At 47.1% G+C, this 72,089-nt stretch overlaps 1 protein-coding gene across 1 annotated transcript; it reads right to left on the bottom strand.

Moving 5' to 3' along the window:
* Window positions 1-35,366: 35,366 nt before the first annotated feature.
* Window positions 35,367-70,735, bottom strand: LOC139057535 (neprilysin-1-like). Its single transcript, XM_070535926.1, has 9 exons — window positions 70,441-70,735; window positions 68,577-68,766; window positions 65,227-65,563; window positions 61,935-62,152; window positions 60,247-60,466; window positions 45,902-46,144; window positions 41,941-42,234; window positions 38,602-38,727; window positions 35,367-36,014 (listed from the first exon to the last, which is right to left on the bottom strand). Exons 1-9 carry the CDS (start codon window positions 70,601-70,603, stop codon window positions 35,796-35,798), a joined length of 2,010 nt encoding a protein of 669 aa, XP_070392027.1. The 5' UTR covers window positions 70,604-70,735; the 3' UTR covers window positions 35,367-35,795.
* Window positions 70,736-72,089: the final 1,354 nt, after the last annotated feature.

Genomic DNA, 72,089 nt, shown 5'->3' with positions numbered 1-72,089 from the left:
GTCGGTGAGAAAGTCTCGGACGTATTGGTACGCTCGGTTTCCGACACCCAGTTGGGTCAGGCCCTCGAGCACCGCTGCGTGGGCGACATTGTCGAAGGCCTTCTTCAGGTCGAGGCCCAGGAGGCACCGGAATCGGCGAGCGTCCGCCGGACTTTCGGGTTGCATCACCTGCCTTTTTACCTGAAGGAGCACATCTTGGGAGGACAGGTGTGGCCTGAAACCAAACATAGAGTGGGGTAACTCGTCCCCATCTTCTACGTGTTCATTGAGACGGTCTAGGACCACGTGCTCCATCAGTTTGCCGACGCATGATGTCAGTGAAATCGGCCTGAGGTTGTCCGCATTGAGTGGTTTGCCTGGTTTTGGTATAAAGACGATCGTTGACGTCTTCCACTCTTCCGGGATGGCGCCCGTCTTCCAGCATTCGTTCACGAACTCTGTCAGCTGCTCCATTGCGGCCTCGTACAGGTTGCGTAGCATCTTGTTGGTAACGCGGTCCGAACCCGGCGCCGAGTTCGTCCGCAGCTTGTAGGCGGCTGCCGACACCTCAGCGAACGTAATGTCTTCGTCTATGTGCGCGTTCGGCCGGCCCTGGTAGGCCGCAGGTAACGGTGTCTTGAGTTGCGGGCCGATGTACTTGTCTCGCATCTCTGCCAGGAACGTCCCCGGGTCCTGAGCATGCCTGTGGATTAACTTGGCCATGTTTCTTCTGTCTTCGACCCTGGTGGTGGCCGGATCCAGGAGGTGGCGTAGGAGGTGCCACGTCCGGGCTGAGCTGAGGCGTCCCCTCATGCGATCACATATTTGGTACCATTGCTGCCGGGTGACCTCGGTCGCGTGATCGGAGATCTCTGCGTCGAGTCGAGTGATTCTTTCTTTTAGGGCTTGGTTATCTTTCCCCTGCTGTTGCCAACGCCGGAGCATGCTCGATCTTGCCTGCCACATGTGGAGCAGCCTGCTGTCGACGTTGGTGGTTTCCGGGGCGTCCTCCGGGTCAAGATGTTCCGTATGCTCTTCCACGTCGGCCAGGAGTTGGCTCGTCCAGGATGAGATATTGGCGATGGACCCCTCATTGGCTCGCATTCTCCTGGACTCGCGGAATTTGTCCCAGTTAGTAACCGAGAAGCGATGCTTCCGCCGACGCTTGCCGCGTGCATAGATTTCCGTGTGAAGGACGCAGTGGTCGCTTCCCAGAGTTTCGCCGGTGTTCGTCCATGCGTAGTCTTGCGAGTGGACGACGAACGTCAGGTCAGGGTTAGTGTCTACCTGACCTCGGCTGCCGATTCTGGTGCGGGTGGTAGTATCGTTGATTAGCGTGAGGCCCAGCTCTTGCGCGGCTTCTGCTAGATGTCTACCTTTGCGGGTGTCGCCCAGGTATCCCCACAGAGTATGACCGGCGTTGAAGTCCCCAACGATGAGCAGGGGGCAGTCGCGGCTGTCTTTGAGGGCCGAGCGAAAAATCGCATCGAGCTTCGGGTCTGCATGCGGGGCGACGTATACGTTGAGGATGAATAGGCTGGGATCTGACGTGCGCGTTGGGATGATCTCCACGAAAACGTGGGGGATGCCCGAGGGGGGAGAAGTTTCGATGTCGTGGATCGCCGTCACCTGTTCTCGGCGAACGAGCGTAGTGACTTTCTTGGAGTTGTTACGGCAATGGAAAGCCCGGTAAGAGGAGAGGCCGGCTTCCATGTTGACTTCTTGTAGCGCTATGATATCAGGTTTGTATGATTCTTGCTGTGCCGTGTTATTAACATGCTGGTGAAGGTTGGCCTTCTTCTTTTTGAATCCGCGGCAGTTCCACTGCCAAACGTGATAGGTGCTATTGGTTGTTACAGCCATGTTGATTGTTGGGGAGTGTGTGGACGGCCAGGTCCAGGCGGGATGGGCGGAGGACCGCCGCTGCGCTGACGGGTGCCACCTGAGGAACGACCGCGGGGTGAGGGAGAGTCTGCTCCGGCTGGACGGGCGCTAATTTTGGGATGTATTGTGTGATTTGTGCGACCTGTGCGGCTAGCGTGTTGTGGTTCTGTTCGAGTGCCGTCATGCGGTTCTCTAACTGCTGGAAGCGTTCAAAAATCGCAGGAAGGATGGCGTCCATGGCCGCCTTGACCGCGCGTTCAAGGTGTTGCTCTACGCGTTTTATTAGGTCTGCGTCCTCAATTGGGGCTGTAGTGGGAGTCCTGTGAATGAGGCTGGCTTTTCGTTTGTTCGGTGGACCCTGGGAGTCCATATCGGACTCTTCACTTTCGGTAGTTGTTGGTATGCTAATAGGCACCGAAGTCGGTGAGGGAACTGATAGGGCGCTAGTTGCCGTGCTAGGGTGTCGGTCCCTGTCCACTGGTTGTGCGAAGCAACCCCTCTCGTAGGCGCGGATCTTTGTATCCTGTTGTGCGATCTTTGTCTGCATGTTTTGGATTGTTTGCTGTAGACTCTTAACTGTGTCAAGTGTAACTATTTCGGGATGCACCTCGCTCCCCCTCCCTGCCACTATGCTGGCCCAGTTTCTTTGGGACGTCACCTGTGATTGGGCTCCTTGTTGGTTTCGTTGCTGATGCTGCTGTTGGCCCCGGCCTCCACGGTTGGCTTGGCTCCCCGGCTGCTGCCTCGGGGCGCTCCGCGATCTCGACCGGCCGCAGCGGCTCCGGCTCCGACCTCGGCTCCGGCTCCGACCCCGGCTGCTTGACCGACGTCTTCCGGCCGTGGTGCCGCCGTCACCGGTCGACTCCCCGTCCGCGAAGGAGACTGACGACGAGCGCCTCTCCCTAGACCGGCTGCGGTGGTCGTCACCCCGTGGCTGCGGTGGATGAAGCTGCTCTTCCCGCTCTCGAGCCTGCCGATCACGGCGCTGGCGTCGGCGCTGGCGGATGATGAAAGGGGTCTCAAACTTCTTCCGGCACTCCCGGCTTCCCGTGACGTGGCTCTTGCCGCACAATAGACAATGTGGCGTGCACTCGTGCCCGTCGGTCGTGTCGGGTGCTCCGCATTCTCTACACTTCTTGGTCGTGCCTCGATTCGGACAGACGTCTTCTCGATGCCCGGTCTGGTAGCAAATCAAGCAGGCTTGTACTCTGCGCCGAAATAAATTGCATCGGTGCCATGCCCCGCCGTACATGACGTAATGAGGAACTTCCTGTCTCCTGAAGACCAGCAGGACGGTTTCGGACTCGCCTAGACGGCGGAACCCCACTATGTCGGGATTCATGCCGCTCTCGGACAGATTCTCCTGAATTTGCTGTTGGGTGTGGTGCGGAGGAATTTGGCGAATAATGCCCTTCCCTTGATCTTCAGTTGGGAAGTAAGCATTAATCGGATAGGTTTGACTTCCCACCTTTAGCGTCGATAGCTTCGCGTAACTGTCGGCTCGGTCCCCATCCTCGGTACCCACGACAACGAAGTTGCCGACAGCGTCCAAACGTACCATGTCCTTGCCGCAAGCTTGCTTTGACAGTCCCGTGGAAACACACAATGCCTCCATGACGGCTGATGGGCGTTGTCCGGACACATTAAAACCACCGCTGATTCGCAACACCACTTTGAAGTAGTGCGGAGGGATAGGGGGCTCCCTCGGGTGCTTGGGACGTCGCGCCGGGTTAGGCCTAACAACGACTCCGGCCGTGCTCGCCTTCTCGCGGGGCGAACTTGTCGCCGACGTGCATTGTGTACGTTTGTCGCGCTGCAGCGTGCGCCATCCTTTATCTGCGAGGTCTTCGGGGGTGATGGGCGTCCCATCCACGACGACTTCCATGTTGGCGTGGCGTCGTGGGCCGGTCCGGCCCCGACCACTTCAGACAGGAGCTATGCCTAACGGCGGTTTTCAGGCGAGAAAGCGGTCAAAATTCGACATACCGAGGTGGGAGTGGTGTCCGTCGATGCCGCTTGACTTGTTGAACGTGAGGATGCAATCGGTTCCTTCCTTGGACCAAGGGAACCTGGCGAAACAGCACAAGATAGCGCACCCCGTTTCGCATACGTGCGCACAGAAGCGCCTTCGTCGTCTTCCTCCGAGCAAGAGACAAATAATAGCAATGTTCACACATGTTATATGATGGTGCGTTTGGACGGTGCCGCTTATTCCTGGAAGATGAGCACTGGCTTATGCGTGCTGCAGTACGTGACGTAATTGAACAGCGTCACTTTTGGTAGACCTCGTACGTAGACGTGCTCGATTGCGCCGCCTCTTGTCGATGGGAACCATTGTCAACTGTACTTCGGCGGCGGCTGCTTTTGCGAAGCCACGCGGGCCTTCTCTTGAAAGAAATTCGTGATGGGGACTTAATGCACCGAGTTCCGACCGCTTAGTTCGCGTTGAGTTTGCGCCGCTTAGTTCGCGTTGAAGAGAGAGGCAGCACGATGGCGAATTCGCTCGCTACTGCGGGCCCTACCTTGAGACCGTTCGACGAAGTGCCTTTCAGGCAGAACGCCGAGTCTTCCAGCTCTACTTATTTTGTGGATTTTTTAGACTTTGCCAGTGAACTGCTATTTCCTCCTTACCTGCGATGGAGATGGAGTCTCACGCGCGTCCGCCGGAGTCGGCAGTGCCCGCGGCGGCTGCCTCCAGGAAGCGCAACGGCACCGAGAGCGACACTGACAGCGACGACACCATGCAATACTATGGCAGCGGTGAAGATTCTAGTGACGAAGCCTTCGAGCTGGTGCGGAGCCGTAAAGCAAAACGAAGGTTTCTCAGCGCATCCTCGAATTCGAGTGAGTCCACCGTGAGATCTTCGCGGAATACCGAGGAGCTCACCATCCTGTTCACGCCAGTTCTCGCTACAGACAACCTGAGACGCCTCAACAGGCAAGCCGTGTCTTCACATCTAGAGGCACTGGTTCCGAATGAAATCAAAGATATCAGAGTGAATACCCGTAAGAATGTCCTAGCGATTGACGTAGAGCACGCGGCTGGGTTGGATTCTTTGCGCAATGTCACGGAACTTGACGGGATGAAAGTCCGCCCTCATATTCCGCTGGGCAAACAAATCAGTAGTGGCGTAATTTACGATGTTGATGAGACCATCGTTGACTCCGATCTGTCAATCTTAATCAAGCCAGCTACGGAAAACACCATCATCACAAACGCGTTTCGTCTCGGCACGTCGCGGTGTGTCAAAATCATATTTAAAGGCGAATCCCTACCTTCGCATGTAAAAGTGGGTCATTTCCGACACGCAGTTCGCCCCTTCGTACCAAAACCACTGCAGTGCTGGAAGTGCATGAAGTTTGGGCATGTGAGTAGTGTGTGCAAGAACACTACCGTCTGTTCTCGCTGCACTGGGCCCCACACCACCAACACGTGCGAAGCCAGTGTGCTGAAGTGCACAAACTGCAGCGGCCCACACGATGCCTCCTCGAAGGAATGCCCTTTTATTCGCAAGGAAATGGCAATATTGAAGAAAATGGTTAGAGACCACTCGTCTCACCGAGAAGCAGCTATATCTATTAGGCGGCGACGATCGCGTCGCCGACGTCGATCACGAACCTCCAAAGCCTCTGCAGAGCGCCAGCCACGTGCACTGCCACCCACTCTTCCGCCCAGGCCCAACGCAGTCGGATCAAAGGACAAAGATGCAACCACCAGCCCTGCTGCTGACGCGTGGCCTGCACTCCCGAGGCTACATGCAGCTACTGAGCGAAATCAAACTTCTACGGCAAGGGACACTTCGACTGTTCCTGATAAACTGACGGACCAAGATCAACAAATTGTTGGTATGATCAGCTCTCTGGTGAGTGCCATTCGTGTTCTTCTGGACAAGATACAGACACCAACAGCTCGAAGTGCGTTGCAAGTGCTGGATGCCATCAATCCGGTGCTAGCGAGCCTTCAGAAGTCCAGTGCTTGAGAACTTCTACAGCAGAACCATGGCTCATCGACAGCAACAGCGATCGTTCCGGGATGATGTCAGAAGTGCCTCCATATTCCAATGGAATGCGAGAGGCCTAAGGTCACGTATTTCGGATTTTCGACAGTTCGTGTTTGACTACCACTTTCCTATACTGGTGATCTGTGAACCGAAATTATCAGCTTCCATAAGACTATCAGGGTATGAACCTTTTGTTTCAACAACGTGTGTCCGTAGTAGTAAGGTTCTGGTTTACATTCGCAAGGACCTAACGTATTTTTCGCAACCCGTAGCGCCACACGACGGTAACCAATACGTCTGTGTTAGTGTGAAAAAGAAGAGACTGTCTTTTACTATTATTGGCGTCTACCTATCCCCAACAAGTCAGTTTGACAGCAAAAGACTAGAAGATATTATGGCTACTACTCCCGGTCCTTGGATAATAACTGGGGACTTCAACGCTCACCACCATATATGGGGAAGCTCCAGGATAAATTCGAGGGGCAGGTCACTAATATCCTTTGCATCAGGCCACAACCTTTGTCTTCTAAATGACGGAAGTCCGACATTTCTGCGAGGAACAACGTACAGTAGCTGCCTTGACTTGACTTTGGTGTCACGTTGCCTGACTTCGAGCGTGCAGTGGTTCACTGATATTGAAACCCATGGAAGTGATCACATTCCGACCTATGTGAGAATCAATGGTCTAGACGCCACATTACCGGATGTATCTCGCCAAATCGATTGGTCAATCTTTCAAGATCGAGTAGAAGACATCTGCAAGAAACATATCGCATGCAGATTAGAAGATATAATTGCAGACGCAATGCAAGATTGCACGCGTTGCTTCACACATTCGAAAAAGCGTACAGAGAATGACATTGAATTGGAAAGGCTTCGTACAATACGTCGCCGTGCTGAAAGGAGGTACAGGCGCACAAAGTCAATTCTTGACCTCAGAGAAGCTCGGCGAATGCAAAAGAAGATAAGACGCCGAATGGATACGCTAGCGGATCAAAGATGGAAGTGCTTTTGCGAGTCACTAGACACCCGCAAGCCATTGTCCCGTGTGTGGCGTACCTTACGGGGTCTTTGCTCAAGACCCCAGCAACGACACCCTTTTAACGCCCTTGCTCTCTATCAAAACCGCCGTGAGATAGACGTCGCAGAGGAATTTTGCGCGCAAATCACCGGCGGCACAGTTTTAGTCCCTGCGATGGCTTTAAGCGACATCCCCGGTCCACGAGATACCAGTATGGAGGCTCCCTTCTCTATGGAAGAGTTAGAAGCTGCTATGGCGCTCTGTAGGTGTTCGTCTTCACCAGGGCCCGATGGCATAACATATACTGCTTTGCGCCACCTAGGCCGAGAAGCAAGAAGAGAACTCCTCAGCCTTTTTAATAGTTCATGGCAAGATGGTGTCGTCCCACAGGAGTGGAAACGCAGCCGCCTGGTACCGCTACTAAAAGCAGGAAAGTCGCCGCTCGAACTGGCATCGTATCGGCCTATAGCACTTGCTAGCTGCGTCGGGAAACTCATGGAACGCATGATCCTCATGCGTCTCTAATGGTACCTAGAACACCACAAGATTTACCCTGATTCTATGGCGGGATTTCGACGAGGCCGTTCATCGATTGACAGTGTCATCGACTTAGTGTCATCTGTAGAACAGCAAAAATCATGGAAACGATTATCAGTAGCGCTCTTTCTGGACGTGAAAGGCGCTTACGATAACGTTTCCCATCAACCCATTCTAGACGCACTTTTGACAATTGAACTAGGAGGGCTAGTATATCGATGGATCAGAAACTACTTGACACAAAGGTCCTTGTTCGTACGTACGGAAGATGGTCCAACTACCGACCACTACATATGCCGAGGAGTTCCCCAAGGTGGGGTTCTAAGCCCTATTCTTTTCAACCTTGCGCTTCTTGGGCTGGCCGAATCCCTACCGGAAACAGTGAGTGTCTCAATCTACGCCGACGACATCTGCATCTGGTCATCAGCGGTCACTCGTCTGCAGGTTCGCGCAAGGCTGCAGAAAGCAGCAACACAGGCATCTCACTATCTTCACACACAAGGCCTTACCATCTCAACAGAAAAATGTGCGTTAGTCGCTTTTACACGAAAACCAATGTCTCGTTATCCAGTATGCATTAATGGCCAGCCTATCTCCTACAAGAGAAATCATCGGTTTTTGGGTGTCATTGTGGACCGGGACCTCTCTTGGAGCCCTCGCGTTGCCCATTTGAAGAAGAAGCTCACATCTATTGTTCATGTCTTCAAGTTTATCGCCGGGAAAACATGGGGATCGTCAGTGGGCTCCATGCTACAGTTATATCGAGCACTCTTTATCGGATTGCTACGTTACAGTTCTCCCGTGCTTGCTAAAACATGCAAGTCAAATCTTCGAGAACTACAGAGCGTGCAAGCCCAGGCACTACGTGTTTGCCTAGGACTTCCGCGGAGCGCCTCAACAGCAGGAACCATTATATTGGCTCGAGACCATCCGATCACGACTTACGTTAGCATCGACACGCTTAGGGCCCATGTTCGTCATGTTTCACGCATACAATCAAGCTCTCTTGCCTGCCTGCCAGAACGACGACCGCAGGCGTCCTTCTCCAACGAGGTCAGCATCCATCGTGCCTGTCTACCATCGGGCTTCACACCCTCAGCACGTTCAACCTCAGCTTTGTGGTGTTTAGAACAACCTCAAGTGCGTCTCACGGTACCAGGAATAAGAAAGAAGACCGACCTGCCTACCTTGGCCCTGAAGCAAGCAGCTCTGGATTGTTTGAACACTTTCTATTTTGACTGAGTCCACATATATACGGATGGCTCTTCCACTCAGACCAGCTCCACCGGCGCAGTGGTTATACCATCACGATCAATTAGCCTCCGATACAAGATTTCTCACATGACAACATCGACCGGATCGGAGCTTGTTGCCCTCCGAGGTGCCGTTGATTACATTAACAACCAACCCGCTAATCGGTGGCCAATATTCTGCGATTCGAAGGCGGCCTTACAATGTCTTCTGTCATCTCTTCGTCGCGGGTCGTGTGAACAACTAGTGTCGGAGATACGAGAAATGCACCATTGTATGATAGCGAAAGGACACGACGTCGTGTTTCAGTGGCTGCCCGGCCATTGCGGTATCTCCGGCAACGACCTCGCTGACGAAGCTGCTAGGAAAGCCCACGAAGGAGCAACCCTTGTTTCTGCACCTTTATCGCGGACCGACGCAGCCCAGCACCTAAGCAAGGTAGCACACCGTATGACATTAGAGAAGTGGCATACACCTGAATTCACCCAAGAACGATTGCATTCCCTCGACCCCTCTATGCAACTGCGGCTGTTACCAGGAATTCAGCGAAATGAGGCAACAATGCTGTGCCGCTTACGCTTGGGCGTCGCATTCACCAATGCGTATATGTTTTTGATTGGAATGACTGATAGCGCCGACTGTAATGCCTGCGGTGCCGAGGAAACTATAGAACATCTACTGTGCTACTGCCCATCTTTTCAAAACGAAAGACATGACCTCTGCACAGCTCTCAATCAGCTAGACAGCACACCGTTCACCTTGAAGAAGATCTTGGGACCATGGCCTCGCATATCGCAGCTACGAAAGGCCACAAAAGCTTTGCTGCGATATTTGAAGGCTACTGGACTGAGTCAGCGTCTGTGACCCGGACTGAGTGACCGAACGATATCCCCAGTGGACTTTCTCTTCTTCTTTTAATCTTTCAGTCCCCTTTTCCCTTTCCCCAGTGTAGGGTAGCCAACCGGGCTCAGTCCTGGTTAACCTCCCTACCTTTCCTTTATCATTTGCTCTCTCTCTCTCTCTCTCTACGCACGGGTTTTCTCGTTCGGTAGGCACAGAAATGCTTGCGCATTTAAACAAACTAAGGCAGAAAGAAAAAAAAAATGTCTGTTAAATAAAACTACACATAAGTCAGGCACTGTTTGCCGCTAAACATAATGAATGAATCAGTCATATCCCATGTTCCAGAGAGAAAAATATGTCGACAATATATGATCCTGCAATTACGGCGCACATTACTAGCACATCTGTACAGTCTAAGAAGAAAAACGTTACAAAAAAAAATCCACGCAGACAAGTGAATGATTTATTGCACGCAAGCGCAATAAAAAAATAATTCTAGGGCTTTATGTGCCAAAACCACGATCTGACTATGAGGCACGCCTTAGTGGATCTCGGATTAATTTAGACCACTTGCACCTAGATCTAAGTACACGAGTGTTTTTACATATCGTTACCATCTAACTGCGGCTGTCGCGTCGGAATCAAGCGCGGAATGATAAAGTACGTCACTATAGGTACTACATGACAAGTGACAGCACATTCAAAAGAAAATAGAAAAGATTCGCCCATGATGGCCATTTATGGAGACCATGCGAGTAGCCAGCGCTAGATGTTCCCTAGCCAGCAGCACCACTGAAACACCCGGCCTAGCAGACGCATCAAATCGTTTTCAGTAGCACACGTTGCCATTCAGCGAACTTACTGCTCATCTTGCAGCACATTTGTCCAGCTCCTGACATGACTTCGCACCGGTGCACTAGAAAGTGCAGAGGAGCATGCACTCCCCGCAGCACGTCTAGCCACTTGCAGAGGCTGGCTGGACTCATCATTCTAAAGCGGATACAGTGGAATCTTGTTGATACAATTTTCACTGGAACCGGAAACTAAAACGTATCATTCGAATATTGTATTATCCAGAGGAGGCCACAAAATATGTGTAAGTAAGCCTACACGGTGACAAAGTCAATAGCAAGGGTACGCGTGGCGTCGAGTGACACTGCTCCGTATAACACGTTATGGGAAGCAGCATCACTCGACGCCACACGAAGCGCAGCCAACGCACTTCTCTTTAGCAAAGCTGGAATAGCTCGTCAGTATGCGCTGAACTTTGTTCTTTTCAATGTCCGCGAAAAAGTTCTTCTGGAGGTTAAAAAAAAGAATTCACCGTTTGCTCGTTCAACTGAGCAGCGACGCACCGCCGGTTGGTGTGGCCACACAGCCGCAGCAACGTCACGCATGTCAAAGAAATGTCACGCAATATGGCCTTATAGCGCTGACCTCTGTTGGCCACGTGTGGAGACCGGTTGGACGATGCTCTTGTTGTGCAGGCAAAGACAGACATGCCAAGTCCCCAAATAGCCTTCGCCCTGCTCTGCAAGTGGCACTCCCTATTGAAACCAATAACTTTCAGAGCAAACTGCTCGGGCTCGATGTCGCGACGTCGCGCACTGCTGGCGTCGCCTGTTTTATAAACGACAAGCGCTTATATTTTTTTTCTCGGCGAAGGTTGCGTGGTCGCTCGCAAACATCAGATTCTACGCGAGAGTTTTCAAGAAAATGGCGGACCGATCGCCGCTTGCCGCCACCGCCGCCGCAGCAACAGCAGAAGCAGACGCAGCCAGCGAGACGCCATGCAGTGCTATATCAAAACAAGCCGCAGCCGGGACTCGTGCTGCTGCGGCTCATCTCGCATATATTGCGATACCAGCGGTTGCCCTCAGCGCACGCCGGGAGTGGCGGTCGCCGAGCGGCCTTCTTTAGCAACTTCATATTCTCGGCCCGTTCTCTTCTTGGGTGAAGTATTGCAATATTTTTTTACGAGTCATTACAATTAGTAAATAATGCATACAGTTTACATAAATTTGAAATTTGTTGTAAGCAAGAAGGAGCAAACGCCGTATATAACGTCTCTCTGCGCGTTTCGATCCATCAAGTCATTCGTCCATCGTCCATCACTGTTTTCATATATTCAAACGCACGCACATCTAACACACATTTGACATGAACGCGTGCGCACGCGTTTAAGGTGGTGGCGGTAGAGCGCAAGCTTACGTGTATAAACGAAGCACCGATTCGATTCGGTAAAATGCAATCAAATATCTTAACAAGCATGGGCCGTCCATTGAAACCAGTGAGCGCTATCGCTACTCCGTGCGCAAGTTCGTCCGCAGCCTGTATGCTACAGATTAGGCTTATACCCACGTTAAAAAACCCTATACTGATCAAGACTAACACCAAGCCATCCGCTACGACATCTCTCATGACCCAGGGGCTGCTTTGTTGGCTTTGAACTCCATAAACCAATCAATCATCATCAATCGTTGTATGCCCTTCGCTCAAACCTAATTTTGGATAAATAAAACGCTTTTCCTTCCCGTCAAGTCCTCAGCTTAAACGCAGTGTTGCGTAAATATTCCGAGGTAGGCACGCCACTTCCAGTTATTGATAGGATGAAAAGGTACGGTCATCTACTCGGCCATGTAATTCTTTTTGGATAGTCATCTCCGCGCATCTCCCCTTTGGGGAGCAAGTCTCTCGGAAACAGATCGCTGCGTGATTAACGTTCTGCATATTGACGGCGAAGCGACTCAACATGGCTGTGGGTCGGGAACGATAGCGAAAAAAAAAGTAATTCGACGTGCTAGTTCTCCAGTGAGTCACTTCTTTTTCCTCGTCAATAGACGAAACGACCTCCTTTTTTTCGTTCCACGTGACCTTTTTCTCAATAACTTCTCATATATTTCCTTCTTTTTTTCATCTAAGCTTTCCAAAGCTGAAAGAAAGGTAGCTCTGATTTCCTCTCTCTGAGCATTCAACTTTTGCTGGAAAAAGAACAGAGGTTGGACGAAGGTTTTTCGGTGAACGGATGCACACGCGAGAGCACACGGTTCTCAAGTGGCGCGCGAGGTACCGCAGGGACCGAATCTGCCTAATTATTCTCGATCAAAACGAGAAGGCTGGGCGCTTCTGTAATACTTAGTCTGCAGAGGAATACGTGCACGTGCCAGCAAAGTCAACGCTCTCAGCGCCGACGTCGCAGATGTCACTGGAAGCTACGAAACGACCCAGTTTCTTTTCTTTTTCTTTCAACATCGCGAAGACGACTCACTTAATTTGGCAAAGAGCGTGAAACATTAGTCTGAATCGACTCCGAAAGCATCAGTGACAGTGCGCGGAGAAGTCGCTGACAGAGCCGACATGGAGATTAATGGGACGCAGAGATCCCGTGAAGGTGCTCGACGACGGAGCGTTTCCGTGCTTCCTTCTTGACTTTCCTGTGTTTGTTTCACTTCTTTCTTTTTTTTTCTAGTGCTTTCTTTTCTGCTTTCGTTCACGTTCATCGGCTACTCGATTATTACACTTCAATGATTGAAAGACGGCTGTAGCGCAAACAGCTGCAGCATGGAACTCATTTGTAAATGTCACGCTTAAATCAAGAACCAAAGCAGTGAATTTCATTCCATCGTGCTATTTTTAGTGCAGTAAGTCTACGAACCTGTCGGCTCAAAGTTGCCATTGTCCTTCTTCCTGTGCTTTCCTTGAGATATTCTGTTGCGCCACCTAAATGATGTAAGTTTCATTGGCTTTTGTCGAGGGTCCGTTGCCAAGCTTTCAAGCTTGTTCTCCACCTTGCCATCTGATGTGATCTACGCTTTTATTCTACCAACTCACCGCCAGCACAGAGTATGTATAGATGGCTAAAGGAATCTACCTTTTTCTACCTGACTTCATATATATCGGCCATATACAGTCGGGGAGAAATGCGGCCGCCGCCATCACCGTAAGACATCCCAGGACAAACTTCTTTTTACCACAAAGATGTGGTTTGTCAGTGTCACCTACGTCTTCTGGATTGTTTCCTAGAGTCATATGCGAATGTTTGTTGCCATTGTAATAGCTATGGCAAATGATATATAGCGCGCAACTTCATTCTGGCTGAAGTAGTACGTGTGATAGATGCCGGCATGCTTAATGCTGGTTCTGCAACGTTTAGCAACCAATTCACGACACACAAGCAGATGTGCAGCACTGAAACAACGTCAAGCAGCTTTGGTAACACGGCGCGTATGCGTCGCAAGCTGCTACGCACCGTTCGTTTCTTCTTTGTCTCCAATATTTGCCCTGTTTGCTTCCCTTCCCTGTCGAATGTCCATCAATTATTCTCTCAGGTTTTGACGAGCAATAATTTCACGTATTCGCCCGATCTAGGCCATTCACCACGAACCAAGCTGCCGTCCCTCTCCCCCCCCCCCCCATTTCGAGCTTTACTCTCTCCCCACGTCTAAGAGCTCCAGTCGGCGGCCAGCAGGCAGGGCTCCATTAAGGCTCGACTTTCAATGCGGAGAAAGCCCGCATTCCTCTAATGACAGCCACCCAACCGTCCTCTCGCTAATGGATTCCTCTTCCCGGAAATCTGCAGGAAAGAGACGGGACGTATATCGGGTAGTCGCGTCGCGAATATTGATTCAGAAGCGCGACCAGGTACGGGAGGGGAAAATACTTTGAAAAAAGCACTGCTCGCCTGGGAGAGGAGTGACATGTTGAGGCAAATGCTCGGACGGAGTTCGAGTGATGCATCGACTAGAATGAACACGGATCAATTCTGAGCTCGCTGCGGGTCGAAGATGGGAGAGAGAGGTTAAGCAGCCGTTAAGTGACCTCTTTGGGTTCGATAATAAATGGTGTCGCGACTCATTTTGCCGTCTGCATGCGCACATTTCGTTGCACGCCTCTGGCGACAGACGTAGAAACACAGCGTCGCCAACGGTAACTGGACAGACGCCAAGCAAGAAGAGTGATGTAAAAGGGATTGGAGCTGCCCAGAAGAGGTATTTCGTTTTGTTCCTTCACGCTCCGTATTCTCGTCATTGAGGAGGCTCCTGCTCGGCGTCAGTGAATGGAGTTGCCACTGGATATCTGCCGCTCTTCAATGAACCTCTTTCAGAAAGACAATGCTTGCTAAACTACCACTCAACCAGTGCCCTGGTAGTTGAGAGGAGTGGACCACTACTCCACGAAAGTTTGAAAAAAAAAAACTATGGTGTCCGCTTCTGTAGTAACACGTCAAGAACGTGCTGGGTCAGGATGCATGAGCCCACCAAGAGACCCGGACTGGAGCCTTAGCTCCGTCGGAAATAATGAATGTTCTCTCTCTCTCTCTCTCTCTCTCTCTCTCTCTCTCTCTATCTATCTATCTATCTATCTATCTATCTATCTATCTATCTGTATATATATATATATATATATATATATATATATATATATATATATATATATATATATATATATATATATATATATATATATATATATATATATATATATATAAAACGCTAAACAAAGCTAGAACGTTCATGGCACGTTTTAGCTTTGTATATAACTATTTCTTTCTAATTGTCTATTTTTATTGTTATTGATATTTCTCATACCTGCTGCGCCTCCAACAAGGGTATTTTTCAGATGCGCAATGTTCGTGTGAATGAGGTAATTAATTTACTAAGCAATTAAGTAATAAATTAAACAATACAGCTATTATTGAATTATATCTGCATTTATGGCTTAATAAGTATGTTCTCTAAGCGAACAATTAAATAAATAAATAAATAAATAAATAAATATTAATTAACTAAATATATATAGCAGTAATTCAGGCGACCCGCAGGACACTTATTGCGTTCTGTATTTTCTCTCGGAAGTCAGTGCCGATCGCATCATAACAATCAAGTAGGAGGAAATAGGGATGCTCTCATAACCTTCCCGAAGCAAGCGCGATGAAGAGGCCTTTCAAAATTGCAGCAGACATATGTAACGCGCCAAAACGTTCAGGGACAGTGTACGTGGTTCTGTTCGAAAGAAAACAAAATGCCAACAACCGACACGCCTCCGAGTCTTGCAACACCAAGTATTCGTTCGAAGGCGACAACAAACAAAAACTAGGATAGCTATAGTGAAAGGAACATAAACGTATCCCGGCGAAAAAGAAAAGGTAAGGAAAATATAGAGCAGCAAATACCTTGCGTAAGAGGATCAAGAAGAACTTTCACCGTCATGGTGCCAATAGATTCACGCTTTCTCTCACACTCTTTCTCTCTTCTTCTCGACGCAGTTTGCGCAAGGTGAAGGTAACGCAATGTTGGTTGCGCATTCATGGCGTGGTCGAGCTGTTGCGGCGACGATTCCCGTACGCAACACTTGGCGGTGAGCGGCCAGAGGCTTCAGCGCGTTTACGACCCGTGGTAGTGTCACCTCGACATTAAGGACGTCCCCGAGTAATCCCTATTTTTCTATGTCCTTCGGCGCTACCCTTATTAGGTTGCAGGGTTTCTGCGATCGACCCATTAAATAGGGCTACAGTGTTTCACGCTGCCGATGTTCGTCTCTTGTGCCTATCCTATAGAGTGTTAATACCACCATAAACAGAAGCGGACCTTCTTCGCGGGTTCTTGCGTCTGCAATCCAGGGTGTGCGAAAAAATAAATGGCGTTGACAACAAAAAAAAGAAAAGCGAAAGTGGGTTGAGATTCTTTCGACATGGCATGACTTACGGCGAGAAATCCAATTATTTGACCATTTCAGTTGCTCGCGAAAGACAAATTCAATTTTTTTTTCCTTCAAGATGTGAAGTAGTGACGACGCAGTGGCATTCCTTTAAGCACCGCCACACAAGACTAAATGCGTTTTTCGTTCATACACGTCATGTTTGAGAGCATTGCAGGCGCGGCGCGCATGCGGGTGTGTTGCCTGCTTTTCTTTTCTTTGTTTTTAGTGAACTCTCGTTAGAACGCAGAAGTAATAATTACATAACAATTAAAAAAGCTAGAAGCTGCTGAACGACATGTTTCTTAAAACGTTCTGCGACCTTCTCACTCGAAGTTGTGCCTATATCTGAAGTTGTTTAAATAAACTTAGATAATTATGCATTTAGTCTTAACACAAAAAAGTGAGACTTGCTCCGTACAATAATTGACAACATACATCCAGTCGCGTTCTCCAAAAGTGCTTTGGTATATTTTTAAACCTTGGCTAAGAGTAGCTGGAACACCCTGTATATTGCACTTATTACGACGAAAGCTCGTTACAGTGACTACGGACAAACTTGAGTCAGTCGTGAGCCAAGGCCAACTTAGAAAATGAAATTGAATAAAGAGACAACGTTGAGGTCGGAAACGGCGCTTGCGGAGGTCAGTCTTGCCTACATCAATTAAAGGGTCGAGGCTTAATTTTGCGCGCCTTATTCAATCTCCTGCTACCAGCGCTACTAGTGGGAATTTTCTTGATTTTTGATCCTTGTTGCAGATAATGTCAGAGTACCCGTGAAATGGGAATAATGTTGCCTAGCCATATTACTCCTTAATTGTTCCTCTTTTGCTATTTTGTTGTTGTACCTCTTTCAGTTATGAAATTTTGTACTTGCTATTTCATTCTGTACCTGCTCTTGCTATATATTGGATGACGACAGCCGCGCGTGTAAACACTAAATAAATAAAACAGTCTACTGTTCGTACTGAACACCTGTTTTGTAGCCACAGCAGAATTTGTGCGACGATGGTAAAACACTAAATCATACAAAGAACAAACATGTACAGTCAACAACAAAAAATTTTACGGAGCCTGAGATCTGAGAAAAAGCTGAATATCTGCGCAGCCTCACAGCGCGACCTAGTATATTCGCATTTACAGCCTCTACCAGTCTATGTGAACAGCATTGTGATGTTCGGTTTTACCAACTGCTGTTACAGGTTGTTTAGAATGTCAACGTTTTCTGAGATCCCGTGGTCCATAAATTTCTCTGGTTGACTGTACTTGGTGAATTGGGCGCAAGATTCTGATGTCGAAAGCGATAAGTTAGACCGATAAAGACGGCTATTAGCAATGACTTTGGAGAGTGTGCGGTGGATTGATTTCTTGCAAGCTTCTCGGAAACTTTTGCAGCATTTCACTACGCCACGTCGCTGGCCTTGACCTTGTACCAGAGAAAAGCGGCCCATCTGTAATGGCCAGTGTGTATGGCCGTAACGACGACATTTGGTCTCGACGCCACTCATAAATCTGGAAAACTTTGAACAAGATGCGACTTCAGGACCATTTCAGACTGCTTCGACATTGAGCTTTATTGATCTTCAAAAACGGAAACGGCGTTCGCAATGAGCACACTTCACGGTTAGAGCGAACAAGTCAAGGCCACACGCTACTGGCGATAAAATGATTTCCGAGCAATTGACATCTAGGAAAAGTAGGATGGTCATAAACCGCCATTCACATCCTTGCGCACTTCCGCGTCATCAGGAGGGTCTTTCATGCCAGTGTTAAAATGCCCACACATGAAGACGCTATTGCGCGGAAGGCACAATAAAAGAATCTCACCTTGAACGGCAATGTGCCTAGTAATCAGCGTCAGCCTTAAAAAAGGAAGCACATTTGGAGGGGAGTATTTCTGCAGGAAATAACGATATATTATGTCTCATTCAGAATAGACTAGAGTATTCCTCGGTATAGGATCCTGACAACAATGGAGTGCAAGTGGATGAATTGATGCACTTTTACATCAGTTGCCCAATTGTCATTCACGGCAAGTGGACCAGCCATTCTTTTGGCGTTTGTATGTATGTCATCGCGTAACTCGCCGAAGCAATGTCTTCTCATTGCGCATTTACTGCAGTAAATTTTCGTACGTTGATTTACTTTATTCACACTCTTCAGAGGACCGTATACAAATATCCGTTTTCATTCTTAAGCGATTTGATTCATTTACAATATTATATATTTGATTCACATTTAATATCCGCGTGTTCACATAATTTTGAACACTGGTGCGCATCCATTGACTAGAAAGTAAATTATCTCTGCCTTCTTTCTATTAAATTATCTCTATCTTTAAAGGATAGTCTTTTATAGAAGTTCCGAAGGATCTTGGGTATCTATAGCGCTGAAAAGAAATGCCCGTGAGCAACAGTAACTCCAAAGCAAGCTGAAGAAATAATTCAGAGTTTCTCCCAAAAGGTGAAGCTATTAATACTTCCACAACAACACTAAGCAAGCGTGGTAGTTTTATCCGCCGTATAAATTTCAGTTAACATTCGCTTACTAATTGGATTAACAAGCATGGTGTCACGCCCACATAGGCAAACATAAACAGATCTCACTCAACGACCGCGAACAATCGCAGTCACGACACTGGCGTGATAAAGATCGGCAGCAGCCGCGAACGAACGCTTCGTGCTGCCTCTCGCTTCAACGCGTCTCCGAAACTTGAGATCACGCTGTCTCGAACACTGCGAGCGCGAGAATAAAGAGCGCTCGAAGCGACCAGCCATCTCGGCTCGCCTAATCTTAGCAACCGCCGCAGATTACCTCCAAGATGGGGTGCGCGGGGCAGCACTAAGCCGAGCCGTACGAAGCCACGGCCGGGCTAGAAGACGAGACGCAGGCTCACTTGCCTCCAATGCTGAAAAAGATGCCGAAAAAGACTAGCTCTCGATATACAGTGAAAACCGAAATACAGCGATATACAGCGATATACAGCGATATACCGCAAAAGCTTGTTGGCTAACCAGTGTCTTCGCCGCATCAGTTACCTCGTGCGTTGTTTTCTCTGCAAGTTCTGCCACAATAGCACAGCGATCAACAGAAGTAAAAGTGTTGCAAAAGGCACTTATCGGGGTGGATTGGTGCATTTGTATCTGGCATGCGGGTAGGCTCATGAATAGCTCAGGAGTCCGATATCGCGCGTTGGTACAAACACCGCCGCCTCCTGTCTGGCGCAACAGGCTGACAATCCGCTAACGGCGAGGTCACCTGGCTAGCAGCCGCTTGAGTGGATCGGAAGAACGTACATTTACGAGCGCGCTGGCATTAAGTCGAGAGACAGAAGAAAATAATGAGAGCCGCAAAGCGCGACATGCCTTTAACGAAGGCAATGCACGGCCACTGCACCGGGGCCCGCCGGAGCCGTAAGGGTCTCGTGTAATGAGGGTTAACGTATGTGCAGTTCAGATCACTGGGAACGTAGTTTTCCGGGTCATTGCATTGCAGAAAGACTTGCTCGTGCACTAGTTCTAGCTGGCACTTTGTGTCTATGATGTAGGTCTCTCCGTATTCCAAATCACTTTGGAAAGGTTCGTGTCTTTTTTTTTTCTTCGTCTTCATAGCAAGAAACTCTGCGTAAATGGCTTGTACGTACCTCGCCTGTCATTCCTGAAAAGACTGAAGCTCGTGCGCACTTAGCGAAGCCTCGGCCTCGTGTGAAGCATTTGACTTTTTTTCCAACGTAACTTTTCTGCAGCTTACGCGTCAGGGCGACTTGTTACCGTTAACTGTGCTCGCCCTTTCGGAACGCGGAGCTGAAATGAGGGGTGACATTATTTGGCCCGCATTTCTGTTTTATTCTTGGCGCTCGGCTGCGCTCGGTAATCTTGTTAGACGAAAACGTCGACACACGCAGTCGTCAAGGAATGAAACACGGTAAATCGAGCGTGCGCGCGGCCTTCGGTGGATCTTAAGGTAACTATTAGTTTGCACGCGCACGTTTTACTGACCCCTGATTGAGGGTGAGAAGCGCGTGTGTATGCGTCATGACATTCGCTTGCGTGCTTTTAGCTGCGTCTTGATATGCATGTAGCACGCCCCGCAGGTCAAGTGCTCGCATTATCACTATTTATTCCCCGACGACCATAGAGTAGTCAGTCTTACAGGGAATAAGTATTCAAGCACTCACAACAGCCTCAGTTTAAAACGGATCTTCGTACAATGACATTTCTTTATTACATATCTGCGTTGTCGTCCAATTTGTCACCATTTACCCAGAAAGCACAAGAAATGTTGAAGTTATATAGTACTGAGCCATCATCATAGTGTCCCTCGACAAAGTGTTGGCACTCAGCGTGGGAATGACAAATACAATTTTGTCCACGAGTTTCTGGAAACACTTTTTTTACAAGCTCTCTCTCTCTACGCTATGGAAGCAAGCCTGTGTGGCATAGCAGTCTGAAGCACTCGATCAACCTTCAAGGCCTTTGTCTTAAGCCGATTCTAACAGTAGTATGGAGTCGAACGCTGCCTAATTAGTTGTGAGTTTACGCCCGAGAACATTCGTTTTAACAAGGTCGACTCATGCCTTGCGTAACGTTTTAAAAGTTAGGACCTGCTTGTTGCAGTTAGAGATAACGACTGAGCTCAGTTTATTGTGACTCGGCGCAGCGTTAAAGCACTCCAGGACGAACAACGCCGGCACCCGTGACAAAGAAAGAAGTGGCTCCTTCATTTATTTATTTTTCTTTCGAAAAGAAGAACCAATGGATGGTTTCTCTAGTTTCGTCGCGCGGAGTTGGAGAGCGCAGCAGTTGCATCAGCAGTAGGAGCAGCAGCTTACGCTTTAAATCTCCAACTCGAAGCTCGGCCGATAAAGAGACTAAAGGCAACGAGCAACCTTAGCCGCGCGGTAAGCGTCCTCTCGCTTGACTTCGGGCAAATAATTTTCCGACCGTGTCTCGGCGTCGTATCGGTGGCGCAACCATTAGACGCGTACATTGCACCGGAGGGCGTCTGTGCGCTGTGCGAACATTCGTCAGCACTTCGCACAGGCACACACACAGGCTGTGAGAATCACGTAGATGGAGTGATAGATTTGCCGACGATAGTGCCCGATAGATTTCCTCGATAAATCTGTTTCATCTCACTGTACAAGTTTACTGGCGGACCTATATTATTTCGACGCGAACAACTTTTTAAGATTACTTAAGGTTGTCAACGCTGCAGAGCTATATATATTTCCGACCTCGCATACAACACCGATGGTTTCTCACAACTCGCTTCTCTTTGGTAGAGACACGTCTGCACAGCACTAAAATCGGTAACTATAGTTGGTAACTTGAAGCACGTATCCTCACGACGAAATCGCCGCAACCACACCGTAAACGACAAACACTTTCTGGCAGTTAAGCGTAGCTCAGAAGCATTAAAATGGGCCATTACATGTCGAGAAATACTTTTTTTGTGCTCTACACCTCAGCGAACTTGTTTTTTCTGCGTTCGGCCGTTGTGTGCGCATGTGCTACTTGAAGACCGTCCCCACCGCTCGTCGGCGCACGAAGCTGTGAAAGCACTTTTGTCTTTGTCGAGAACGACTTGCCTATGTGAACGCCTTTAACATGCTCAGACCCCCCGCGTGTGTGCGTGAGCTCACCGCGTGTCCCCCCCCCCCTTCCCTCTCTCTATCTTATCTTTCGATTCCTTTCTTCCCGTCTCCCAGAGTAGGGTAGCGAACCAGACCCATCTCTGGTTAACATCCCTGCCTACTCTCTTTATTTCCACCTCCTGCGTTAGTACGTGACCAGTGCTCATCGTGGACAAAAGAGCAACGACGACGAAAGCACCGCTTTTTTTCTCTCTCTCTCATCACACCCATGCAGTGCAACGAAAGTTAGAGCACTCTCGTCATTGAACCAGAAATGAACGTGTTCGCACAGCCTCTCTGAGGCGTATTTATATCGCGCACCCACTTCCTTCGTCTGCTAGCATGCGCAGAGTTCTTAGGCGAGAGTTCAGTTGCCGAAATTAGACAGAATATTTCGAAGTAAAGCCATACTCTCGAATCACAAGTTTCTAGAAATACAAAGAAGGCGATCTTTTACAGTTCGGCCATTGTCACAAAGAGAGACGCTTAGTCTGATCAGGGATTTATATAAAAGAGAGGAAAGGCAAGGAGGCTAACCAGGTGAGTGATTCCGTTTTGCCACCATGGACTGGCGTCGAAAAAATTAGGTTTGGAAAGACGCTAGAAAGAAAGATATACGCATTAGAATAAAAACATAAAGGGCGTTCCCAGAATATAGGCGTTCAAGCAGATCGGCGGATCGCAAAAAGCGCAGTAATTAATGCTGGCGCGCAGCTTCCCTCCCCGCCCCTCCCCCCTCCCTCATGTGATGATAAATCCCGTCGATGTAAAAACATTTCTTCCAACAGAGGTAGGTAGTTCGACTGGCGGAGCGCGACGGAGGATAATCCTCTTTGTACGTGGTACCGTCGGTCACTGGCACAGATTTATTTGTCACCATTGTGTTCACAGGCTGCGACAACGGCCATCACTATAAGGAACGCCGTAGGCATTGTACCATACTTCAGGCGCGCTCGACTCGATTCCCCAGATTCTATATTTAAGCGTTTGGTTTCCGTCAAGACTATACCGCGAAAAGGCGCGACTTCTATTTATTTTTCTTTCTTCTTTCGAGGCTATCGTTGAGCCTTACAGGAGAACTCGTAATTCACGCATCCGTTATATACCTTCATCTCATGCCGTTACATTGAAATCCCAAACATAGCACATAGTTCCCGTTCTCAGGTGAACAAAATTATATTTTGCCGCAAAAGTCGAATGCTAAAATATCCTTGTTGTATATGTCTACATGCATGGTATAGCGGCCCATATGACCAAATTAATCCGTAGCCTCCACTACGCGAGCCTCACGAACTAAGTGCCCAGCTGGAAAGTAAAATTTTATCAGTACTGACTACGCAACGATGAGTGCGCAAGTTATCAGTACTTTACGCATGCACAGCAACCATCAGCAACACGCAGTCTGTGCAGCCTTTCCCCATCAGACGCGCGCATTTCTCGACCCGACGCCTTAAGCGAAGGCCCCTGGTGTCGCGAGGAGTTCGCGCCATCTTCCGAGAGAGACGGCAAATAAGCGCACTGCGGCACCGGGGTGTTTTCGCTACCGCACGAACGTGAACCCCAGATTCAGAAAGTTGAGTGGATATTTTTTTATGATATCGCTTTTACCGTGCTTTCTTTTTGATGAATAATTATTTTTTACCATTTCTGTCGTCCGTAAACCACCCAGATAGTAAAAAGCAGCGCACGTAGACCTTCCCCAAGATCCTGTCAAGACACTATAGAAGGTTGCCGCTCGGAAGCAAGCTTTTGCGAGCAAGCACGAAGGTGACAACTGTCAACCCTACAGTATTGTGTGCTCGAAGAGTAGGAGTAGATATGTTCTACGCATAGCTGTGACCTCTAAAGAATAGAAGCTTCGGTAGCGGGATCGGGTACGTACTGGAACTAGGCAGCAAAAGTGAAAAAAACATTATAATTATAGCTTTGAGGAATTCCTATAGGGAAGTTCCCGGATTAATTTCGACCACCTGGTGTTCTTTAATGTGCACTTATATCTAAGTTTAGCAGACTAGAGCGCACTAGCTCAGGTCGACCTCTCTGTCTTTCCTCTCAATAAATTCTATTCATTCATTCATTATATCTAAGTACACCAGCCTTCTTACATATCGCCTCCATAGGAACGCAGCCGCAGCGGCCGGGCAACGAACCCGCGTCATGTAACCGCACAAAAACAAGGGACAAAGAAGGAACACACAGGACAGGCGCGGAACTTCAACTCATGTTGAAGATGTTGAAGTTCCGCGCCTGTCCTGTGTGTTCCTTCTTTGTCCCTTGTTTTTGCGCGGTTACATGATGCATTCCAATAACGACCACCAACTAGCCCGCTTATGCCTGTTAAACGAACCCGCGACCACGCGTTCCGCAGAAGAAACGGAAAGTGGGAGTTGATCTCACTCCCACGCGACTGCCACCATGCAAAAATTCGGTCAGGCAACTGTACGGTTAGTGAGCGAATGCTTAACTAAGGTCACTACAAGCGTACAGGCACGTACGAGGGAATAAGAGCAACTGAGATAACGGGACCAGTAAACGGTTCGCAGTAAAAGACGAGGGTGCGTTTTCTCAAAAAAAAAAAAGGTACCTTGTACGAAGGTATAGCCTGATTACTCGGTCATACGGTCTTGTGAAACTCATATCCTGTCAACCTGTGCAAAACATGTCGTCTTTTGTTATACCGATGTCACACGGCGCACTTTTGATCGCCATCAAGCCCGATCCGGATCGAAACTCTCTACTGCGAATGGCTCCCTCGCGCCGCTTGCGCAAAGGAGCCAATCACGACCGAGAAATTCGATCCGCATCGAGCTTGACCGCGATCAAAAATGCGCCCTGTGACACCGGTACTAGAACCCTGAATGACCCAGTTCGTCCGTGAAGCTCTAGTTATAGACACACATCTCTCGTTCTTCGCAGTACTATGCGCACTGTATAGTATAAAAAATATAAAAAATGCAGTAATCTGGCTGAAAAGTAACCGCGCTTGCTGCGCTGCTTGTTAAAATAAGAAATCAAGGCGAGAGAGAAAGCAAGACGAGGCCAAAAGTCAATGGTGAAAATGGTAACTTAGCGACGTTTGCTAGCAAAACGCAGGACTTAGCGTTACTATCGGTTGTTTTCGCCTGAAAGCCTGTTTTCCTTGCCGCCAATGTAATGCGTATGGTAGTTTTCTTGCTCGCGGGCCATTTTTGTCTCAAGACGCATACGCGACAAGCACGCTCAGTTTGACGGGGCGACACCACGGGAATGAAAAGCGAGAAACGGAAAAGCGAGCGGTTCATCCTTTCTTTTTCTTTCCCGAGATGTGGACGCACAATTTGCTTTCTAGCGTTCACTCTATTTTCACCCATGACGTTTTTATCTGTATGAGTTCCCTTTGTTGACTCATTTTTCTAAGTGCAAAACGTGACCAGAATACCACCGCTTCCATTCACACCACCGCGTGGTACGAATGCGATAATCGCTGTTTTACTGTTTCATTTTTCCTCACAAAGCGTACGAGGCCAGCGAAGTAGCTTTATTTTCTCCGCACAAACGAAAAATGGTGCGTAAGCCTGTTTTCATATAATACTGATTTCCATGTCATCCTCTATAAACGTAGTTTATTTTCCTGTCGCCACAAATGCCATATTTGTGTAGCTGAGACTTTGAAACGTGCTTTTATTTTTATTTTTCATCGTTTATCTGCCTCCTGAAAAGCGAATAGGGTCAGAAAAGCTGGAACTATAGTCTTTTTTTTTCAAAAAACAGCGAAAGTGCTAATAAGCCAAAAGGTACGAATATTCGTTTACTTCCTTTTTTTAATTTCCCGTTGACAAGTATGCGACATGAGTCTTTAGTCGACAAGCCCCCTACGTGTACTATTATTTAACACCAAATCCACAAACAAGTAGTTTTGAGTATTGCCACAGAAAGCTGGCACTCCACTGGGAGCCGCTGAGAACTGACAGTACGGTGCCTGTGTTTTCCCAACTGCTTCAATTAGAATAGTGGGCTTGCGCTTGGGCGCAATCACCCCCCCCCCTTCCCCCGCCCCCACCTCTCCCGCCTGCCTTAATTGTGCTCCTTGCCTGCCTGCCAGTCCGTGTTGTCTCGAAAACAAGGCAGCAGATACAAATTAATGTCACGACACTTTTGCAGAGGACGTTTTGACGCGCATATGCCGTATCCCATGATCACACTAGTTGCTCGTCTGTGGCCTTTTTGTGCGCCTGAGTGTTTTAGCGTCAAATGCGTGACACACTCGCCGCAGACAGGCCGCAAATAAGTTTCGTTTTCTGGATGACAAAGCGGAAACAACAAGTAAGCAAACGACATCACTACCCAGGAAAGGCGTGTTGGAGGGGGGCAAAGACAGCGAACATGCTCTAAATAGCTTCAGTCCAAATGGGAACGTCCCAGTAGTCTGGGCAGAGTCTTCGTCAAGTCAGTAAATGTCCGTAAGTCATCGATTGCAACACGACACTTCCGCTACAAAAAGTACGTAAAGCAGAGTTGTATTCCGGGCCAGGCAGATCCCCCGTAATTCCACTCCTCAACTTCTCGGAATGGTAAGACTTTGGCCATTGCCACTCCTGGAATTTCAGAGCTGACCCATTCCATTCCTCCGATTCCAGTAAATGGATGTTTTCTCCATAACTGTAGACTTCTCGCGCTTTTCTGCCTGTTATGAATGAAAACATATTTTGAACTCCTAAAAACGTTACAATGTTACGTCGAGTTTTCTCGCAAAACAAACATGCTTTGCGGCCTTTTATTCCTGCAGCGCGCCGTTGCCTGTAACATTTATAACATGTACTGTTTAAAAAAAAAGTTATCTTGTCAATATTGGTTTTAGTAAAAATATATCTGCCTATGAGTTGTGAAAACAATCGTGAGCCCTCAAAAGAAGCATTACGCGAACACATGTACGGTAGAGCACATGCCTGGTCAACGCAGTACCAATACTTGAGGGAGGTTATTTCGCAGACACGTATTCAAAATGACTGTTCAAGACAATTACATGCATCATAAGACTGGACAAGAAGATCAATAAAACATGATTACTTTAATTTTATTTTCTTGTTTGTCAAATATCATCGACAATCAAAGCTGCGTGGGCTAGAAGCCACGAAAATGTGAAGCGATTGTAAAATATATTCAGTTCTTGCGTTAAAAGTATCACCCAAAACAGGTCAATTTGTAGTGACAGCCTGTCATGCGGTACATTCATCCGAAGCGCTTCTCTAGTCTATAATTGGGACAAAGTGAGGAAACCAAGCAAGGTTCTGTCCCTCTCCAGGCTTCCTCAAAATCATAATTTAAAGGTTGGTTCATAATGCCTTCGGGAGTGAATTTACGCTTGACCGTGTTTATGTAGTTTTTCTTAAATTTGGCATTACACCAAACACGACGCTAATTTTTGACTTCATGGTAAACCGATTATTTTTCAAGTGCGAGGTTGCAGCTGCTCACTCACGAGCGCTGAAGTTGGCTTCACCTTAGCTGCACACGTGCTAGGCAACCGCATCGCTATACGGGTTACAAGGACGACTTTTTCTACGAGTAAAGGAAGCAAGCAAGCATTGTTGTGCATGTCAAGCTTCCAGCTTGATTATTCTGTCCCTTTAATGATTAGAATAAAAGCGAAACGTATTGATATGTCGAGGAGGGCGGTATTTTTTTTTTTTTTACGCATCTAGGGTAATATAATGGGCACCATTTCTTAAAGGACATCTCCGGCCTCCTGTTATCGTGCGTTCTGGACAATCGACAGCGTGCGAAAAAAAACATGGCACACGTTCTGAATTACCGTGGGCTCGCGTATAGGGTGCAACCATTTGCGTCGTCGTCGTTCTTGGCCAGTATCTTTGTGACGTAGATCGCGCGTGCTCTTGCTAAACGGAATAATTCTTGGCATCAACAAGTTGTTCTTTCAACGTACTTCAACATTGTAACGCAGAAAGGTCTTCCGGGTCTTCAGAAATGTAGAACGGGCATGTTCGTGTTGTTTATAATTACCGCTCCAGAAGTAGTCACCTATAGGTAGATGCTGAAAGAACTGGTAGGAGAAATACAATATATTCGCCAAGTCTAGTTTAACCTAGATGGAAGGTTTACCGGCCTTTTTTTTTTAGTTTTGTAGTCTCGTCTCTAAGCAACATTTAGCGCTACACTACTAGGTATCTATTTCCCTCAAACTCCATTCCAGAATGTCGCGCTTACATTCCTTTCCCATTGCACGCGTCCCACTGAAGCCTCCCTTCCATTCCCATTCCAATCCGGATGTTTAAAAGTGTGGAATGATTCAGGAATCATTCCAACTCGGCAGTTAGCGCTCCGTAACTCTGGCGTAAATGTAGACTGTAAAAGTTGGTTAGTGGCTAAAATCACACCTATAGCTGTGTGATAAAGTTCTTTCTCCGCGCATTTCCCTCACCCGCTCAAGTATGCTCGACATCACACATAACTCACAAGCCTCAGAAAGTCAGGAATAAAAAAAAACTCGTTAACAAGACACCCTTCCTATACAAAACCCGGAGTCATTTGCATATTGACGTATCCCTTGTCTGGTGAGTTCCGCTGTTTTCACGTGCGTGCGTACCGGCCCACCACGAAGATTGTCACACGGTGAGTAAATGAAGGCTTTATTCGCTTCAAGAAAAAGTTTAGGTCACGCTCGGGGCGTGTAACGCAGCTGAAGACGCAGCAACCGTAACATGCCGCGAGAGAGCGCGCACAACCGCCGAATCTGCATGGTCCGGTGAGCCATTCCTGTTTGCCTCAAGTGGCTCCTGATCTGGCGCAGCTCAGCTTCATTGCCTTTTTAACGCGATAGCGTTAAGGAGCTCGTGTCGCAGAAAAGCCGGTGTCGTCGGCGTCGGTGTCGGCGTCAGCGGCGTTGACCATGAGCGATAAATCACGGTAGGCACTTCATAAATAAAAAGCAACTTCCAAAGTGGCCTGGGTGGGAATCGAACCAGGGTCTCCGGAGTGTGAGACGGAGACGCTACCACTCAGCCACGAGTTCGATGCTTCCAAGCGGTACAAACGCGCCTCTAGTGAATGCGGTGTTGCCTTCGAAACGAGCCGTGGAAAGTTATACTGCGGTGTATATCGGTAATTATGAACATGTAACTTACAGAAGTCGCAATTCCACGAGTAGCGGAGTGCGTTTCCGCTGCATTTCTTTTGCGCTTTCCGCACACGCAGAGCCATCTTGCGGCAAACACAGAAGACCCCCTTCTCTCCATGTACGGAGCTGCCCCGAGAGATGGCGCGCCACGCGCGCATTGGAGCCCTCCTTGATTGGAGCTTTGCGGCCCGGACTCTCTCCCCTGACAACGCTTCGCCTTGCTCCCTCTGTAGAATCAAGCGTCCTTCCTTTCTTTAGATCACTATCTGTTTATCTCTCTGCCCGTGCCGATCACGACGTTTGGCTGGCGTGCATCATTTCCCCCTCCGAGATACCGAGTTCTTTGGTTCGTTCCGCTTGCTCAGGCGCACGTTTCGTTGCTGCGCCGAACGCCGCGTTGCTCGACCATATGGCTCGACGCTCACCGCGTCCGATGCGGGGCGCCTAGTAAGTGATGGCTGCCCTGTAGCCCATTGTCTTACACCCCTTGGCGGGTCGACGGGAACGCTGTCGCGTTCCACTCTTGAAGGCGAAGCTTAAGCGTCCTCCAATTTTTTCATCCCTCTCATTACATCTTACTATACTATACTATACTATACTATACTATACTATACTATACTATACTATACTATACTATACTATACTATATACATTCGTTATGCAGTGAAGCACGTCGCAAAGTACAAGCATTACACCTAACTTTGGTAATGGAAAGCTGGAATTTCTTCAAAGTAACCTTGAAACCAGAAAAGTATGACCCCCTCCCCCCCTCCCCCCAGAAAAATTGCTATTTATTGCTGAGGCGTTTCTTCGACATTACCGACTCTACCGACATTACCGATGTCACTTAACAATGCAACCTTTCTGCTTTCGCTCACCTTGCAGCTTTTCCGTGAAGCCTGAATGCGATGAATAAATATTCCAAAAAGCATTCGCTATGATATCGTCGCAGACGGCAAAAAAAAACGTGTATTATAGATCAAAAAAGATCCATACATTTGCATACATATTTTGGTAACTCTTCATTCTGAATTAGTCTCGCAAGATGATTATACTAAAAAAAATGCGTCCTTTTCTTCGCACCACCGAGCGCCGCGCACACACAAACGCACATGAACAAACACCGTTGCGTGGGTGCTTCAACCCAGATATTGCAGGGCACTTTAAAACCGACTGCACCCCCCCTCCACCCCCCTCCCCACTCGAGAGTGCACAAAACGCTCGGATGATTTCCGGAAGGCGATCAGCCTAAAACGCCCATTTCCCACACGGGGGTAAGCACCTCGTCGCCCAGTCATGCGCGGTGTTTCTCGCTCAGGAAAAATGAGTGTCTGGGAAGGGTTAAAGCCAGCCCTGCTGAGAGCAAAGAAGTCGGAGAGCCGTCGAGGCGGTTGCCGATTCGAGGATGGTGCGTGCCTCGAACAGGCGCTGGAAACTGGGTTTTCGGGCACCGGGCGGCGTTGGCAGCGGCAGCGTCGGCAGGGTCACCTTGACGAGTCATTCCACAAACCCCGTAATACTCGCCCTCCAGCCCACGCACGTTGCCGAAACTGGCGATCGCTACGCTTGATCGGATGCAACCACTTTGCGGGGGGAAATGCGTCGACTCGTATGAGGCCTCGAAACCGTCCAGTTTATGCGAAGCGAAATCGGAAACTTGATGAGCGGAAGGGTGCTTGCGAGCTTGGCCTCCTGCCCCGCGCACACAGGTCAGTGAAGGGGCTCGGCACGACAAAGAGAAATTGGAGATGCTATCCAGACTAGAGTGGAGTGAAAATAACCACCACATCTGTGGGAGAGTGCCTGAAGTTTATAGCCGACACTGGCCAGCCTTCCTCCACTATTTATAAACACTTCCTTTGTTTGTTTGTTTTCTCTTTTTTGTTGTTGTTTTGCACAGGGCTGTGTCTCTTAGTTGTGATGGGCATTTATTACAAACAGACCCGTTCATTGGACCAAACATGAATTTTCTTCACTGCATTCTTTTTTCTGCAAGGACGGGTCTATCGGTAGGCTTATTTGTTGCCGATAATTCGATTGAAGAGAGTGGCCTTGTCCTCGCGGCAGTTCACGTACTCACTTCATGAACTCTTTTGGAGGCTGCGTCGGGCGCAACGCACGAGCGAGGTGCGCTGGTGTCGCACCCATACAGGGAACATCGCAGGAACGCAGTAACCTGTTTTTGCCATATGCTACGTCCAGCGCCGTTTCTCCTGAGGGACGACTGAATACTATGTTAGGACTTGGAATTGGGAGACAAAAGTTACGTCTGTCGTCACCGTCATCATCGCTATCGCTATATTTCAGAGCTCCTGGTGGCACGTACAGCACGCAGTATGGGCAAAATACTTAGTAGTACCTTTTTTATAAATAACAATTAAGCAAATAACTTTTATAGGCGAGCTTTCAGAAATTTTCTTTAAAAAGTAAACATATAGCAGCTATGAAAAATAGATCCTTGATGTGGTAATATGTGCCGAGATACGCACGATTTGAGTATATCTATAGGAATGTCAACAGGGCGCAATAGTAAAAAACGGCTCTGTAAATTTGCAGAAATCTGAATTTACCGACAATGTTACAAGGTGGAGGAAACAATCGTCCGAAGCAGCATTATTGTGTGAAATACTCACGACCAGTACCACGATTCGAAATATTCAATATCTATGTTTTCGGCCGACCGACTTCATTTGTCAGAAAGGTGCCCAGGTAACCTAGCGCCAATGCACGGCTTATAGCCTCTCTGAGCAATATAGTAAACTTTCTCTTATTTTTTTCTTTTGTCCACTAGCCGGAAAATTAATGTTTTTCTGAGGCACAACCAGCGCCCCCTCTAACTAGATGCCTGGGACGTCGCTTCCTTTCCCATTAGAGGCGCCCTGCCGCGTGTTGACAGCCGGAACCGCGGGGTAGCGCTCGCAACCGTACAACTGGAGTCAGCAGGAGGCCGCGCGGTCTAGTGATGCCTGAGCTGATTAAAACAGTGCGTATACAATTGGCTTTAGCTGCCGCCTCGGCAGTCTTACCTAAAGTCCACAGTGTGGAAGTGCACTACATGGGCAACTTGGCGGCCCTTAATCCTTACTCGGAATTGCCTTAGCCACCGTTCACGCTTACTGCTGTCGGAAAGTGTTTCGTGGAAAGACACGACCGAGTCTCTTTTGCTCCGACTAGACAAGTACTGTGGCATGCAACAATGGCGCATTACTGAGCGATTGAAGTTACATATGGTTCTATGAAACATACTCGTTTATGAAAGCCTAAAAGCAAGGCAGAATAATTTCTGAAAGATGGACATGGCAGTAAGCACCAAGCTGACGGGCGAACAGAGGAACCTGCGCCTGGCATTGAATAAGCACACTGTCTGTAAGCTAGGAGAAATTATTTGGAACTTTTAACCGCACTGCGTCCTTTACATTTTATATTACTGTTCTTGTACATCAAAACGCACGGTAAGCGGAGTGAAGGAGGAAATAGCACGAATTTTATGCGCTTACCCATGCATAGATATCAATGTGCGGTCGTCATCTGCTCAAGCTTTATCAGGGGTGCGGTAGCCGGTGTGTCGCAACCGTCCATCGCAAGGGGCTCTAGTGACCATACCATGTGGAAGAAGAAGGAAAAGGGAACAGCGACAGGTTTTTCGCTCACATCCCAGGCATTTAGTTAGAGGAGGTGCTGGTACAACTATGCAGACATGATAAGTATTACTAGATCTGTTATTTTGGGGCCCTTTTTTTGCTGTTGAACTTCCAGGTCAGCTTTAAGAAACGCAACAACAAGCACACGCTGATGCCAAATGGTCAAGCGTCCCTGGGACATTGACCGCCTCCTCACATGCGCCATGGTTTTGGGGGGAAAGTCGCCATAAACTACTCATTTCCGACCAAAGGAAAGAATGGAGCGCTCGCTTAACATTGATCAGCCAATTTCATGGGCTTCCAGGTAATTTAATATTAATATTTGTACGAGCACGTTTTTGTGAATCTGATTGATTGATTGATTGATTGATTGATTGATTGATTGATTGATTGATTGATTGATTGATTGATTGATTGATTGATTGATTGATTGATTGATTGATTGATTGATTGATTGATTGATTGATTGATTGATTGATTGATTGATTGATTGATTGATTGATTGATTTTAATGACAAGCCATGCAAAGACATCTGTTGCGTGAACTGTAGCCAGGAATGTAAATACAGGGAACAAAAACGCTGTAGCGGAGACGTGGCTGTGAGGAATGTGGGTGTACTAAGAAACGAATGTTAGATTACGAGTCTCTTACTGCAAAACTACCTGCACATGGAAACGCAAGAATTTTTTTTTTTGAAAAGAACAGGAAGTGCAGGAACCATGTGCAGCTGGCATGTCTCCTTCGATTGAGCTTTGCTGGGGTTCAATCTCCCGAACGAGTGTAATACACGACTGGAAGAAAAAGGCCCGCGCGACTGTCCCTGAAAAAGAAGGTTTAAGGCGAGCACCAAGGCACACCTCCAACGGCAACCTGCAGACACGGGAGAGGGACGTTCCCTTTTCTCGATTGCGCCAGCACTGCATCGCACGATTGGAATAGCGTCAGCGATCAATAGCGGCTCTTTATTACCGTGCTCCAACTTTGTGCAGTTGTTTGTTTATTCATCTTTAAGGGTATCCTACTTCTCAAAGGCGGCCGCACGATGTTGTACCTCTCATATACGCATCTTCAAACTTCCGATTGCATTACCATAGAAATCGTCTTCCTGTCCTTTTACCCACTCCTCTCGCAGCTCACTTCAAGAGCAAGGACGCCATGACGAGGTATGAAGTGCGGTTGAAACCTCAAGCCCATTACCACGAAGGTGATGACGGCAGCAGTACAGCCATGCGCGGCATTAATGGACTCATTTGAGCTTCGAATGAACGGCCGCTTCTCTGCGGCCCGGGATTGACTAAATCCTAGAAACCGCCACGTCCTCCTTTGACGCTCCACGTACTCTCGAGACGAAGCCCCGTGTCGAGCTTGACGATGTGCCCTTTGAGTCTTGTAGCGCTGTGGGTGACGTTTCCGTAGCTCGCGTCGGCTTTACATAGCGTGCGCAGTGTATATTTTCTGCACAACCAGATTGTTATCTATCTGAAATTTGCTGTTTGGTACAGCTCTGTTGGATAACGTTCTTACTCTACGTATTCATTGCTGTTCCTGGACAGATGCGCCACACGGTGACATACGTGGCGCACATTTTACGTATACAGGGTGTTTTCTTTGTTGTTGTTTTTAGTTGCATCCAATCTTTAAAGATTGCCTGTAGCAGATAGCATTGTTAACCCTTGTTCTAAATCCCTCAATGAGGCGGCCACTACTTCTACGAGAAATGAAAATGTTTAATTGAATGATGAACTTTACACTAGTTACCTTTTTATTTATTGCATGACACTAACGGTAATCTATGAATTGTAGCTAGCGAGTTCGCAAGGTGTATCCATTCGGAAAGAATTCTCTGGAGTTCAAAAGTTTCAATAGATTAATTTTCAAAGTGTCCTACAAAATGCATTGGTGTTCCAGTTATGTTAGGGCTTCAATGCTTAAAACAGCGGTTTCTTAAAAGAGTCAATGGAACGCCAATGCATTCGTCGGAAACATCGAAAATGAATATTTATAAAAGGGTACTCCTGATTATTCGTTCCAAGTAGATACACCTCGCGAACTCAGCGGCTGTAATTAGTAGATTGAAAGATGTGCCGTAAAATAATTAAAAAGTTAATTAACGTAATTTTGTTAATCATTCAATTAAGTATGCTGCTTTTTTTGAAGTAACGGCCACCTCATTGAGTAATTTAGATCGAAGGTTAGCGTGGCGCTATCTGCCACAGGCAATTTTCGCAAATAGGTGCAGCTAAAAAAAAACAGCGTATATATGTGCACTATTTAAGATTACATTCCTTATCACAAGCTTTTTTTGTTTTGTTTTGTTTTGTTTTGTTTTGTTTTGTTAAATCACATTTTGTGAGGCCAATCTCTTTTGTCAATATATGTTAAAGCAGCCTCAACTTGTCACTTTTAACGCAATAGGTACAAACAACAGCTTTGAGAAGAAAAATTTCATAACCGAACAAGAAGAAACAAATAGAAAAGGAACAAACGCGACGTCATCTTGACCCTGGAACGTACAGCTATGTGAGCTCCCAGTAATGTAAAATGTTGATGGAGATTTCGCGGTAAATACATGACTCCACCGTCGAATCCATCGTTCACGGGGCGTTATACGAGTACAACCCGTTCAATCATTCGATCCTCTTCTGCACAATATTTGCAGCAGTAAATGACTTTTTTTACAGTAATCCCATTAGCCCGAGCAGGGTTAGCCTTTCTTTATATGCACATCCATTCATTAATTGCGAACACACTGCCTCACGGTGGTATACCTGAGTCTTCTCATTCATTGTTTGGTGAAATAAACCAATTCTCGGCGTTTCTCTGCAACAAGCACAAATAAAAGGTCTGAGACGGCAACTTACACAACCGAGCAATGAAAACCAAACACAAAGGAACAAATTCAACACAAATGCGACAGCGTATAAGATCGTCGTTAAATACCGCAAGAATGCGTCGTCCAAAGACGTATTTTCGATCATTTCAAAAGCCCGCATAAAAACGCACGCATAACCCGAAACGGCAACCTGCGTCAAACCAGCAAGCGTACAGCGCAATGTAGCCGACGTTAAATGTTCTTGATTCAAATTTATATTGACAGAATGTCCAAAGAAGCGTCGATCGCTATTGCAGCGCAAGTTCTGCGCGGTGGGAAACGTGGTACGCCTTGGGGTCAGGCAGCACACCATTAGGTCTTCACCAGAAGGTGCACCTCTCCTCCGGATTCATGGCCGCGTTTTGGGGACAGCCGAAGGCGGCCGAGAACCAGCGATTGTGGCGGAATGGCGTCCTGCACGATGCCTCAGAGCCGCAGTGAACGTAGCAGCCTGCAACGAAGTAGGTCTGCTCGTCGCTGAAGTCTTGGAAGCCCAGCAGCCGGGCTTCGTTCGGAGCGGTGCGGTTGTTCGTTTGGCCCTGAAGAGCATTCGTAAGAGACGACAGGGAAGTATATGTTGTAATGACAGAAAAACGCGCGTTTTAGGACGAAATGCTGTTTTCTAGACCTAAATGTTCCTGCGAATAGCCGCGTAGAAAACGAACATCTAATTCTACACCCTAAAGCATTGACCACAGCTCGCAAAACGCTGTGTCAAATAATAGACATAGTTGCGACATCGCCTCTAAAATACCCGGCACTATGCGTTGCTTCCGACCAGAGATCTCCGAGGCCCACGACTGCAATTAAGTGTAGCCCCGCACTCGCTAGACGCCACTATAGACAGACGGCCCCACAAAAGACGTTCAAGCTGGACCTTTCTGTCTTTGCATTGACGGGGTTTCTAAATCGGGGCTTCTAGAAATTCAGGAACGAAAAACCGACCAAATCAAGACTAAGTAAAAATTTGAAAAGAAAATTGCTTGCTGTTAATATGAGCAATTTGCCAAAGCTCTGTACAGACGGGGGAACATTTCCAACAACGAAAAATGAGCGTTCAATTTGAGGAAATGTCCCAGAGAAGTGTCAGTTATCTATCCTAGTGTCAGTTATCTATACATCAGTGTGGTGTCTTTTCATGATTATGAGGTGACCCATAATGGTGAAGTCTTGATGATCTTGAAGAGGGTCACAAAAACTGCCTAAGAGAAAAGACATCAACGACAGTATACAAATATTGCTCGCATATTGAAGAATAGTGCGTAGGTCATTTTTACACTAGGAGGCAAGACGTGTTCGTGACATCCACGTATCTACGCCTTTTTTATTATTATTACTTGTTGCTACATCCAAGCGAAGTACATTATTGTAGAGCAGGGCTTTCCAAAAGATACGAGTAAAGATATGCATGGAAGTCAAAATTACAAATGCTATGCTACACAAGCACAAATTTCAAAAGACAGGAGATACAGCGAGAAAACATAGGCGAGTCACAAGTTTTATAATGACGGAGTACAAAATATACATGAACAAGAAGTTGTTTACAAAATATACATGCATACAATACAAAATATACATATGCAAGGTATGAAAGTTGGTAGCTGTATCAAATCCTCAAAATGGAACGGGGAAACGAAAACAAGATTGATTCGAGCTAATATTCAAGCTGAATTATTTCATATGACCGCGCACGCACTCGATAAGACCTTAAGCGAAGGTTTCATTATTAGACGTTTGGTAAGCGGTTTCATTGGGAAATAGCCCGCGGGAAAATAGTTCATAAGAGGTTTTGGAAATCAAGCTTCTTCGGCAAAGCCTAGTTGAAGCCACAGGCATGGACGCGATCAATATACTGGCAACACTGGGCACATATAAATGTCATTTTAGTTAACGCTAATTAACACTCCGGAAAGCATTTCTTGCGGCAGCATTGTTTGGAATGGCGGACTATACAGACTTATCCAACAGCACATCTCGTGCGTTGCATGCTAATCTGAAGATACTTGATCTTCAGAACTGTCCAATATCAAATTGTACAAAACATTAGCAATTTTCAGCGGTAGAAAATCAGCATCGGCACTGCTCGCACCGGTTCAGAAGCTGGAATTTAGAAACTTTTTACTGACAATAAATTTAATTGAGAGCAGATTACATACACCATGTGGGTGGTAACTAAGATCAAACAAAATGATATCAAGACAACAAGTGCAGTGCAAGTTAATGCTGTCCACTAAGCATGAGGCGTTTAAGTTCGCGAACTTCAAATCAAGCTCCTAACTTCCTGTGACTTTTTTTTTCGAGCAATCTATAGCTTCGATACATATGTTCCTGCTCCTAGCAGGAAACAGCCATGTGTTCGTCACTCTGGCTTTGGTGGTAGCGCGTCTTAAATTTCAACAACACAGAATCAAGAATGGCACGACATATGGACTAAAATTGACTTCGCCGTAGCTGCTCCTTAAAACATAGACATACACGAGTTTTGAACTGTCGTGCGATGGAGTAAGTCTGCCCAGCATCCATCTCAGTTAGGTAATTAGAAACCCAGAAGAGACTTCGTGCAGTATAGAAAGCTGCTGCGTGCAATTACTATTCAACTTTTCTTTTACCTGAAGCGCCATTTGTCAATAAGATTATTATTTAGAGACAATAGAGCGTCCATTCTCCATAAAATTCTCCCCGAGCTCCACATTTCGAGCGATGTCTTTGCACACCTTTCCTCGTTTCAGTCTAATCAAATATTTTGCTCCAGTTTAAACTGTACGTGGAAATCAAACGCAGAGTAACGTTATAACTGAAGTGAAATACGTGGAGATTATTTTCCAGCTTATTGGGGATTATTGGGTATTCTCAAGGTTGAGATCGGAGATTATTGGGGAGAACTGAAGTGTGTGTGGATATTACAACTGAGGGATGCCGAAGACGCGCCGCCATTGTATGAAATTACCAGGCCTCATTTTACAAGAAAAGCACGAAAATATTTGAACCTTGAGAGGCGTACCCCTAAACCACTTTACACAATTTTGAGTGATGCCCACCAAATGAGCGACAACTTCCTAAGTACTGTGTTTGGAAAGTTCCTCGTCCTAAACACTGCGAACTGCGCATCTCGATGACGTCGCTCACCTGAAATGCACGGCCCACGGGCCTTTCGGCGGCGGCGTGTAGAAGCACAGCAGCTGTGAAATTGTCGGCAGCCTCGTTGCAGGACTTCGTCATGTACGGATGCCGCACGAAACTCTCGATCAAAACCTACACAGTCGAAGTGTGCATCAACGTACCATAACCATAGTGAAGTCATTTTACTAGAAATGTAAATCTCCTACGAAATCATCAAAATACAGATCGACGTCTTCGAAGACAGTTCCCTTTGCGTACGCATTGTGTGTGCGTGTGTGCATGTGTGTGTGCGTGCGTGCGTGTGTGTGTGTGTGCGTGTGCGTGTGCGTGTGCGTGTGCGTGTGCGTGCGTGTGTGTGTGTGTGTGTGTGTGTGTGTGTGTGTGTGTGTGTGTGTGTGTGTGTGTGTGTGTGTGTGTGTGTGTGTGTGTGTGTGTTGCACGCGAAGATGCATGGATGCAAGATTACAAAAATATGCAAGTTCGTGCAACACAAAGCAATTCAAGCTAGCATCCAGGTACTCACAAACTCTCAATTTTGATTCCATCAAATATGCTAACGGGATTGTTTCGCGGTAAAATCTGTTCAGCGACAACTGGGAAAGTTCAATACTCTATTTTACATACAACATGAGAATGTCTTGTGATTTCTTCAGTGCTCTTCGCAGCTTTAGCGACACCATATCAATCGTTTAACGTTTCTTCACAAACAGAATCGCGACTAAATTTCACCAGCGCGCCGCCACACTTTCGAACCACAATAAATCATGACTGTGGAACCACATTCTTGAATATCAATTGCGCAGAAAATTGTCGACTCTCGGCGACCATACAAATCATTTTATATTTTATGGCCCTATAAATTTATTTGGGCGGAATGAATTTATTCTTTATGCAAAATCGTGTAATGATTTCGCTCCCTTAAGGCGCCGTCTCCACTTACATCCCTGCATTGCGCAGAAAATTCAGTTTTGGCTTTGGCAAGGGCACAGTTTACTTTTCATGTTTAGCTATGGTAAAGCTAAAAAGAACTTCAATAAAAACATCCAAATAAGACAAAGCTTTCCAGTAAGGTGGGGATGAAGTCATCCTAAGTGATCAACACCGCTCGAACAAGGAATGTCGCTGGAGCCAATGCTTCGGCTAGGAGAGTTGCCTTCGCTACAGCAGCACCTGTTTTTATTTATATATTATTATTATTATTATTATTATTATTATTATTATTATTATTATTATTATTATTATTATTATTATTATTATTATTATTATTATTATTATTATTATTATTATTATTATTATTATTGGGCAACTCACCCCTCCCTCCTGTTGGAGTAAAGAATAAGCCGGTGTGTAGAGCAGGCTGAAGGAATCCCAAACGTTAAAGAAGTTGGCAGGTGATTAAATCTCTAGTTTAAGTCGATCAAGGATGCCCTCCTGATCCAGTTGGGGATGAGAATGGACAGGAGTCGCTGCGCACGGCACTCTACCGCGTCACCCATCGCGTGATGGAAGTAGGAGGAGCGCCGGACGCCTTAAATCGGTTGACTCCATGTGCCCGCTGGAACGGCCCACATATTTAGAGTATATTATCCTCGCGATTGGTCCACAAAGAAAGGCTAGAAACCCAGATACCCGATACGGATAAGGGTGAGTAGATCACTAAGGTCACTAAGGAAGACATCGTCATCAAAAGGGAAGGTAGGGAGGGTGGATATTGTGAAATAGAGTAAAAGAGGGGGAACGTGCAATCTGACATGCTTCCATTCCTTGCTGACGTCACTCGTGTGTTGCTTAATATTTGTGCCTTCGTGGTCCTGATTTATTTCACCATTTTTCCAATTTTATTCACTAGTGCATTCGTCTCCTTTGCTTACTGCTGACCTCGCCACCTCCCTGTACGTATAGTTGCGATAGCTCTTTGATATTGTTTTCTTTTATACGGTTTGTTTTGGTGCCTTTTAAATTATTGCACATTTCGACCTCTCCCCCACCTGCTGTAGACTTCATAGGCTGCATTATGAGTGATTAATGAGTAATTAATTAAGTCTACAATTGTCGACCTCCAGCTCTTGCGGCGTTCCTATAACTGGCTATCGTTCGGGTAATAAAAATGGGAATACGACGCAATGTGTAGTCGAAGCAGCGTGCTCTCCGCCCTGCGACCCAGCTACGTGCACGAAAAACACAAATTTGTTCGTACATGAATAAGCCCGCGCACGTGGCTCACGGTGGCTGCTATATGGGCGATTATTCGGCGCTTGGCAGCAAGTTTTCGCTCACGTGCCAGTGCGCGGACCACCCAGGAACAGTGAAGACGTGACAGGCGAAAGCCTCCCTTATGCGTCCGGCAAGAGATGCCCTGTCACCCTATGACGATAGAATAACTGTTTAACAAACGGATGCGTATATCACGTGATGGTCTCTAACAATTGGCCTGAATACATTTCTTTAATTACAGTTGGGCTCTAGTAGTAGCATTTTACTCTAGGTGCACTCTAGTAGCATTCTCCTTCGCTCAAGCATCTTGTACAACAGCTGTGCGCAGGTGTCATCGTCACTGCATCACTGCGCGCCTTAGTGGCTGCTTAGCAAGGCGTGAACACTTAAAAAAATTAAATTATGGAGTTTTACGTGCCAAAACCACTTTCTGATTATGAGGCACGCCGTAGTGGAGGACTCCGGAAATTTCGACCACCTGGGGCTCTTTAACGTGCACCTGAATCTAAGTACACGGGTGTTTTCGCATTTCGCCCCCATCGAAATGCGGCCGCCGTGGCCGGGATTCGATCCCGCGACCTTATGCTCAGCAGCCTAACACCATAGCCAGTGAGCAACCACGGCGGGTGGCGTGAACACTTGTCCTAATAGCACAAGACACAATTTTTTTTCTTGGCGAGCTTTGTAATACGATTGGTCCAAGTGTTTCGGTTGCATTTCCGGAGCAAATGACAGTATGATCAGTCTATAACCCCGTTATCGACAGCTGAAGTTGTAGCGAAGGACTCCTTGCGGCACGGTGTTGTGGCAACCCAAAGGTCGATGATCTCGGCAAATGAATTTCTATGATACTGCATATGGCACAGTATATTTAAAGTGTTATGACCCCATGTTCTCAGCTGTTTCAAATTGTGCCATAGGTAAGACATCATCGCAAGTACATTTGCAGGACTCATAACGGGCGCGTGAAGAAACTGTTTCATTGCTAGGGATCCATGAAATGGGTATCCACGATGGGTATCCATCGCTAGAGTATCCATGAAAATAGATTTGCCACGGATAATGACGCAAGCAGCATCTTTCTTTCCCGAAATGTACCCACAACACGCAGCCGTTGCCTCAACGACCTACCTCGGCAACGAGTCGGCCGAGGGACCCGTAGTTGACGGCGGGGGTGAGCGTCTGCCCGAAGACGGGCGGCTGCAGCACCAACATGGGCACCAGCAGCGCGTGCAGCGACTCCAGGTAGCGCACCCTGGTGTCCAGTGGATCCACGAACAGGGGCAGCGACAGGTGGTCGAGCCTGGAGCCGAGTGCTGCCAAGCGCCGCCCGCTCAGGGCGGTGGTCGTCAGCACCACAGAGCCGAACAAAGTGCGCCTGGCGTCGGCCACCGGAACCGACTCGTACAGCGCGTCAACGACCTCCTGAAAGAACAAGTAGGGCGGGGTGGGTGCATGGGCATGTAATCTGCTATGCGACTCCCTTCTCAGGGTGCCTTAAATTGCATGCAATTACAAGCCTCCTACGTGAATTTAACCAACCATATTGCCGTCAATATGTCGATAGGAGGATGCAGTTCCTTGCGGCGAGCTAGCTTTATTGTATAAACTTCTTCCGCATTTAAGAAAAAGCAAGCTAAATTAAAAATTTTCGCAGACTCAAGTGTAGTTGACTTCCACGAATGTGAAGCATTCATGATTTGTAGAGAACGGTTGTGGGAGTGGTGGAACTGTTGTGTAGTCAACGGGTAGGTAGAGATTGTATGTTGTAGATGTTTGTGTTTATAATACGTAAGACAGAATGTGTATAATGTCAAAATGTAAAATTAAAAGTGAACTAAAACCCAGTGGCACATACCAAGTCACCCTTGTGGCATGTGATTTTAGAATTCGTTATCACCGGAGTCGGCCCAGCAAAACGGCAAGATACCCCCCGCCAGCCCGCAAAAACGTCGCTGAGATCGGTTAACGCTTCGCATTAAAGAAAACTGTAACGCGGATGCTTGCGCGCCGCAGCAGAGCGACAGAACCGATGAAACAGCCAATTGTATGAGCTGAAATTGAGAACTGACACCGCTGCCACCCAGTGCGCTATCAAGAATTGCGACAAGCAATAGGTCATTTTCCTTTGCATTCACAAAGAAGTACAAGGTAGGGTAACACCGTTAAATAGTACACGGTCTGTGTACGGCGCATACATGTGTAGGTTGAGCTGTCGTCCTGAGCATAGGATAGAGAATACATCTCCGTGCACCGCATATTTAATTTATTCTTGAAACTAACAGTGTCATAACACAGCATTATAGAAAGTCATTTGCCAAAGACATCGACCTTCGGGGTTTATAAGAGTGGCTTGTTAGGCTAGTTTGTACACGGTTATACTATGAGAATGCCAGAAAACTTGAAAAAGGAAAAAAATCGAGAGGCAGACATGGACAAAGCGATAGGAAAGTGGTTGCCGTGTAGTGCCAGCAACACGTCGCAGCAAGGAGTTCTTCGCTGCAACTTTCGCTGTCGATAATGTGGTCACAGAGTGATCATATTGCCATTTGGTGCGGAAGCGCAACGGGAACACTTCACCCAGTCGTATAACACAGCCAGCCAAGATTTTCCGTGTTGAGCCACTGAGACAAGTGTTGCCACCAGAAATCATAAACCATGATAGAGAGAATAAACTTTATTGTAGCTCTAAAAAGTATTCTCGTTGTGATCTGTGTGAGTCACTCCGGAATTCCTTCTTCTGGTCTAAGGCACCCACATAGACAACCGCCGCGCAGGCTCGGCCTGTAAAGGAAATCTGGCCCTCCAGGACCGGGCTGGTCAAGGCAGCCTCTCACTGCTCCAATGTGGGACTTTTGTGTGGAGGCGTGCAGGGTTACGTTGGCAGGCCCACATGGTGTGGTGTAATGTAACCTTATCCCAGCAATGTTGACTTTTATTCTCATACGCGGTAGGGCAACATTTGTTGAGTATATGTACACATGGAAAAGTGCCTGCCTAAAGCTGACGCCAGCATGTCACCAGCATATCGCCTGCTCTTTGTTGAGCTTAGGGTGGGGCGGAGGATATTGTCTGCTGCTGCCCCAGTATTTCTCTATACCGTTGGGGTACAGGCATTAGTAGCCACGCCTCAACTCCCCGCTCGGCAGGTGTGGCCTCGAGAATTACGTCAGCCATGTGGTGATCTGCATGTCCTCGTACCCATGACATCTGATGTTCGACTCCGGAGCTTACGCCCTGAATGAGTCGCATTGTCGTCTTACATAGTCTTCAGTTGAGATAATTCCTGCAGGCTTGCTGCGAGTCGGCGATTATGGCCAAAGACTCTCCCGAGAGTTGCCTATGGCTACCGCTAGAGCAACAGTGGCCTCTTCAGCCTCTGTGGGCTTGCTGTCTCTGGCAGTGATGCTGGCGAGTTCTCTGCACGCAGAGTCCACTGCCGTACCAACAGTCGCTGATCATCTTGCGCAACAAATTGCGTCTACGTATGCCACGTCCGCTCCGTCCGCAAATCCTTTTTCTAGACTCTTGGCTCTCCCTTCCCTTTTGCCATCTTAATCGGGAGCACGGTATCATAATTTGGACGTCTACAATCTCTCTGATGTTCTCGAGGCAAGCTCGGCAGCCGATTTTCTTTAATAGAGATCTGCCGGTCTTCCTTAGTAGGAGCCATTCAATTTGGGAGTTGAGCTACGCGTCCTGATGTTCTAAGTAGCTGTTGGTAACGCCGAGGTCCATCACCTTGGTCGTAGAGGTCCGCTTGGGGAGGCCCAGGGCCACCTTATAAGCTTTGCGAAGCGTGGCATCTACCTGCTAGCTTTCTGATTGAAGGAAGTTCTGATACAGCAGACAGTACATAGCCCTGCTGGCGACGAGGGCTCGCACAAGTCTCGCCGTATATTCTTCCTGGAGCCCTCTTCTTCATTTGCGACTCTGGTGGTGATGTGAATCACCTGGGCCCTGGCTTTGGATACGAGTCTGAGTGTGGTGTCTACTCTGTGGTTAGACTGCAGTCACATACCCAGTATCCTGCCCATCAAGCGTAACCTCCCGCTTGAGTGATTTGTCGTATCGCCTTCTGCGTATTCTTATTATTTCAGACTTATTCGGTGGGCAGGCTAGGCGGCATTGTTTGGTGTACTGATTCCCACAGCCCACCTACTCATGAAGCCGTCAGGTTTTGTCCCACCGAACATTCGTTGACCCACACCATGATGGCGTCGGCATACAGGGCGTTCCAATTGCCTGGGAATCTGTCAAGCCGTTCTGGAAGTCTGGACATGACCATATTGAAAACTATCGGGGAGACCAAACGCACTCTGAGGTCTGCCCTTGTTAGGCATCCTGATTCTATCAGACCTCACGTCACCCATGTCGGTTGTGGCTGTTCTATCGGTCAGAAAAGCCACGGCATATCCGTGGATCTTCTGACCGCAGCCTAATCGACTCAGTCCCTCGAGGACTGCGTCGTGACTCTCGTTGTCAAAGGCCCCCTTTATATCGAGGGCCATGAATACCTCCTCCTCCTCGACTAGATGTCCTCCTCCTCGAGTAGGAGGAGGACATCTTGAGTCGAGATATTGGCTGAAGCCGAACGTTGTCTTGGGTAGAAGATCATTGCATTCGAGATAGCCCTGGAGCCGCGTGACCCCCACTCGCTCGTTGAGTTTTCCGAAATACGGCGTTAGTGATATGTTTCGCAGGTTCTCGAAGTCCGGTTTTTTCACCGGCTCAGGGATGACCACGGTCTGCGCGTGTTTCCCCATCCTGAGGCACCGTTCCCGCTTACCACAAGAATGTATGCGAAAACGACCAGGTGATGTGCAGCCCGACCATAATGGAAAGCTAATAACAAAAAAAAGAAACTTATCCGATGGTTTTCATTTTCTCCCTTCGATTATGTGTGACACTGGTATTATTCATTCACAGGCGACAAGTCATATAGCTATAACCTTGCTTAGTGACCGCCCACGTCAAGATAGCGCCCTGCAGTTTCAAATAGCAACGCTTTAGTGCTTTCTTACTGTTCCGAGTCTAAGGCCTGCCTAGCTTTGTCGGCACGGCTACAGACAAACGAAATTCAGTCACTCACGTCTTCCATAGGCAGCAGAAAGATGGTCTGGATGGTTCGCAGGTTTTCTGCCATCGGGAACCGGCCCGATGCCTCCAACAGCTCGGCCATCTTGGATGCCACGTCGTGGATTACCACGTCCGCTGCCGCAGATGTGCTGGCGTTCGCTGCTGTGTCAGAAGCGCGGGCGTACGCGGAAGCGACGGCTAGAGGCATTTCGCGGTTAACCATGTCCATGCAGTGCCGGGAGCGTCTGTCTTGCACCTGGTAGAGCATAAGAAGTTTCGCAAACTTAAGCTGTGTGGATATGAAGATTGGCTTCGGTGCTCTGGAGAGTGCACACGCAAGGTGTCTCAACTAAGTGCCCAACACGCTTCTCAACAAATAATGACTATAAATACAGACTAACCCACAATTTTGGTCACCTAACTAAACGCCTACAAAATTTGCGACACATGAGCCAACGATGAATCCAACGACCTTTGTGTTGCTGTATTTTGTGCATTTTATTCTCAGTTTCTTCCTTCTTATTTCTTTTGTCCTTAAGTTCGAACACCTTTTTATTCACCGCGCTTCTAGAAAGCTGTAGGGCGCAAGGGAAAGTACAAGGAGAACACACTTCTGACAAGCTTACTCTCGTTGATGCAAATAAGCTAGACTCAACGTCAGGAAATGTTGCGGCATTTTTCTTTTAATGCGATAGTATTATATGCCGCATTACGCGAAAATCTGCCGTTGTAGTCAGCGGCGTGACCGAATGACGGTACCAGAAATTACCGACGGCAAAGATTAAAACCATATAAAAATATACTCGAATTGACGTCAGATTTCTCAGTGAGGCTCCTGTAAACAAAGTAAATTAATGCCTTTGAGAAGAATATTAGGGAATTCCGGTCTGAGCCCGCTTCCCCGATGCCACGGCGGCTTCTTTTTTTCTTTTCCGCAATGTCTTTATTTTTCTAACATAGCAAGCACCATGCACTGAAGCGTTTTTTTCACAGGTTCCCTAACACAAAGAGAGAGGGAATCACACATCTTCATGAAGACCAGTCTTTGCTGCAGGCACTTCTGCCACGCCTGCCATCTCTTGCTAAGCTCATCCCAAACGTCAAGCAGAGAACTTGTACACGCAAAGGCATCACAAAAGTGCGTTTACATCGGTTTCCCGTTTTCTAGAGCTAGGATGTAGTCAGTTCGTGATCTCCAAATTGCATGCAAGCCTAGTAACGTCAGGTTTTCAACACTGCTGTTATCTTTTTTTTTATTCCACTGTCAAAAACTTTACATCTTCCAAATTTGGGTATATCTGTACATCAAACACAATTCGTATGTTGTGCCAAAAGTGTGCTGCATTCGTACAAAAATAAAGGAGTGTTGCAACGATTCTGGATAGAAGCAGAGCGCCCAGTTCGTTGACCACAGCACAAAAGAAACCTAGTTACTTCACCATGTTTTGACGTGTAAAACTTCAAGATGAAACTTGACAATGATCCTTAATCACTGTTTTCACAGGATATCTTGGAAGACGCTTGAGAAGTCAGGCTTCAGCTGGCTTCCATATCGAGACCGATACAGTGGTGTTGGGAATAGTATATCTATAGCGTTCCAATGGAGCCTCTTCCGTATTACATTTTTTAGGTACACTTGAGAAAAACGCTGTTCAAAGAATCAAGCTGCCTGTTCCACCTCCCTGTATCTTCCGGTGCGCGCACGTGGAACTCCTTAGGCACCATTAATCAACTCGGCGGAGTACCCACCGTCTAGCTTTTTGAAAGAGTGGTGTATAGTATTTATTTATTCAAAATACCTTACAGGCCCGAAGAATGGGCATTGGGTAAGGGGGAAAAATTGACACAGTATAAAGAACAAACAATTATACAAAATTATACAATTATACAATGCTTTGTTAATAAAAACACAACGAAGAGTCAAGTTTACACCAAGTAAATAATTCTAAGATAAAAAGAAAAAAAGCATACAAGAAGCTACACAGACAAGTTTTTTTTTTTAAGTAAGAAATAAATGTTTATGTCGTGACGGAATTTTTCTTTGTGAGCTTCAGCTACCAGGATATCGGGAAGGTCGTTCCACAAGCGGATGACACGTGGAAGCGCAGATGAGTTAAAAGCGTCTGTTTTGCCGTAGATGCGCGTGAAAGAAAGATGATTATGCAATCTTCGTGAGGTGAATGGAGAAACTTGCAGAGCTATTGGTGATGGCCTCGGTCCGTGAACGTACTTGTGAAACAGCAATGTAAGTGCTACATCACGACGAGTGGCCAAAGAAGGAATCGATAGATTGTTTTTAATTTGCGTTATACTTTCGTTCCAGTTGTAATTTTGTGAAATAAATCTAGCGGCTCTATTCTGAACTGATTCTAGCATAGTGGTTAAACAAATGTAATGAGGGGACCATACTGAAGAAGCAAATTCAAGTTTAGGGCGTACAAATGTAAGGTAGGATAATTTGCGGATATTTGTCGGCGTCTTACGGAGGTTCCGGCCAGGGGCGTAGCCAGGGGGGGGGGCTTATGGGGCTTCAGCCCCCCCCCCCCGACATTTTTTCGCGCTGTCCGTGCACCGCCGACCAAAGCAACCGCCGGCGCAGAAAATCATTCTGGATATTGTCTAGAACGTATTTTTCATGCTCGAAAAGCCATCTCACCGCAAAAATTGCGAACTCGGGCTGGATTTCGCGGCAACGCCCATGCACCGGGAGTCACATAACGCAAGCAGCCCCATTCGAGCACTAAGTTTCAGGGCCGTTTTGATGGTGAACGGGCTCGCCGCGACATCTCGCGGATGCTGCGGAATTTACACTCTCTCATGGAATCTACGGAGCGCGTGGATGTCAATTCCGAAACTTTATGGGTATAAAGTTCCCATTAACTTTTGATCTGAAATTTGCATTGACATTTCCAAACGTGTGCTTTAGATTTTCAATTGCGTAACTTTGTAAGTTTAATGTTCGCATAAATATTTGACGCCAAAGGTGCATTAACTTTTCCAAAGTCGCACATCGGGCCATACAACGAGACTAGCCAAATCAACGCACTATCAGACAAGTTGACAAAGCCCACAGCGAGGCCCGATGAGACGAAGCGTTGTGGTGGTTCATTCGTGCCGTCATGTCACATAAAAAATATCAATTTTTTTTTCACCTGCGACAAAGCATCCAGTGAAGACACTAAAGCCAGCCAAGGTAACTACGTTCTTATTTATTTTTTCTACTATGACTTTTCATCGCGAAGACCACGTTGAGCCTCTTCAATTTTGTTGTTCTCGCTCCCCTACCCGGGGGCTGCCAGAGCCAGCCAGAGCGCATGCGTTTTTCTCGTGTTGCCCCGAGCACCGCGCGGCGCACTTCTGTGCGCCTTCGGTTTTCTCTGGCTGAGTGCATTTTTGCCTGGCAGAGTTTTTGGACGCTTTCTAGCTAGCAGACGAGAAAAAAAAAATGGTCGCTCGCCGCCATCAATGCAGGGACTCGACGGATTGCACCGCGTTCGCTTGAGCGCAACCTCTCCAGAAAGTCTTGTCTCGCCAGTGTAGGATACCGAGCAGTATTCACATGGTTCTTGGTGAACCAAGCGTCTCGTGTTTTCTTCGATATTCCTTTAATAGCCACATTAGTTGCCCAAAGTAGACATTCAATTGTCACCAACATACTTTCCTTTGCGTGTTTTTTTTTTCGTTAGGGTTCCCCCGCCCCACAAAAGGAAAAAAAAATGTTGCGGCGCAGCGAATTGTCGCATAGTGAAAGTTCTATTTTGTTACTTCTTTTGCGGAAAGTAATGGATTATGGGACGCTTCAGCTGCCGGATGCTCATTATATTATTGCGATAGCAATTATATGGAGACTCTAGGCGCATTCCTACCGTCGCCCTCATATTCCGCATAAAGTCTAAGGGCGATAACATCATGACCGCGCGCCGCATGCTGTATGTGCGAGTGAAAGCGTGTGTGTGTGGGGGGGGGGGGGGGGTGAATGGTTGAGCCGATGATGGTGGCTCAGTCTTGTGTGCGCAAAGAAGAAAAGCGGGGAGCAAGCGCGCCGCGCCATCCGTCGCGCGTGATACATCGGGGGAAGTGGATGGAATTGGGGCGGGATCCAGGATTCTGTGAATCTGTGATTGCGCAACATGTTTATTCGCCTTGTTTGACCCATTATATACCATGACTTTTTCTTAGATATGTAGATTTATTGGAAACCTATACGTATGTTTAGATATCTTGTTGCGAGGTTTAGTGTTTACGTGCAGTGAACATTGTTTCCAGTGGCATTTTTGCCCTTTGTCAAGCTGTATCTTAGCATTTGTATATTCCATTGTATCTTCGCATTTCTAATGTACGAGGGCGAGTCAAATGAAAGTGAGCCTACCCACCCCGCGCAATGATGGTTCTGTTCATTATCTGCAAGGCCTGCGCGTAGCACGCAGGCATCTCTCATTTACAAAAGTGGCACGCAGGTGTGAGCGTAAATGTTCTTTAATGCGCTCATAGACTTGGTTGAACATGGTTGCGGGACGTAATGGACGCTCCAGAAGTTGAGCAGCGTAGTGCCGTGGGCTTTTTGACAGCTGAAAGTGTTTCCCGAAAAGAAATTACTCATCGTATGGCTGCCGTGTAGATTGAACATTGCATTTCATTGGCCACGGTGAAGCGTTAGAACAAACGGTTCAAAGAAGGCCGTGAAAGTTGCAAAGACGATCCGAGACTGGGACAAAGCCATCGTGCAATCACCCCTAACAAAATTTCAAAGGTTGATGAGCTGATGACACAAGAACGGAGGATAAGCATCGATGAACTGGCAGAGCGTGTGAACATCAGTCACGGTTCGGTTCACCGTCACCGTTGACGCCATAATTCATGAACATCTCGGTTATCGGCTCTTGAGTGCGCAATGGATGCCCAAGATTTTGAATCTCCGCCAGAATACGGAGAAGTTCGGCGCTGCCTTTACTCATCTGATCCGGTATTACAATAAGGGTGACGATTTATTGTCTGCAATTGTGATCGAGGACGAACCATGGTGCCAATACTACGAGCCTGAAACACGACGGCAAAGCTTACAATGGAAACACTTGAATTCACCACTCCCTAAAGAAAGCAAAGGCCACCATTTCCGCCGGAAAGGTGTTGTTGACTTTTATTTTTCGATCGTCAGGGGCCATTACTGATAAAATTTACTGAATCTTGAGAGACTATCACTTGTTTACGATATTGTGGAACGTGAAACGCCGGATCGCCTGCGTGTCGCAGTCAAGAACAAACTACATGAAAAATTGACGAATCGGTTCATCTTGTTCCTCGACAACGCCCATCTCCATGTCGCTGATGTGGTTAATATAAAACTGGCGAAGTTCAAGTGGGAAATGCTGCAATATCCGCCATACAACTCAGATTTGTCGCCTTGCGACTTCCACATTTTGGGGTAACCGAAAAAACAGCTCATGGGAACCATATTCGTCTCGGACGATGACGTGAAAGTCAGTTGCAGACGTTTTGAAGCAGCAACCCAAGGAGCTTTATGAGACAGGAATTACGCGACTCATTAGTCAATGAGAGAAATGTCTAAATGCTCATGGAGGCTACTTTAAATAAAGTACCCCATTTGTCATATATTTGCATTGGCTCACTTTCACTTGACTCGCCCTCGTATACTCTGCAGAACTACTGCTTCTGATACCTGCTCTCTGCTGCCAGTATAATTTCGGTGCAATTACTCACGATACACGACCGGGGATAGATGTTTTTGCGTAATACATTGGAACAAATGACAGTGTCATTGAGATTTTTTGCTGGCCGTTGCATATGTACAAGGATGTAAACAAGGACCTTGAATGACAAAGTTTCATTAACATATTTGTCCTGAACTTGTTCATTTCATGGCCTTTACATTTTTCATATCAGTGACATGCACTGCTTTGCTGATTTCGAACTGATGTAGTTCTAAAGTTCATGTGATATTTCCTTTAGTATTAAATAGACAAAAACATGGAAGCATTGACATCAGTTACGTTGGGCACGATTTTTGGCACATACGAATATAATATTTTATGGAAAAATGCGTATTTTACTTGTATTGACAGTGCGTAGCATTCAAGAATTTGTTTGCAGCATCTTTGGCAATGGCAATGAGGTTATTATTCATGTATTTGACCCCTAGGCAAATTATTTAAGAGGAAGCTTAGCTTGGGCGCAACTCCGACGCGGCCTATTCAGATACATGTAAAACGCAGAAACGCTTTTCTGAGATAACTCCTGAATCGCTCTTAATGAAATTTGTTGCATTTGAGAGAGTAAGTTAAATTCTAGTGTCTGTTGGAAGCGGAATTTCGATTTATGGCCGGAACTTTGTTTAAAATGTTTTGAAAAACTCGAAACATCGAAAAAAAATAGGACGAAGTTTACAAATTAAGAGCTCTGCATAAAGAACAGATATCGCGGTTCTGTACATGGCACCCACTTCACCATTCAAAGCGGACAAATAGGATATGTCTATTTGTATCTTACATGAATTGGTTATGTTATGTACAAGGGTTCTGCAAGAGCCGTCTTTCCATAATACTTAATGTTTTGAGAATCATGTGGGACATATCAAATTTGTCCGCTGTACACGTACTATTATGTGCAGTTCACGGAATTGTGATATTAATTTGCACTGCTGATTTACAGATTTATAAACTTAATTGTTTCGTTTTCTGAAACTTTTCCATTGGTGCCACCTTTCAATAAAATATTGACGACATAAATCGAAAATTCGAAACAAACAGCCACTAGAATTTAAGTGTTTCTCTTAAATGCAACAAATATAATCAAATTTGGTGCAGTGGTTGCCGAGAAAAACGAATTTTCCTTCTACGTGTATTTAGATAGGAGCATCCGACCTAATTTGTCCTCTTAGGAGGAGGCCGAGCTGCAATGTGAGCCCCCCCCCCCCCCGAACGAAATTTCTGGCTACGCCACTGGTTCCTGCGTAAATAGCCCTAGGATCGGGAGGCATTTCCGCAGATATTGTTTATATGTGTAGTCCAGGAAAGGTTTGTTGTCAGGGTTACGCCTAGGTATTTAAAAGAAGTAACTACAGACATAGGATTGTTATTAATATAGTATGGAAAGCTGGAAAGGAAATGTTTGCGAGTGAAAGACATTACTTTACATTTATCTGGATTAAGCGACATTAGCCAGGTCCTACACCAACTGCTAATAAGGTCAAGATCATTTTGAATTTTTACGTGGTCATCAGTACTAGCAATTTCTCGGTAAACTATACAATCGTCAGCAAAGATCCGCACATGAGAAGAAATGTTATTCGGTAAGTCGTTAATATATATAAGGAAAAGAAGTGGACCGAGGACACTACCCTGTGGCACACCAGAAGACACGTAAGAGAGCGGGGAGGAAAAATTATTAACCACGGTGAACTGCTGCCGATTGGTAAGAAAGTTCTGAATCCAAGATTGCGTTAGTGAATCTAAGGACAACGAAGACAGTTTAGAAATTAGTCGGCAGTGAGCTACGCGATCAAAGGCTTTTGAAAAATCTAAAAACATGCAGTCAGTTTGCAGGTTTTTGTCCAGATTAAAATGTAATTCAGTCGTGAACTCAAATAGTTGCGTGTCGCACGATAAACCCTTCCTAAATCCATGCTGGTTTGTGAAGAAAAAGTTATTATTCTCTAAATGATTGTAAATATGGGAGGTGATTATATGCTCTAGCATCTTACAGCAGATGGAAGTAAGTGAAATAGGTCTGTAGTTTAGTGGTGAATTTCTGTTGCCAGATTTAAAGATGGGAATGACCTTCGCGATTTTCCAGTCTTGGGGAAGCATTCCTGTCGATAGCGATTGTCGGAATATATGAGATAATATTTTACTCGAGACTGATATCGTGTTTTTTAGTATTTTTGAGTTTATGTCGTCAATGCCTGCTGATGTGGACACTTTCAGATTATTTATAATGGATGCGATGCCGTCGACAGTAATGTCGATGGGCTGTAAGAAAGGGTGGTCAAGATCAGCTACCTCAGGCACGTTTGAGTCGTCTTCTATGGTGCATACTGATGAAAAGAACGAATTGAACGCGTTTGGACAGTCATAATCTGGAATGGGAATGTGGTCGTTATCATGCAAAATGATTAGCGTGTTTGTTTTTGTTTTGTTTGTTTGTTTGTTTGTTTGTTTGTTTGTTTGTTTGTTTGTTTGTTTGTTTGTTTGTTTGTTTGTTTGTTTGTTTGTTTGTTTGTTTGTTTGTTTGTTTTGAAAAAACAAGGTGCCTGTGAACTTTTAGTTTTGCCTCTAAGTTTGCAAGCCCTAGACCTCCTTTCAGATTACATAAATATAAATTAGTGCGCCTCATGGGCTGAAAACTAGACTCCCAAATAAATGCTGCGCAAAATCTACGTACTCGATTCACGTGTGCCGGCAAACAGGGGAATACCTGCGCCGAGTACCATACAGCTGGGATGAGCACACTATTGCACACAAGGGCTCTGTTCATAAGTGGGACAGTTCTCCTGTGCCACTGTTGCACTTTCGCCGCGAGAGTCACTTCGAATTGTATTCTGTGCATTCTGTTGGCAGTATCAAAGCACACACCGAGGTAGCCGATTATTTCAGACGTTCACTTCATCTCTAGAAAGTTGGTTGGCTTCGAGTTCCATACACCTAGCCATGCACCCGCGCACTTGTCACAATTCATTTTAGCACCAGACACTGTACAAAAGTTCATGACATGCTGCATTCCTTGGCGGACATCTTTAGAGGCACTCATAAGCGTAAGGTAGCCAGAGTAGGCGAGGACTTTCAGAGAGGTATCTGCAAAACTGAAGTGTGTTATGTCACCGTCGTTCAGAATTATTCGGCACAGGGATTCCAAGTACCGAGAAAAAAATAGCTGGTGACATGGGGCTTCCTTGCCTAACAGATCTGTTGAGCTGTATTGTCGGTGTTGTTTGCCCATTGATTACCACTAACGTCTATACTGGTCTGTAGCAGACACTTATATATTTAAGATGCTGGTGCCGAATGTTGCAGGCCTTAAGCGAGGTGAAGAGAAAGTCATGTAATACTCTGTCGAAAGCCTTGCTCAGATCGACTTGCAAAACCACAAGCCTGACTAAATCAACGGAGGTGCCTTCCCACAGTATCCGAATGGCATGCAGATTATCGCTGATACGACGTCCTTTGATGTCGTACGACTGATGGTTCCCGATGACTTTTCCGAAGGCAAAGTCAAGCTGTCTAGCCATAACTTGAGAATGTTGTAATTGGTCGTTAAACGACTAATGGGGTGGAACTCACTCACTGTTGGCACTTGCTTTGATCGCTTCTTCCGCGGTAAGACAGTAAGACCTAGCCGCATATATGGCGGCATCAATACTCGTTTCCAACTGTCATCGTATACGTCGCGTAGTACTGACACTAATTCCGGCGAAAATTTCTTGTAAAAAGCAGTGCTGAGCCCATGAACTCCTGGCGATTTCCTTGGTTTTAATTACGTATGGCGCATTCTATTTAGCTCTCTCATATGCACTCATCCGTTTGCTGTGCTGTCTCATCATTTATGCAATTTAATGTTGAAGCATATTTTTGCAAGTGTTCATGGTGTTACTGTTCACGGTGTAATATGTGTTACTTCCATATTCGAAGAGGTCCTTGTAGGCTTGGGTAAAAGCGGACTCGATGTCATTTTGGGGTGTGAGAATGCTGTCGCCGCTTTGTAGCGCTTCTATTCTGATTTTCCCTTCCCCGCTGTCTTTCTTTCTTCTTGAAAATCTTGAGCGGTTCCTCGCCTCTCTGCTGTGATCCGTCCTAGACCGGATCACAGCGCCTTTGTAATCCTTCTCCAGTATTGACAGCAGCTGCCCTTTGCACTCTTTGATATCTTATGTAAAAGTACCTGGGTTACAGGTTTCGGCTACCATAAACTTTTTCGGAGTTTGCATAATACACAGCTTCTCGCTTTTCTTTAGTGCCGCTTTTTCCTGTCATTTCGTAAGTACAAACATCTTACATTCTTTTTTTAGCTCTTACCACAATATGGCGTCTACGTTTCCTCCATTCGTTCTTTCCTTGATTAGATTCCTAATGCTGTCGCATATCTTTTGTCATCCAGCAGACTCCCACTCAGCTTCCACAACTGTCATTCATTGCGCCTCCGTCTATTTCTTTCCTCTTCTTCTAATGTGGCTGTGACCAATGGATGATGTGAGAATGCGACGGGCTCCACCTTATAACGCACGCTGTGCGATGACAGATCACTAGACACGTAAAACAGATCAAGTCTTGAGTGACAGTCACCTTGTCAATCTGTAAAACCATCGTTATTTCCTGGCGCAAGTTCGGCAACATCCTGCAAGTCATTGTCGCGCAAAAGCTTCCGGAGTTCTGGTAGGCTGGCATGGAGATCGCTCTTTCGAACAATCAGAAGCACGTAAAACACAAATAAGGTCTCTGGCAAATATGGTACGGCACGGTCAGTCAATACACCAGCTGCCTCAGGCCTGAGAAGAATTCCTTTATCAGCGATGCGTCATTCGGAGCCTGAATCGAAATGAGCTTGTATGATTTATTCCGGAAAACCAAGTCCACCCTGCATACCCAGCTCTTTCGGTCCTTGACCCACTCGGGGTATTCTATTACAGCTGAGTGTCTTTTTTTACCAAAATGGCCGTCCCTCCACTGTATCCACAAGCAGGTAAAAAATGAAACAAGTAATGGTTGCGAACGAAGTGGTTCATTTCTTCCAACTGCACACTCGATGAAAGTTTAATCTCCTGAATAAATGTAATGTCAACATTTTCCTGTAAGAGTATATTTAGAAACAAATGCTTCCTCCTGCGTGTGACCCAGCTCACGTAGTTTAGGTAAGCCAAATTGAGAAAAAAAATGCTGACGCTCCCGTAATCCAGAGTAGATGTAAAAGTATGAAATGGCTACCAGCAAAGGAGAATGGTTGGAGATAGTACTAGCCACAATCTTAAAATGAATGTAGTGCCTGTTCGCGACGGCACACCCCACCACACCACACCACACCACGCCATACTGTGCACTGGTCCATATGGATGCAATAGCTTCCGTTACAGATAGAACCTCATTGTAAGTCTCGTCTCGGTCAAACAGTCATCCGTGCTATTGGAAATAACAAGTAAAACTTCAACGTACTAGAAATTACAGCTTGAGTGATATTGTGAACAAACATTTGGAAGAGCTCGGAAGCAATATTTTTTTAACTTGTTTTGGAAGTAACTCGCGTATGTAATGCGGTCTTTACTGGTTGCCCGGATGTTCTCGTTTGAGTTCCCGGATAATGACTCTGGCTTTTCACTTAGGGTCACTCGAAGGCCACTGACAACCGGAGCTAAAGGTATTTCATGGATAAAACTGCCCTTACTCCATCCAATCACACATATCTTTGAGGTGCGATCGCCACAGGGAACGCTTGCGGTGTTTCTCCATGAAAGGTATCCGAGGAGCCCTGTTACCACGATTCCTTTCATGGCCGCGTACGATATCGCTTTTGGTTCCGCGCTTCTCATCTCTGCACTCCTCCCTGATGTGCCTTGGTCCTCGTCCGAACAAAGCCCAGGTATCCTCGCCGCCATAGTGCTTGCGTCCTTGGTTCTGACTCCAACGATAGGTACGCCTCCGGCATCCCCGCTCCCATCAGAAGGTTCGTGTGCCCAAACGCTGCTGGCATCTTGGGGTATTCTATCAGGTCCACAGTTTCTTCCTCCATCGCAGCGACCGCGTCTTCTGACACGTCGCCGGGCGTTCTGGTGCTGCTTCTGGGTAAATCACTACGGCCTCCGTCGGCGACTGCACTGGAACTGAAGGGCACGGAGCTTCAAACACTGCGCTGCATTCTTTTTCCGGCTCCCCCGAAGTTCTATTTGTTATTACAGACACAAAAGGTGAAACTACTGCCGCAGCCTTCACCGGAGAAGCGGCGTTCTCAGTTTTTTGTTGCGTGGCTAGTGTTTCAGGTTCAGGCACTCATAAAAAAAGGTAATAATACGAGTCTGCAATGTTTCTACAGCTTCACCTTCATCCGTGAGCGCCTCCGTATCGTCGTTCTCGACATCTTCCCGTGCCATGGTTGCGTACTTTTTCCTGCAGTCGTCGGCTTCGTGGCCTGACTTACGGCATTCATAACACTGCGGGATACGGCAATCCTTTCTTATAGGGCCCGATCTCTTGCATCACAGCGGTGATCTTCCAGGCACAATTACAGGAGTATTGCTGCCCAACATACGATTCTGATGCGGGAGCATTTCGACAGTAAACTCGTGTTTCACTTTCAACGTCACCGACCTTGATGAGGTTCGGGTTGCCTAGAATTTTCTGGTCAGCCACGCTTCCCTCCTCACTTCCTCAATTTTTTTTTTCCAAATGGCTCCACTGCTTTTCGTAAGGCGTCGTCGCTGGTATGGTAAGGAAACCAATGGAGCTTGACTCTCACCTGACTGTCGTTAGGATTCACGACATCTTTTACCTTTTATGCGCAGTTCCCGTCCTTCTCCAAGCACTTGCTTCGCGGCCGTTGAATATGTCGTTAGCGCCCAGACATGATTCACCTGGTAAGCTACAATGGACGCCACATCCTTGACTACTTGTAGTCATTCAGTCTCTTTTTCGAAGTCGTTGATTCGGAATGGCCTAGCAGACACATACCAATGCAGAAACGTAGTGTTCAGGGAAGCGTTCCCACTTGTCACTTGGGGCAGAATAACCTTGCAGTCCACAGCAGAAACCGCAGAACCGCGGCCCGTGGGCGTTAACAGAGCGCCGAGAGTGCACATGATACCAGCGTCCGACGCACTCGAGAGCTGACTATGAAATGCCCCCGACACCAGGGCGGCTCCACGGTTCACGTGGACTTATGGCGAATTCGGCAAATCGCACCGGCGCACACTGGGGTGCCCTGGGGCGACGTTTATTGGAGGAAACGGCGCATTAGGGCGCCCCGATGCGCACAAGTGCGATTTACTGAATTCGCCATAAATGTATGCCTATAGTAAGTGCGTCATTGCGCACGTCACGTTACAGCCATCTGGATGACTAAACGTGTGACTTATAGTGCGTGCGTCATAGCGCACGTGACCTCGCAACCAGCGGGTAGGAGGGGACGCCACGTCATGAGTGGGTAAAGTTAGTTTATGAAATAAAAAAATGGCCGTGGCTTAGCTAAGGTCAAGCCCAGGATGCGAAGCATACTAGCCTTTATTTTAACGCGACAGCATTAAGGAGCTCGTGTCGCAGAAAAGCCGGTGTCGTCGGCTCAGGCGTGCGGCTCTTGCTCAGGCGCACATTTCGTTGTCGCGCCGAACGCTGCGTTGCTCGACGCTCACCGCGTCCGATGCGGGGCGCGTAGTCGCTGCGCCGTAGCAAAGCCACCTAGAAACAGTCTCTGTAGCACGCCGCAACCTTCGCTTCTCATTCCAACGAGCAGCTCTGTCTCCAGGAGGCATCTCACCTCGTGAGTGTCTAGCAGAGGCAAGCGCAGCTGCTTATATACCGCCGCGACGCCGCGAGCGACGGCGCGAGTTGGAGCCCCGTTTCTCCTCTGTCGTGACGTCACGATGTCACGTGGTCAGTCTTGAAGGCGACGCTGCGAGCGACGGCGCGAGTTGGAGCCCCTTTTCTCCTCTGTCGTGACGTCACGGTGTCACGGGGTATTGAAGGCGACACCTTCGCGCCTGAGGCGCTGGGTTGAGCTCTAGTAATATGCTTCGCATAAAAGCAGTATTCTCCAATTGACTGCCGCTGAGCGGTCCTTCGGGTTATGAGCTCCTTGCGGGCTAGCGAGAGCCTTGAGACGCTTGACGGCGTTTTCATTTGGCCTTACAGAAGCGCAGTTAAAACGCAGACAACAGCTTGCGCGGACAAGAAATGCGCAGAAAAGGATATTTCACCAAAGCCACTAAATGCTTTCGTATTCCGACACGTAAGCAGCCTTAGGTGCCTCTACCGAATTCTTTTTTTTTTTAAGGGGCTTGTTTTCATGTGAAAGCAAGAAAAAGGTGCATCAGTATATTTGTCAGCGCGCTCGACAACTTTCTTAGCTAGTCCCCGACTTCTTCGTCGCAAAACACTTTATGAAATCTTAGTAACACATAACGGCATCAGACTAAATGCACCGACGACTCAGATTCAAGGAGACTGGTGTATTGTAAGAAAACATAGTTGGCTTCCTTGGCATGTCACCTAAAAATGAAGAACTTTTTTTACACTTTCGGCATTCGTAAACTGCCTTCAAACGCAGCGCCAGTCTTCATGTAATTTGTTTAATGTTTTGCGGCACAGTTATTCAGCTGGCGGTATGACCAGTATGACATCCATTGTAATGACGGGAAGGATAGCCCACCTCGACCTCATCGAGCAAGGGGGTCACGTTGAGAGGGGCGAGCTTGCGCAGTACAAGCCATGCGGCGATCACTGAAGCGTCGTCGGTCATTTTGAGCACGAAGTGCTCGAGCGCCGTCAGCAGCGTCGATGGCTCCACAGAGGGCGTCACCTGTCGGCCAGCCACCTTCGACGCCACCTGGCGCCATGTCTCCGCACTTATGTGAGTGCCGGACCAGAGGCTGCGAGCAATAGTTCATTGTCATGCATTGCAATGTTTACATATTACGTATACATTCAGATGCAGTGGAGCATGACACATATGAGATCGCTCGACGAGAGAGTCAACGCGCGACATTGCCTTTGTTTTTTGCTACGAGGAAGCATTAGTTTAGCCGCTTTTTTGTCTCTGACAGCGACAATATGACCTTGGCGCTTTCTATACTACAAGTAAATGTTAATTTTGCGGCTGTACTACTGAATGATTAAGCATAAAAAAGCGTATGTAAACGACGTACAGAACTGCGAGTCGTATTCCTGAACCTCGCCTTCCCCTTCGGTACATATCATCATCATCATCAACAGCAGCAGCAGCTCTGTTCAGTGTCTTCTATTTCGCTCTGGCTTAAAAGCTTCTAGAGTAAACGGCTCCCTCACAGAGTACGGTCTGTCCAAAAGCGGGAACTTCCGCTCTGTGTTCTGTATTAGTTTTTAACCGATCCCCCCCCCCCCCCCCCGTCTTCAGATTTGTGTAAACTGTATCATCCCAACTTTCGGATGCCAACCAGCGTTGATCGTTCCTGTAGAGCTGAGTATCGTCGCGTAAGCTTGATATGGGAAATTTTCTAGATCAGGAAAACTACGTGCGCAACAAATTAATAACGAATACCTAAAGACTACAAGAAAGCTGAACTGAGATAAACTACACTGATTTGGCCCACGTCTTATAGACTAACACGTTCAAGGGTGAAATACAAGAAGTTACCAAAAAAAATGGCTGTGGCTTAGGTAAGGTTAAGCCCAGGATGCGAAGCATACTAGCCTTTATTTTAGTTGTTGAACCACTGTTTAGCTTGGTGAACTGCTGTTGCTTGGCTATATTTGGTTCGGCTAGACGAAGAAACAACTCATGCGTTACTCTGCTTCGCCTTGGACGCCCCGCATTGGACGCGGTGAGCGTCGAGCAACGCAGCGTTCGGCGCGGCAACGAAATGTGCACCTGAGCAAGCGACGCACGCCTGAGCCTTGGAAACAGCTCGTTTCTAAGGCAACACCGCATTCACTAGAGGCGCTTTTGTACCGCTTTGAAGCATCGTACTCGTGGCTCAGTGGTAGAGTCTCCGTCTCACACTCCGGAGACCCTGGTTCGATTCCCACCCAGCCCATCTTGCAAGAGTTGAGCCAAAGCCACTTCTCCTCTGTCGTGACGTCACGGTGTCACGTGGTATTCAAGGCGACACCGCCGCGCCTGAGGAGCTGGGTTGAGCCCTCGTAATATGCTTCGCATAAAAACGCCTAACAGTGTCACTTTCATTTTTACAAGCATGGCTTTCCAATTTGAGCCCCTCGAGGTGGTAGTACCACCTCTCTGCTTTTTTACAGCCATGACAACCACATAATTAAAGCAGGAGCGTGGGCAGCTACAACCGAGTTGGGACAGGCTTAAATAAACCGATAGAGAAGAAAATGGCGGTGATGGCGTCGTCTCACCTGGTGTTCGAGATGAGTGCACTCAGGAGGCGATCTGCACTGGCGACGCTTCGGACGACACTAAAGGCCTGCTGTCGACCCCCAGGCCAGCGAAACCCGGCCACCACAGTGAGGAGCGCCTCATTGTACTTCTCCGAGCGCTGCAGTTCGGTTCTGGCCTCGAGCCAGTTGGACAGCTCGTCACTGCTTCGCACGGTCAGCACCAGCAAGCCATTCGGCTGCGCGGTCACGATGGAAAACGCTCAAAAATCTTGTGGATGCCAGCAGATTAGCGAATGCACATACTACAAGAAATCATAAAAGCATGTGCTTGCCCCGCTCCCCCCTCCTCCCCTGTCAGAAAGGAGGGTGGTGGAGGCAAAGTAGGGGCATTTGGCTCCCTCCCCCTCACTTTTGAAAGAGGGCAATGTCTGCTGCACACTGGAAAATCCAGCAAGCAACAGCCGAAGCCAAGATCTCTTTTCTTTTTCAGAATAGCGCTCGTGTAAATATGCTTTTTGTTTATTAAGTGTCCCCTGCTTTGACAGCTAAGATTGTTTTTCCGGCATCGCCTCCACGCGCGGTAGCAGATGACGTTCGACCGGCCGCACTAAGCAGTTCTTCGCAGTGCGAACCGCCTGCTGGACGCGCCTTGCACGCCTGCATTGCAGAGAAGGCTGTCGCCGGGCAGGCCAAAGCAAGTTCATTTTACGCCACTTGCATCATCCATTGTTTGTTTGGGCCGTCTAAGCTAACCATCTTAGAAAATACAAAATCAACATTGCTATTTATAATTTACCGGTCAGTCATCAGTGTTGTCATTTTAACAATTATGTCGCTAGATTTAGCGACTTGTCTGTTTAGCGACACAGTTTTCTGCTTAGTGACTGGAGACTTTTCTTTAACGACAGTGATGAGCGATTGGCCTATTCAAAACAAAACACCAACTTGAATGGCTTTAAGCGCTGCGGGCACTACGGCGTCACTGAATGCATTCTGTTGGTGGACGTTCACAAGCGTAGCAGTAAACTAATTCACGAAAACCAATCTTGTATGATCGAAACACTGATGTTATATTGAGTACAGTCATTATAAGTGTGTGTGCGCGCGTGCGTTTCTCTGTGTGTGTGTGTGTGTGTGTGTGTGTGTGTGTGTGTGTGTGTGTGTGTGTGTGTGTGTGTGTGTGTGTGTGTGTGTGTGTGTGTGTGTGTGTGTGTGTGTGTGTGTGTGTGTGTGTGTGTGTGTGTGTGTGTGTGTGTGTGTGTGTGTGTGTGTGTGTGTGTGTGTGTGTGTGTGTGTGTGTGTGTGTGTGTGTGTGTGTGTGTGTGTGTGTGTGTGTGTGTGTGTGTGTGTGTGTGTGTGTGTGTGTGTGTGTGTGTGTGTGTGTGTGTGTGTGTGTGTGTGTGTGTGTGTGTGTGTGTGTGTGTGTGTGTGTGTGTGTGTGTGTGTGTGTGTGTGTGTGTGTGTGTGTGTGTGTGTGTGTGTGTGTGTGTGTGTGTGTGTGTGTGTGTGTGTGTGTGTGTGTGTGTGTGTGTGTGTGTGTGTGTGTGTGTGTGTGTGTGTGTGTGTGTGTGTGTGTGTGTGTGTGTGTGTGTGTGTGTGTGTGTGTGTGTGTGTGTGTGTGTGTGTGTGTGTGTGTGTGTGTGTGTGTGTGTGTGTGTGTGTGTGTGTGTGTGTGTGTGTGTGTGTGTGTGTGTGTGTGTGTGTGTGTGTGTGTGTGTGTGTGTGTGTGTGTGTGTGTGTGTGTGTGTGTGTGTGTGTGTGTGTGTGTGTGTGTGTGTGTGTGTGTGTGTGTGTGTGTGTGTGTGTGTGTGTGTGTGTGTGTGTGTGTGTGTGTGTGTGTGTGTGTGTGTGTGTGTGTGTGTGTGTGTGTGTGTGTGTGTGTGTGTGTGTGTGTGTGTGTGTGTGTGTGTGTGTGTGTGTGTGTGTGCGCGTGCGCGTGCGCGCGCGCGCGCGCGCGCGTGTGGGTGTGTGCGCGTGTGTGCGTGTGCGCGTGTGCGCGTGTGTGTGTGTGTGTGTGTTGTTGTTGTTGTTGTTGTTGTTGTTGTTGTTGTTGCTGTTCACGCCTATTTTTCATGTTTACTAAACTTACTAAACGACCGCCTTGCCACTGTCGGTACGTGCAGCTCTCCCACTCGATAGAGAACTCGCTGTCGTATGAATACGATGCTAGGCGGGAGCTTGAAAATCAATACTATAATGCATGCACACCTGCATGTAAAGCCGGCTTCTCCGTTATAATATCCTTCGTGGGGGGAAGCCTGATTCACCCCCGGCGTTCGCTAGACGGGCTTTTACGCTGTATCGGAAATACAGACGGCTCGTGATAATACGAACTCAAGTCATACAAACCTTGGGTTAACTCATCCCAGCCTGACTTTTTTAGTTGCTGCGACATATATTTAGTGCATTTTGAAGCCGCCTAATTAAGTAAGGTTTCATGCAATTCAAACGTTATGGATTCATGTACTCAGTGAGGGTCAGAGCAACGCTGAGTGAGGGTCAGCTGCTACGATTAGGCAGGCAACACCTCTATCACTCTTCTATCTTTTAGCCCTCTAGTGATGTGACATAACAAAGATATATTCCCGATGATGTTTCCTACGGTACCTCACTAACTGTCACTCAGAACTCACAAATATTGTGCCCATTGACATACTGTGGGAAACAATGGCACGTAAAGATGGCTATCTATTGCATTCTTGGGGTCTCGCAAATGAGTGTTAACGGATGGCGCGTCATGTCCGTGTAAGGCGAGCAGCTCTGTGTGACGCGAGCGTGCGTGTGACGACGAAGACAAGGCGACGGCGACGCGGACGGCTTGATGGCGATGGCCTGGCGACTTAGCTATAGCACTCCCGGGAATGAACGCTATACTTATGTTCTGATGCAACCTACGCCGACTGCGAATGTTGCATTGAGCAAACCGGGTTGATCTCGTAAGCGATGTGCGCTATGTCGCCTCGCCTGTCACATATCGTCACGAAGGAGTATGCCTGCCTCAGCGTAGGATCGGACCAACTGGCACACTCTCTCTTTTATAAGCCAATTGTTGACGTGCGATCGGACGCGCGTCTCAAAGTGCTACAACTTGCTGAGGGAAGGAGAGCGGTAAGGTTGCTATTCATTCGTGCCACGCATTCGCCCGTGGTCTAACGATTAGAGCATCGGGCAAAGGGCTGCGGCGACCCAGTTTCACATCAGATACGTAGCTGTTCCTTTATTGAAGAAGCCCCAAACGAGGCACGACTTTAACCAACCTGCCTGCTTATCGCAAAGTGCGTGCATGGTAATGCTTCGCATTAATGCTCACCTTTTGCTCCGGTTCGACCTGGCATCGAAACAAAGCGTGTAAGCCCCAGCGCAGGGAAAGCGTGATTAGCTTGGTGAGCAGCGCTTCGGCCTCGATTGGGGTGGGCGCAGGCGACTCCTCGACGAATCCCGGTGGCAGAGGGTCCGGCGGCCATCCAAGGCCCAGTTTGCGGAGCAGGTCCGACAGCTCGGGCGCCGCGTCGTCCTCCAGCGAAGGAAGGCGCACGCACAGCTGGAACAGCGACGCCGCCTTCTGCAAGGCCGTCAGGTTGCCGCCACTGCCCTCGACGGCGGCAACGAGCGTCTGCGCCAGCTGCCGGCCGGCCTCGGCCAGTGCCCTGCGTTGACAGGACCGCGAGAACGCGTTGGCGTATATGCTTTGTCCAGAACGCTGCTTCCACGAAAAGAGAAAAAAAATACGAGTAGTAGCGCAAATAACGGGACATGCAGACTAAGGCAGTTGAAGCGCTAGTCTGCACGTCCCCTTCTTTGCCATATTACTGGTTTGTTTTTTGTTTTTTTAAACGTGCACCAACCAGTCCAAGTTAGCACTTTATGGCTTCCCCGAGCCTAATGATGGCAGGACTTTAGCAGGGCGTCGCATAGCCAGTTGCGCCATCGTGTACGGTTGTGTTGTAGGGGGTCTCACGTCCTTTCGGTAAAAAAGAAAGCGACAACACAGTTTAGTGTAAACACGAAGAGGGTGTTTCCTCAAGAATACCAGCTAGCCAAAATACACACAAGGAATAGTTCCTCGGTCGATACATTCCGAGGAACCTTGAAAGTTCGAGTCACCACACAAGTACACAGAGCGAATAATTCTCACCCATGTCCGAAAGTCACAGGTGGAGTGCCGTCCGTCGAACGGAAGCGCATCCCCGCGATCGTGTTCGCCCGTACCAGTGTCGCTTTCTAAAGCCAAGTCGAAAGCATACCGCGGGACAGTCCCGCAAAGAGCACCGAGCAGCCGTCGGTACTCTTCGCGTATGTCTCGCGTGAGAAAGTCGAACCTCAGTAGATGCGAGACAAGTGTCACGGGACGTGAAACACTCGAGTGGCCCCACAAATGTCACTCGCCATTCCCATATTTAGCTATTTCTTTTGTCTAATTTACGTCGAGAAGTTACATTATGAACTCGGAACATTCCGTCAGGGGGGCGAGCTTTCGACTGAAACTTTCCTTGAGTAGTGTCGCAAAAAGCTACGTGCAACACAATGTCTTTGTTACATGTGTCACAGTGCCACGTATTCGTAAAGTTGTTATAGTTACCTGTGAAGTTTTGTATTGCTGAAAGAAAGAAAGGACGGTGTTTCTGGGTCTATATTTAGTTTGTTGTAACTTTATGTGCCCAATGTTGTTGCTTTCTTCCGGCAGTTTACGGATTGTAGTAGCTTGCGTGTTTTTATTATTTACTTTTTCTTAAGTTTATCCTTTCATGCAGTGCATATTTCGCTTTTAATTGTCACATGTCAAGCATTGCGCCGAATTCCATCGGGGCGCGGACTCCGCCTAGCCACTGTACTTTGGATTTTTGTGTGTACTCCCATGATCTTAAAAAAATATTGAGTTGATTTCTGCAGCAGACTTTAGTGATTATTATACTTAACCTGAGGGTGCGCGTGCCTCGAACACCGATCAGCTTTAATTCTGCATCCGTAACATTTTATAATCAATATAATTTGTAAAATTAGCACATTACCGAAAGATGTATCACGTATGGTGCACAAAACGCAGCTTCTGGCACAACATAGTCGAAAAGAAAGGAAGCCCTGCCTATTTAACCAATATCTGACCTTTCTGGCGATTACCTCGCTAACCTCCCTGCCTTTCGTTTATCATTTCATCTATCTCTCTTTCTGGCAATTAAATAAATAGCGAGTGTAGCAGTGGATATAATTTTAGAGTTATATTTTAACGCATGGCGGCAGCTTGTTACATAGCGCGAAAAACATTCATAAGGAAACAGGTTATTTTTCACAAATTATACACTCCATTTAGACACACCTGTCGGTCATTCCGACGCGAAAAGCAGAACAGTTATTTGTTTAGGCGTATACGCAAAATGTTTCTTTAGGCATATCTGGCCTGAGCAAAAGGTCGTCAAATATTTTCCGACGAAAATAAAAAGTGGTAGTAAGAAGTTAATAAGAGATATTCAACGAATCAGTATGCTCATTGGCGATTATTTGGCAATTTCTGATGCCTTGAGACAGTGCATCATCATCATCATAAATATTGTGAGTCTTTATGATGATGATGATGCACTGTCTCAGAGCATCAGAAATTGCCAAATAATCGCCAATGCTGTCCACACCCGCTGCGACAGGCCTGACCAGTGGCCTTGGTGCTCTGATGCCGAGTGCGAAGCCGCGAGTTGGTTTACCGGCCGTGGCGGCCTAACGCAAAAGCAATCGAGTACACCGAGCCTTGGCTGTGCACGCTAAACAACCTCAGGCAGTCAAATTCGTCAACTACGCCTTGTCTCGTGGTTCATGTGCTGATTTGTGCCGTTAATCCCCATCGACCAGTCACTATGCTCCAACAAAAGTTATTTTTTTGCTTTTAACCCCCTTTTTCCCTTATCTTTTTATTTTGAATTTACATATACATACTTGGAGACTGTCGTCGATGAAGGACTCCAAATGACAACATTCGGTTCAGTTTGCAAGCCCGCCTCGCTTTTCGAGTTCACCGTCGTTGAAGGCGCTCTCGTTAAACCAAATGGGGAACGGCTCGTGAGCTTGCTGTTTAATTATCACTGTAGAAGTTTCTGTAAAATACCGTGCCTCCCTCAATATTCACGGCCCCTGCGACTCACTATACGTCCCAGAAATTTACGAAAAAACCCAGGCGGTGACGTGCTACGGCCACCGAACTCGTGTTCCATTTACTTCTGATTGCAGTTGTACCTCTGGAGGCTTGTGTTTGAGAACCACACGTACAAGATAAGCCAGCTGGATGTTTGTCTAGCGGCCAATTCGAGTACTTATAGTAGCTATCCAAGCCTGCAGCGTAATTTTTTTTTGCTCTTTTTTGTGAAGCCCTTTGTGACGTGAGCAGGAAGCAGCTCCCGCGCAAGATACAGAAGGCAATCGCTACTACACCACGCTTGCAGCACACATATGTAATCTTAAGTCTACAGCGTTCTGTCATTGTGCAGTCCTGTTTCGGTTTTGCTGTCAATGAACTAACGACAATCATCTGCTCCTGTCATGCTGCCAGCCCCGGCAAGCAAGACTATGTTGCGTACTATTGTCAGCTATCGTGTTGCCATGTAGTTCAATCCATTCAATAAAATGTGTCAAGTATAACAGCGCACTATGGCCCCTACAACGATGTCGTCTGCTCACCTGGCCCGCACGTCGCGAAGCAGGTGGGCGGAATCCGAGTTTCCGCAAACGAAACGCTCGAAGTCTTCGCAAGGGTCCGCGGTTCGATCCATGGAGCGCCGGTAGGCCTCGGCCAGTAAGCGCTGATCACGTTTCCAGGCGAGGGACTTCATCAGCAGGTCATGAATCAGAGACCCTTCGCCACCGGTCTCTGAGCGCAGCCATGAAAGGAAAACAGAATGGACGCCGAGGTAGAAATAACAGGTGTGCACGTTCAACCCACAACACCAAAAGAATAGCTCCGTTTCCCTGTTTAAAGATGTAAACCCCTGAAATCGCAAATAAAAAAAAACAATTCGAAGGCTAGCAGTTCGCTTCGCATTTAACAAAAGAAAACTGGTTCTCCGTGTACTCTCATGTCATCCAATCAAATAAATTAAACCCTTTCGAGGAAGACGCACTGTAGCCCGATTGACGTTCTTGCACTTTTCAGTTAATCAACATGAAATTTCGCCTTTAGCCTTTGTAAACCTTCTCAGCACACGTAAAGTACGTCATAAGCACAACTAAATACGCACAATTCATTTCGAATTAGCTAATGCTCATAAATGTGCTTATTGTCAATGAACATTCGAGGACTGGAATAAATTACTCGAACATGTCATATTTGCCAAATATTTTCTAAAAGTGCTGCAGAATTTCTTGTGCTGTGATTAAGTGTGGTTGTTTACAATAGTCATACGTAAGTGTTTTTTACAGCCCTTTCACATTTTATTTATATTCATTGCGTTTGAAGTTCCTTTTCGTTTTGCCCTTCCTGCTTGGACTATTTAAAGTCAGCAGTATTTTGTTAATAAAGAAAGGGAATCTGAATTGCACCGTAAGCAATTTTAAGACGGCGACGTCACACTGAATGAAAATTAAAGAAGAAAGACACCATCGGTTCTAATGACTTCTAATACATGCTCCGCTAATGCAAGAAGCGATAACCTAAGGCCATATTCAGTTTTGCGTTTTCGAATAGCATCGATAGAGGTCGACTTCAAGAAGTGTTCAATAGAGTTACTACAGAAAGTGTTCAATGAATATCTTTTTTGAGTTTCAGCGCTTGCCCCGAAAATCATTAAGTCGGCGCCTCTCCTGTCTTCTACCCTCGAAATAAGTAACGAGTGTTTTATAAGAAAAGCAAAATTGAGCTGAGCGGTACTCTAGCTATACATAATTTGCTTAAACAAAAGGCGTTAGTGGGAAATGGTACAAAAGCAAGAACCAATATCAAGGAAGCATTTATACAAACACTTCAACTTGCCCTTTATATCAATTTCTCTATGCTAAGGCATAGAACGTGAAAGGAATTGATGGAGATTTAACCCGCCCAGCTTTTCGCACGAGTAAGCATGACATCTCTATTTGGTAAAGGAAGCAAATGAGTGCGAACGCATTCTGGGACAAGCTTATCGATTCTTGTTGCTTCAATTACCTTATTAATAACTAAATCTGCAAGAATCACTAGACTTGGCCTGAAATGCGTTAACACTCCTTCGCTTTCTTTATCAAGGACGACAATGCCATTTCTTGCTGCCACAATTAGCTTGCGCATGCCTTGTACGATGGTCTTGAGCACATGCATCCGTGACCTGTTACTGGTGAAATTCATCGCCTCTGTATGTCTTGCCAATCCTGTATCTACTCAAAATTTCCATGCGGAACACTAGAAAAACGGTCGTTTTCCTAGTGTTTAGCGTAAAACAAGGCCGAAACTGTTACCGTTGTAAACACCCCAGGCTAAGCGAGGACTACCGCGCTTTAATGGCGCATCCTTGTGCTAATCCTCACGAGTCCAGTCGCCCGATAAACGCTCAGTTTCGTACACGGCTCCACGTACCTCTGAACACGAGGCTGAGCACCAGGATCATCGCGCTCCCCAGGCCAACGATGGCAAGAAGCAAGGCGCCCTGAAAGCGTGGGTTCTCCGCCATGTCGCGACGCTGGCTGAGTTGCGAATGCAAACCGACGTCATTGCGAGTTAACGTGACGCGATCGGTCATTCTGGCTGGCCGTAGTGAGCCTGGGACGCTTCGCGGTTCACACACACCAGGTTCAACCGCTTAAAAACGGGAACGGGTTGCCACGTCGTCCTGAGAAGCAGGAATGCTCGCGCTCGCCGCCAGTAGGCTCGAACCGGCGCTTCCACGATCGAGTACGAATGGTAGATGTAGATGAAGATCCTAGATTCTCGTGGCACATACCCTCTCTGGGTGATTGGCCAAGAACCGGGTGTTCAATATAACAATACGAAAAAAAAGAATCACAAAATAATGTGGGCAAAATTTGTGTATAGGTGTGCGAGAACTAATAGATTGTAGGTTGATTGTAAGCGCATTAGAAGCACTAGCGGCAGCTGCCTCATCCGTATTTTCTCACTTAAACAATGTTTTAACTGTCCGCTGTTAACGCCATGCACATATACAACATGTTTAAATATACGCACAGGACAAATTTTATTATCTTTTTGAAAGAGAAGGAGGTAGCCAAATAAAAAAGGATGGAGGGCGCTTAAGCTTTGCATTTAAGTGTGGAACGCGACAACATTCAAATATTCCTTACTGCTTGTCATGTTTCCCGGCAACTGCAGCTTATGTAACCGTAATGTTTACCGGGAAACGCTGGCCGCAAACGCTATGCACGAAGGCGGGCTTTCTGGTAGAAACCCGGCCTCTTGTGTGGGCCGCGATGGATGGATGAATGGATGAATGCTATGAGCGTCCCCTTTGGATCGTGGTGGGGTGTTGCGCCACCAAGCTCTTATTATATTGCTTAATTTCCTACCTATGTCAAAAATTTTAAAAAAAATGAAAGGAAAAAAGTCACGATGAATTCTCATAACCAAACTATCTGAATCCCTATTGTGAACTTTGTCTTTGCACGCCTCCGTTTTTTGTCGTTTCCCTACTTTTCTTCCACCAATCTTCCAATCGCCTCTTACTAATCTCTACTGCGGGCATGTTTATTTCTATCCCTGCTCTCGCTGAAGCGAAGGGCTTCGAAGAAGCCAGAGATGCCTAAATCTACCACTGGGCAGATATCTTCAGATTCTAATAAAATATGCTCCATCGTTTTCCTAGCTTTACCGCAGCAAACACATGCCTCTTCTTCCTTCTTATATATCGCCTTATAAGTGCGTGTTCTAAGGCATCCTGATCTTGCTTCGAAAAGTAATGAGCTTCCCTTTGAGTTATCGTAAATTACTTCTTTCCTGATTTCGTTTTTTCCTCTTAAGTAGTCATTCAAAGCAGGTTTCTTTTCCATTGCCGCCGCCCATCAGATTATCTCAACCTCTCTGTCTTTCTGCTTGATCTTCTTTGTTGCCATGTTGTCCATCCTACAAGCCGCATACTTGCTGGTAAGCTTCCTAGTTCTTTTCCTCCACTGTGAATCAATGTTTTTTGCTGTACAAATACCTGAAAACTTTCCCAGCCCATTTCCTTTCTCCCATATTTCTCAGTCGCTCTTCATAATCAATTTTACTGTGAT

Source organism: Dermacentor albipictus, chromosome 1 (assembly GCF_038994185.2).
Source record: "Dermacentor albipictus isolate Rhodes 1998 colony chromosome 1, USDA_Dalb.pri_finalv2, whole genome shotgun sequence".
NCBI lineage: Eukaryota > Metazoa > Arthropoda > Arachnida > Ixodida > Ixodidae > Dermacentor > Dermacentor albipictus.
This window is presented reverse-complemented; position numbering and strand designations above follow the sequence as displayed.

Bases quoted from the DNA above. Each gene is read 5' to 3' on its own strand.
- LOC139057535 (XM_070535926.1), bottom strand. From the start codon at position 70,603: ATGACCGATCGCGTCACGTTAACTCGCAATGACGTCGGTTTGCATTCG. The intron at 46,145-60,246 runs GTGGGCTATCCT...ATGCTCTACCAG, and splicing joins CCTTGCTCGATGAGGTCGAG to GTGCAAGACAGACGCTCCCG. The intron at 42,235-45,901 runs GTGAGTGACTGA...TTGTTCTTTCAG, and splicing joins TTCTGCTGCCTATGGAAGAC to GAGGTCGTTGACGCGCTGTA.